This window comes from Hibiscus syriacus, unplaced genomic scaffold (genome assembly GCF_006381635.1).
Source record: "Hibiscus syriacus cultivar Baekdansim isolate YM2019G1 unplaced genomic scaffold, ASM638163v2 tig00110384_pilon, whole genome shotgun sequence".
NCBI lineage: Eukaryota > Viridiplantae > Streptophyta > Magnoliopsida > Malvales > Malvaceae > Hibiscus > Hibiscus syriacus.
Genome location: NW_024062715.1, coordinates 4,200,497 through 4,272,585, shown reverse-complemented (window position 1 = coordinate 4,272,585; position 72,089 = coordinate 4,200,497). Strand labels below are relative to the sequence as shown.

Genomic DNA, 72,089 nt, shown 5'->3' with positions numbered 1-72,089 from the left:
TCATGATGTGATTTTTTCCCATTTTTCTTTTTTCATTTGATTTTTTCTCTTCAGATTAGCACTGACATTTTTTATTGATCAATTAAAGGGAAACCGATGTTATCATCTTATCGAAGAATATTAAATTTTTAAAAAATAATACGTGATAATACTGTTGTAGAGAAAAAATGATAAAAAGTCTAAAATACATACACAACTCATTAAATTTTAATTAATGATGAACGAAATAAAAATACAACGTTAAATGATTATTTTATAAAAAAAAATTAATAATGAAAATTTTATATAATTGCTATTTTCTTGGCAATTTTTTAAAGGGGACAATGAAGAGTAAGTCCAACAATCAGTAATCTGTTAATAGTTTGGCTAAATATCTTTTTGTTTTTTTTTTTTTAATATCTTCTTGCTTGAAAACATTGTATGGGGATCGGGTTTTCAGTTTATTTGCCGGCCACCAACGGCCTCTATATTTAAATCTATTTAATTATCATTTACAAGAGAGAATAAAATCTTAGAACAGAATCCCGTATCTTATTCAAAAACTATTTTCAAATAAAAAAAAAACAAATTTGGGAATAATTGAGAGGGGATTCGAACATTTGGTACATATTCAATCATACACAACATACTTTTTTTTTTTGAATTAATGATATTCCATCTATTGACCGACTAATCAAGATCGAGTACTACAGAGGCAAGGGCGACCCTCCTAATCCAGTTTACTCCATTCGCAAACGTCAGGATTTAAACTTCTAACCTTACTTAAGGGACCTAGTGTCTCATCCAACTAAGTCAACTTATTGTTGGTATACATATTTTAAATCAATATAATATTAAGGACAAATTCAAATCAATATAATCTTTAAGGACATTTCATCACCATCTTCCACACATATTAACCTCTTTTGGTTGCAGTTATATAATTACAATCAATATACTAATATGATCTCATAATTAATTATTAAAGTACATACATAATTATAACTACAATAAATACGTTCTGATTAAGATTAATCATTATAATGTAGAAATGGATAAAACGATAAATATAAAATAAAAACTCGCTTGTAATATTTATACATAGTAAAATTTGATACGAACTTAATTGTAATATTAATATTACATATTTTATATAAATTTGATTTAATTTGAAATGTAAATTTTTAAGTTTGTTTAATTACATTTATATTTATAAACCAATGGGGTCTTTCAAAGAATAAATGGATGGTTTAAACTTATTTAAGCTTATCCATTTTATTTTTGAAGAATATATTTTTATTTTTATATTTAGTATTTAATAAACTTTTCTTATTAAGTTTCAAAATACAAAGGTGTATAGCTTATATTTAGTAGAAAAGTTTTAAAATACAGAACTTGAACTTAATTTCTTCTTTGATCATTCAAATTTGTATAATACACTTCAAAAATATAGAAGTGTCTTGGCACTAGCTGAGATATATTCGAATATTTTTAATCAAATAAGACGATCATCGTACGTACTAAAATAACTCGGGTGTCCTTTTTGTTTTCTGAACGTCACACAAGGGCATCAGTTTTATCGCATTTTACTTCTTAAGATTCTCAGATTTTTGTTTTATTCATTAGTTGTTCTCACTTGTAGGTTTATTAGAGTTGTTTTGGCGGTCATGAACCTCTTCTCAAACCCTTAAATCAAAATTGGATTTCTTACCCAATTCAATATGATTAAGGGTGTTCACTATTTGATTCAAACATAAATAAATGATCGAACCGAATTAGTTTGGTTAAATGGTCAGCCATCAAAATTAGTTTGTTAGGGGAACAATTATTTTATTTTCGAATTCCGTTAACGATTAATTAGGTTAAAATTGGTTAATTAATCGAATTGACTGAAATTAAATATTAAATATATTATATATTATATATAATAGGCTAAATACTAAAATAAGTGCCCAAATTATACCCTAAAACCTAAATAGGTGCCTAAACTAATTTTCGTCTCATCCAGGTGCCTAATGTTACAACTTTTAACCATTTAGTTGTCTGGGCTGGTAATTGTGTTATTTTTTCGTTAAATGACATGTGTCATAACCTGATAATTTTAAAAATTTATTTAAAATTATATATTTTTAAAAAAACACAAATTTTGAAATAAACCCAAAACTTTGAAAACCTTCAATTCAACCCATAAACCCATGCCGATCGCCGCCTTTTTCCGTTGACGAGCCTCCACCTGACCTCCCCTCGCCGACCAAAAGCCCCATGAAATCGTGACCGATCGACGGTCAATCGATGATGAATCAACATTTTAAACCGCTCTAACCCTAGGATTAAAATCGCGTCCCATGTGATTTTGAAGGCCAATCGAAGGAAAACACAACGACATATGAGTAGGAGGATGGTAGGGATTGTGTATGTGGCGGTGGTCGTGGCCAAAAAGGCGGTGACGACGGATTAAGGTTTGGGTTTGAGATTTTGGAGCTATTTTATAATATAAGGAAAGTTAGTGTTTTTTTATAAATATCATAATAATTTTAATATTTTTTAAAAAAAAATTTCAAAATCACCAGATTGTGACGCTTGTCACTTAACGGTAGAAATTAATGTCGTTGATGGCCCAAACACCTAAATGTGTAACGGTTGTAACATTAGGCACCTAGATGAGACGAAAATTAGCTTAGGCATCTATTTAGGTTTTAGGGTATAGTTTGGGAACTTATTTTGGTATTAAGCCTATATAATACAGAGGTTTGGATCAAACCATTTAAAACCCAACTAATATTTTAAGATCCAATAACTTTTGAACCCAAATCAATATTAGTCAATTAAAGAAACTAAACGGTTGAACCTATACCCTAAATTTGTTTGAAGAAGAATACTTAAATATCTTTCTCTAACTCTCAATCTCACACTTTTGCCTATCCTTATCCACCGTCTGTGCAGTGTTCTTCGTTGATTCACACGTCGTAGGATAAGTTTCTTCAAAGCTTCTAAATCTTCTTAGCAGTTAGTGTCTTCAGTTCTTCATTGATTTTGCAAAGTTACAACTTTTTTATACGAACAATATATTCATCTATTCTCTCACGTCATTTTTCATTTGTGTCTTTGTCAATTATTTGTGTAGTGTTCTTCCTCGATTCACACGGAATCGCAAGATAAACTTTCTTCAAGGCTTCTGAATCTTCTTAGCGGTTAATATTTTTGGTCCTCACTGATTTTGTATAGGTTAAAATTTTCTATTTGTTGTAAATAATATACCCTATTTCACATGAGTTTCTCTTTAAAAAAATGCATGTAAGGTAACTATTGGGTTTCAAAGTTCTGTCTAATCGATGACATACTTTTAATTAACTAATTTCAAAGTTAAGGTTTCAATATTAGAGTTAATTTATATTTATGTTAAATATTTTTTATCAATATTTATAGGATTAGATACTGTCATTACTTTTAACATTTAATCTCTATATTAACTTATGTGATAACTAATAATATAAGTTAACTTAATAAATTTATAATTAATTTCAATAAAATCTGTATAAATTATAGATATTCTATATCATGTTAAGTCGACAAACAAATTAATAATAATGTGTAGCAAAGAAGTAGAGTTCTTGACAGATTGTCTCATCTAACAATAGAATACTCTGCAATTGATATTGAAATCACTATCCAAATTGTTGACACCGTTTTTTTCCCGGACGGGGAAAGATCGATACCGACTTGGGAGTTTCTTTTGAAAAGAATTTTGAAATGTGAGGAATCAACATCAATCATTTTAGGTGCGATTGGGACACCATAGAAACTGGATGATTTTAATAAAACATTTTATTTTTATCAAAATACCAAGTTTTAAGGTCTGCGAAAATCCAGAAATCATGTTAGGAAGTCGGTTACGCGTGGGGAATGATTAGCACCCCCACAAGCGCCCAAATATTGGTACCTAGTTGATTACCCTATATTTAGAATCGAAAAATTTGAGTTCAAACTTTATTCAATTTAAAAATCATTAAGGATGCAAAGTTTAAAAGGGTATTCGTTTATTAAGACCGATAGCATTCGCCCCTAACATAAATGCGGGAGGTCAACTATTGTGCCTAATAATTGGACATTTCCTTAATTTCAGAAATCATGATGCGGTTTTAAAAAGGATGTTAACATATTTCGAAAATCACCAGTAGTCACCCCCTGAGCATACTTGCGAGAGATATATCATTAATTCCATAATAAGTGAACATTGTCTTAGGTTTAAAAATAAAATGTAATCAAACAAATTTTTATTTATCCTAATTAAACTAAGGGTAAATTAAGGCTATATCTATCCTGATGTGTCAAATTATGAAAATTAAAGAACCTAAAGACACAAACCTAGAAATGTAGGTTCTAATGTTAACCCTATTTGATTTTTTATCAATTATTGAATCGAAAAATCAAGATGGTCCCTTGAGCATTTAGGCGAGGGCCGACTCGAATTATTTCCTAAATTAAAAGAACTAGATTGAAATATAATCTAAAATGGAGTTTCTATGCTAATCCTAATTAATCATGTCAAAAGGATAAATCTAATTAAAAGCAAGGACTAGGAAAAGTCTAAAATTTAAGGACTAAATCTAAACTAATGCTCTGGTTATTAATCTAATTAATTATTTTAATCAGAAAATAAATTTGAATCCTTGAGCATGAAGGCAAGGATCGAACTAAAATTCCCTATTTAAAGTCTAAATGATTGAATTTGAAATCTAACTTGTTAATATGCTAAAATAAATTAAATTGAATTTAAAGAAATATACCTTAGTGACCGTACCTAAAAAAGAAATAAAAAGGAGAAATTGGAATGTTTATTAAAACAATTAAAATAAATAATTTAAAGGAAAAGAATAAATAAAATAAAAAAGACTCGAGAATTAAAAAGAAAATTAAAGGAAATAAATAAAGTCGGAAGTTTTGGCCTGAAAATAAAATAAAATTGAGATTCTAGTAAAATGATTTAAAGTAGAAACTAAATTTGAAATAAAATAAAAACATGAACTAAATTGCAATAAATTTAAAATTAAGAACTAAATCGAAATTTATAGAAATGTTTAGAGACTTAATATTAAATAACTATGTGAATTAAACAAATAACTAAATTGAAATAAATGTAAAATTAAACATGCAATCAAAAAATTAAAACAGGGACCAAAATGTAAAAACACGGCTAATGTTGAGGAACCTGAAAAGATATAAACCAAAAATTAGTATTAAAACATAAAAATGGAAAATAGCTAAATTAGGACGAAACTAAAAATATTCAAATGAAACATATTGGGATTAGTAACCAAAATAAACACGAGAATAAAATTAAGTGATTGCGTGCGTGATTATCTCCCCGGGTCCAAATTGAGCAGCATCAAGGTAAAACGACGTCGTTTTTATTTGGTTATAAATACCCCCTTATCACCCTTTTTTCATATTTCATTTTACTTTTTCTTTGTTTTGGGTAGAGAGAGAAGCTCTATCTTCTCTCTAAATACGATCGTCTGTTGGCCGTCTTTGCCATCGCTGATCGCCATCTCGGTCATCGTCTGTCACCGCCGCCGTATCTGGTGGCCACCAAATTTTTGGGTCTCGCTCATCTCGTCACGGTGGTCATAGATCTGGGTTCCATTTTGCACAAAATGGCCTCAAATGCCACGAAACTAAGCCGAGACATTTCGGCTTTTGGTGACCCGATCTACTCCGAAAGCCATTGAATCGTCTGTGTTTCAAGATATGTTGCTCACTGAAGGCTCTTCTCCCTCCTGGCCGTTCAGATCTGAGCACAGAGGTCCCTGCCGCCGACGAAGGCCCTGACTGAAGGTAACTACTATGTCTTATTCTCAATTTTTTTTGCCTTTTTTTTGCTCAACTTTCGAACCAAAAATAATAATAACAACAAAAAGGTTATGGTTTCATGTTAGTTGTCGACACCGTTTTTCGCCCGGGCGGGGAAAAGATCGATACCGACTTGGGGGGTTTCTCTTTGAAAAGTTTTTTTGAAATATGAGGAGTCGCCACCAATCATTTAAGGTGCGATTGGGACACCATAAAAACCGGGTGATTTTAATAAAACATTTTATTTTTATCAAAATATCGAGTTTTGGGGTATGTAAAAATCCATAAATCAGGTTCGGGAGTCGATTACGCGTGGGGAAGGATTAGCACCCCACAAGCTCCCAAAATTTGGTATCCAACTGATTACCCTATATTTAAAATCGGAAATTTTGAGTTCGATCTTTATTTAATTTAAAAATCATTAGGGTTGTAGAGTTTAAAAAGATATTCGTTTATCGAGACCGATAGCATTCGCCCCTGAGCGTAAATGTGGGAGATCATCTATTGTGTCTAATAACCGAACATTGCCACATTTTTAGAAAACATGATCGGTTTTGAAAAGGATGTCAACTTATTTAGGGAATTATCAGTAGTCACCCGTTGAGGATGATTGCGAGAGATATACTATCAATTCCTTAATAAGTGAACAGTGCCTTAGATTTATAAAAACAATGCGATCAAGCAAAATTTATTTATCCTAATTATACTAAAAAAATTAAGGCTTTTTCTAACTTACAGTGATAAATTATGAAAATTAAAGAACCTAAGGGTTTAAATCTAAAACGTAGGCTCTAATATTAATCCTATTTGATTTTAAATAATTATTGAGTCGAATAACCGAAATGGTCCCTCGAGCTTTTAAGCGAGAGCCACTTCGAATTATCCCCTAAATTAAGAGACTAATTTAAAATATAAGTTAAAATGGAGGCTCTATTTGACCTATTTAATTATGTCAATATTAAGATCTAATCTAATTTCATGGATTAAAAAGGTCAAGGTCAAGGTCTAAAGTATCGAATTCTAAAAGATTAAAAGTTTGGGACCTAAATTAATAAAATCTAATTATATGGATTAAAAATGCAAGAAAACAAAAGATAGTAACTAAATAAAAAATAAACATGGACCAAACTGTAAGAAATTAAAATTCAGTAGCTAAATCAAAACCTACCAAGGACTAAACTGAAATAAAACAAAACTGAGTAATAAAATTACAATAAATTAAAAACGAAAGGTCCAGTGACCAAGTGTAAAAACACGACTAAGTTTGAAGGACTAAAATAGTGAATTTACCAAATAATTAACATATGCATAACAAAAAGGTGTAATAGCAATTTTGGTCCCTACAGGAACCAAATGTAAAAACACGGATAAATGGAGGCATTTAAAATGCAATTATACCCTTAACTTTCCTTATATATATCAACATTTCCATTTTGTCTTCATTTGCAACCTCAAACAAAAAAACAAACACTACTAGAAAAAACCCCTTTAATGACGCGCATTGTGCGTCATCTATGGGTGCATATGACACATAAATGCGCGTCATTGAAGCCACTGACATAAATATCAGATGACGCGTAATTGTATGTCATAAATCTATGATGCGCATTTATGACACGCATTTATGACGCACATTGCTTGTCATTGAAGCCCCGCCATAAATGAAGATGACACACATTTGTGTTGAAAATATTTTGATGTTTCGATATAACAAACTAAGTATAAATGAATTTTAAGATTTTACAAAGATTTTTATAAGTATATTCGATTCAATTGATCGAATATCAAATTATTACTCCAAGTCTTTCAAAGATCAATTTCAAACTTACTAAATGTGTAAACTTGTGTTTTATACTTAATACATTTTTGAAACAATTTTCACAAAGTATTTTGAACCAAAATCAAGCCTAAAATCAATTTTTCAAAGGAATGAACCATGCACCAATCCATTCATCGATGCATCAATGAATAAATTGAACATCGAATGTAGTTTATGCATCGATGCACACACCATGCATCGATGCACTTAGGCTTATTAAAAACACCGAATGCATTTTATGCATCGATGCACACTTAGTGCACTGATGCACTAAGTGTTCCAACGGTTAAAATATTTGAATTTTACACTTGATGCACCGATGCACCTTGTGTATGCATCGATGCACTGACGTTCCCAACTGATTTTATTATTTTCACACTTAAACGGATCTATTGACTCCACTAATCATCCCCAACATTTAGAATCAATTGAAGGAGTATTTAAACAAGCTTAGAAGCCATTGATCAACAACAAGAAATAACAAGAATCAAGAATTAAGAGAGACTCAAAGAGAAAGCATCAAACCTCAAGTTTGAGCATTTCAAGCCTATTTTTCATTCAATATTCATTTTGCTTTCAAGAACACTACTTGTACTCAATTGTATTCACTTTTTAGTGTTCTTTTCTTTGTTCTAGAATTGTGCAAACAATCTACCTTGTGAGGATTTCGTTGTAAGTTTACAAATTTATAATATTCTCTTTGAGAAAGAGTGTTCTCAAGAATTGAGGTATATTCTTGAGGGAGTTGTAAGGTTATCTCTTTGGCCTCAAAAGAAAGAAAAAATTAGTGAATTTGTTGGAAAATCCTTAGTGTGGATAGCTAAGGTAGTGGATGTATACTTTGGTTGAGAAAGTCGAACTGCTCTAAATCGTTGTGCAATTACTTTCAATTTTCTGCAAAAGCTTCCACCAAAATTTTAATTGCCAATTCACCCCCCTCTTGGTCGATTCCATCAATCGATTAACTCAAATATTGGTATCACAACCTCACTCATTTGGAGGTTTAATCACCTCTTGAGTCGATTCGGGAAGAGTTACATCGATAATCAAGTCATCAATGGCCTCCACTTCAAACTTCGACTCTGGTCTCGATTCGATACCCGTCAACAAGCCTCTTTTCTTCAATGGAGCTAACTATGCCTATTGGAAGAATAGGATGATGTATTTCATTCAAGCAAGTGACATGGGAGCATAGAATGTTGTAGAATACAGATATATCAAGCCTCTCACTCATCCAATATTGTGGAGTAAAGGAGAGACAAAAATGTTATAGCTCAACTCCAAAGCCATTCATATCATATTTTGTGCTCTTGGACCAGATGAATACGGAAGAGTTTCATCCTGTACAACCGCCAAAGAAATATGGGATAAACTACAAGTCACTCATGAAGGCACAAAAGAGGTAAAAGAATCTAAAATTAGTCTTCTAACTCATAGCTATGAAAATTTCATGATGAAACCAAATGAAGATATCAAAGCTATGACGGATAGATTCTCAATGATTGTTAATGGTCTCAAATCATATGGAGAGATCATTCCAAACAAAAAGCTTGTGAGGAAGTTAGTTTACTCACTTCCAAAATCGTGGCAATCAAAGAAGACGACAATCATCGAGGCTAAGAACCTAAAGTCCTTGACTCTTGCAGAGCTAATCGGTTCTCTCCTCACTCATGAAATGATGCTTGAAGATGAGGTGGACCTCGATAAGATTGACGAGACACCAAAGGAGAAGAAGAAAAAGAAGAATGTGGGAGTTTCTCTCAAATCAACAAAAGATGAGAGTGATTTGGATGAAGATGACGATGACGATGACAAGGAGATGGCATTGTTTGCCAAACGGTTCAGAAAAATGATGAGGTCAAATCGAGGAAGAAATTTCAAACGAAATGAAGGCTTCAAGAATGAACCAAAAGAAAAAGACCCGATCATTTGCTATGAATGCAAAAAACTGGGGCATGTCAAATATGATTACCCACAATTGAAGAAAAATGGTCAATAAAAGAATAAGCACAAGTCTCACATGGCTACATGGAGCGATGAAGAAGGTTCCGATGAAGAGGAACAAGAAGTAGCAAACTTGTGCTTGATGGTATTGGGGGAAGATTCTAAGGTAACCTCTAACTCATTTGATTTAGATGATTTATCTTATGATGAGTTATTAGAGGAATATAATGGGTTGGCTTCGGATTATGAGAAATTGTTTTTAAAATACAAAAATGATATTTCAAAATTGAAAAATGAAAATAATCTCATATCCAAGACCAACAATGATCTTGAAAGTAAAATCAAAGATTTACAAATCAAACTAGAAGAGCTTTAAAAGAAAAATATTTATTTACAAAATTTACTTTCAAGAGTCAATGATGATCATCAAAAGGAAATTGATAATCTTAAAGCTTCTTTTGATAAAGTTGGATCAAAACGTTTTGAAAAAGGAGAAAATTCAAAAACCAACTTTGTTAGAAAAAGTTTTAGAAACTATAATCATAGAGGTCCCCGAAGAACCTCTAATGGAAAAATCGTTAGAAGTATATGGGTTCCTAAAGAACTCATTAATACTAAAGATAAGGATATCCTACACAAATGGATACCTAAGGGGACTAGGATTTTGGAAACTAATGAATATGGACCCAAAAAAATTTGGGTACCAAAAAATAAAAAATTAATCTATGTTTGTAGGAAAAGGAGCATTGCTACAAGGCACGGGAAACAAACTCAAACTCATGGTACCTTGATAGTGGATGCTCAAGACACATGACCGGAGACAAAAGCCAGTTCATAGAGCTCAACGCCAAAAATGAAGGAGATGTGACTTTTGGTGATAACTCAAAAGGTCTCATTGAAGGTATAGACACTATAGATAATACCTCTTCCATACAAATTAAGAATGTTTTATATGTGAATGGATTAAAGCATAATCTTTTGAGTATTAGTCAATTTTTTCATAAGGGATTCAATTTCATGTTTGAAACTAATGGTAGTAAAGTTATTGACATTGCATATAATCCGATTATGATTGTTGGTCATAGAATAGGAAACATTTACATGGTGCATTTAGATTCTATAGATATGCCTAATTTATGTCTAGTTTCTAAGGATGAGCATGATAGTTGGTTATGGCATAGGAGACTAGGACATGCTAGTATGAGTGTTTTGCAACGACTAATTCAAGGAGACATAGTAAGAGGGTTGCCTAAACTAAAATTCGATAATGATAAAATCTGTGATGCTTGTGCTAAAGGAAAAAAAAGCGAGTTTCTTTTAAATCCATTAATGAAGTATCAACTAGTAGAGTATTACAATTGATCCATATAGATCTTTTTGGGCCAACTAGGACTACTAGCTTGGGTGGAAAACAATATGCGTTTGTGTTGGTAGATAACTATTCTAGATGTACTTGGGTTCTATTTTTAAGTACTAAAGATGAAGAATTAGAACATTTTATCACATTTTCAAAAATAATCCAAAACGAAAAAGTTATTCTATCACTAGTGTTAGAAGTGATCATGGCACTGAATTTGAAAACCTTGGATTTACTGAGTTTTTCAATTCTAATGGTATTAGCCATAATTTTTCAGCACCTAGAACCCCTCAACAAAATGGAGTTGTTGAGAGGAAAAATCGAACTTTAGAAGAAATGGCTAGAACTATGCTTTGTGAAAATAATTTACCAAAATATTTTTGGGCGGAAGCCACAAATACCGCTTGTTATGTTGTAAATCGAGTAATGATTAAGCCAATTTTAAAGAAAACTCCATATGAAATTTTCAAAAATAAAAAGCCTAACATTAGCTATTTTCATCCTTTTGGATGTAAATGTTTTGTTTTAAACAACGGTAAGGACAATCTTGGCAAATTTGATGCTAAAAGTGATGAAGGAATTTTTTTGGGTTATTCCTTAAATTCTAAAGCTTATCGAGTATTTAATAAATAACTTTAGTTGTAGAAGAGTCTATACATTTTTTTTCGATGATAATCCCCTTCTGAGGAAGGATTCTTATGTGAATGATGATGTAGACATTATAAATATAAATGACGTTGGACATGACGTTAGAGAATAATTATCAAAGGAAGAAACGAAAGATGAGGAAACTCAAGATCCTCTCGAGAATCCAACCATTGAAGAAAGGGAAGTCTCTTACCCAAGTGAATACAACTATGTCAAGGATGGTGAAATAATAGGTGATCCATCCAATGGGGTAACAACTCGATCTTCTCTTAGAAATATCTGTAATTATGTTGCATTTATCTCATGCATATAGCCTAAAAATGTTAAAGAAGCATTAAATGATGAACATTGGATTATGGCTATGCAAGAAGAGTTAAATCAATATGAGAGAAGTAAAGTATGGACATTAGTTGAAAGGCCTAGTAATAAATCTACTGTAGGTACTAGATAGGTATTTAGGAATAAGCTTGATGAAAGTGGTAATATAGTGAGAAACAAGGCTAGACTTGTTGCTCAAGGGTATACTCAAGAAGAGGGCATAGACTATGATGAAACATACGCTCCCGTAGCTAGAATGGAAGCTATTAGAATGTTATTAGCATTTTCATGTTTCAATGAATTCAAATTATATCAAATGGATGTCAAAAGTGCATTTTTAAATGGTTTTATAAAAAAATAAGTGTAAGTGGAACAACCTCCTGGTTTTGAAGATTCAGAATTTTCAAATCATGTTCTTAAATTGAAAAAAGCTCTTTATGGTTTAAAACAAGCTCCTAGAGAGCTTGGTATGAAAGATTGTCAAATTTTTTAATCGTAAAAGGTTTTTCAAAAGGGAAGGTTGACACTACATTGTTTTTAAAGCATAAAGGTAAAGATTTATTAGTAGTTCAAATTTATGTTGATGATATAATATTTGGATCTACTAATGATGTTCTTTGCCAAGAATTTTCGAAGCTAATGCAAAGTGAATTCGAGATGAGCATGATGGGGGAGCTCTCATTTTTCTTGGGACTCCAAATCAAGCAAAGAAAAGATGGCATCTTCATCAATCAAGCTAAGTACGTCAAAGATATGCTCAAGAAGTTTGGACTGGAAAATGGGAAACCTCATGACACTCCAATGAGCTCATCAACAAAGCTTGACACAGATGAAGGAGGTAAATGTGTGGATGTTAAATTATATAGGTCAATGATTGGCTCTTTGCTTTATTTAACCGTAAGTAGACCGGACATTATGTTTAGTGTTTGCTTATGTGCCAGATTTCAATCATGTCCTAAGGAATCACATTTACTAGCTGTTAAGAGAATCTTTAGATACCTTAAGGACACTCCTAGTTTAGGACTTTGGTATCCTAGACTCTAGCTTTAGCTTGCACGCCTTCTCTGATGCGGATTATGGAGGATGCAAATTAGATAGGAAAAGCACCTCCGGTACTTGCCAATTCCTTGGAAATATGTTGATTTCTTGGTTTTCAAAGAAACAAAATTGTGTGGCATTATCTACCACTGAAGCGGAATACATTTCAGCCGGTAGTTGTTGTGCACAAGTTTTATGGATGAAACAACAACTTTTTGATTATGGAATTGAAGTAGGTACCATTCCTATCAAGTGTGAATATACTAGTGCTATTTGTCTCACTAAAAATCTCATCCAACACTCTAGAACTAAGCATATTGAAATTAGACATCACTTCATTAGAGACCATGTCGCTAAGGAAGATGTAGTTCTAGATTTTGTTGATACTTTGCACCAATTAGCAGACATTTTTACAAAACCTTTAGACAAAGAAAGATTTTGGACACATAGAAGAGAATTAGGTTTAACTGACCTATCTTCACTTAGTGTTTAAATTAATTTTAGCACTTTTAAGAATAAATGAAAAATGCTTATATTAATAATAATTTTTTATTGCATTCTTTGCTTTTAGTTAGGGGGAGTTTATGATTTTTAGTGAAAATTGATTATATGTTCAAATGAAGTTCAAGGATAAAATTAATTGATTGGACATGATTAATTTTCGTTATATGAGTTGCCAATACCACTAGAGTAGTTTATTTTAGCATTTTCAGTATTTAAATACATATTTTTGTCATTAGTGTGCTTAATGCATCGATACACTGAATAGTGCATCGATGCATCCCTTTGTCTGTGCATCGATATATCATGAAGATGCACCGATGCACTCCTTGAATGTGCATCGATGCACAAAGCCATGCATCGATGCATCCGTCGGGTTTTGGGTTTAAAAGGCTTATTTTCTTATTTGTTTCAAACCCTAAAACTAAACCATCTCCAGCCATTCATCTCTCTCCCTCTCTAAATTCTCCTTCTGCTCAAAATCACTGAAAAATAGTCAGAATCTTAGAGCTTTTCATCTCTATATCCTGCTAACTTCATTAAATCATGCAAAACAACTTCTCGTTATCATCAATCCGAAATTTTCAAGGTATTTTTCAAAAACCTCTATTTTATCATATTTCGATTGTATAACTAGTTTAGATTAGTTCTAGGATGAACATTATATCGGGCATTGATTGTTTGGTAATTAGAAACTAGATTTTACAACAAATTTCATCAAAAACACACAATATTTCAAAATATTATTTGAAATTCAAAAAAAAAATTCAAAAATCTTTTGATTTATTTAGATGTTTTTGACTCAATTATGTTGTTTTTCATGAAAACTATACATATTATGATTTTTCAAAAATTATTTTCAAATAGTTTTCAAAACCTTGCCCATTAGGATTTAGTTTAGAGAACCTTGAATTATTGCGGACTCAATTGAGTTTTGGGATTGATTAAATTGCATACATGTGTTTTTCAAATTGCAGGTTACTTTCTTTATTCTGATTCCTTAAACCATGTCAAATCCTAAACGCCCTAGGACCTCTTCTAGTCGTTCTACCCGACCTTCTAATCATATTCCTCCTCAACCCTCAAATCTTATAGGATCCTATTTTAATATGCCTGAACGTCGTAGAGAATAATTGTACCATAAGTACATGAATTCTTTCCAATCTTATAGAATCCGGGAAGAGCGTATTCATTCTATTCAAGCCATGATTGATATTGACTTCGAATACCGTCCGATTCTGAAAACATGCAAGTTTGATAAATTGTTTTCCCTAAAACCTATCGTCTATCATCAATTAGTCTGCATTTTCTACTCTAATATTGTATGTATTCAAAACCAGACTCAATGTAGAACTATAGCAATCAGATCCTACCTTTTAGGACAATATGTTAATATTGACTCCGAGACTGTAACTTCATATTTTGGGCTAGATGACAATGGTTTATATAATGAGAAAGAAACTATGGAATATCCCTATGTTCCAAGAGCTAGTGTTAGTACCCTACGATCTCATCATGATCGTTTTCTTCATTTGATGATTTCTTGGTGGTTTAGACCATCCGGAGGTAGGTACTCCACTCTTCGTATTAGATATTTATGGTGGATGCACTGTATCAAGAATAAGAACAAAATAAATTTGCCACGCATTATATTTAGTGAGCTAGTGGATACCATAAACATTATTCCTTCAAAACATGTCGAAACATTAGTTTATGGATGTCTTCTTAGTAACCTTTTTATTAAACTCGGTCTTAACGTCTCTCTAGACAATTCCATTCCTCTTCAAAACCAAATCAATCTCACCTCGTTGAAGAAAACTGATTGGAAACAGGACGAGGAAACTGGTCAATGGGTCTTTCGACCCTCTAAGCAAACTCAGGGAGCAAGTTCCGCACGAGCTCCTCCTACTCCTAGCTCCTCTCGTACTCCTCCTCCACTGACACCGGCTACAGATGATGATCCTGAGCTTCAAGGATTATTTCAAGACATTGATGATCCCAACAATGCGTCGGCACCACAAGAGGATCAAGTGCCTCCATATTTTTGTTCGTTTTTCGAGACAATCGATCTACGGTTTGCTTTCATCTAATCCCATTTGACTACTAACAACGAAGCCATGAATCATCGCTTAGACACCTTGGAAGCTCAACAAATAGAGTTTTAATGGCAGATGCTTGCACGTATGGATACTCTCTCTCTTGAGATGCAAGCACGATATCCTCCTCCTCCCGATCCTCCGATGGAGTAGTTTTTTCCCCCTTGATTTGCTTTCTTGGATTTAAAACTTGGATTGATTTTGATGTTTCTTGATTGTTTATTTTGGATGATTGAATGTTTGGATTAATGTTTTGATTGTTTTGGCTATAAGAACTGAATACATATATGTCAGTTTGGTTAGAATTTTCTTATTTTTGCATCTTTAGATGTATATGACCAATTTACCATTTCACATTCGATATGAATATTTATTATGAGACTAATGGCTAATCTCTCTCTTGATTGTGATCTTAGCAGCTATATCATATTATTAAATAAATTGGCTAAATTTTTTAGAGTCATTTTGATTTAACAAAAAAGGGGAGAAGATGTATCATAGTAAGGGGGAGTAAGTAATTTTCAACTTTGCAAATTGATTTCAAAAATAAATTTTTAAAACAAATCTTAAAATTACTCAAGTGTTTTGTTATATCAAAAAGGGGGAGATTATTGAAAATATTTTGATGTTTCGATATAACAAACTAAGTATAAATGATTTTAAGATTTTCCAAAGATTTTTATAAGTATATTCGATTTAATTGATCGAATATCAAATTATTACTCCAAGTCTTTCAAAGATCAATTTCAAACCTTACTAAATGTGTAAACTTGTGTTTTATACTTAATACATTTTTTAAACAATTTTCACAAAGTATTTTAAACCAAAATCAAGCCTAAAATCATTTTTTCAAAGGAATGCACCTATGCACCAATCCATGCATCGATGCACCAATGAATAAATTGAACATCGAATGCAGTTTATGAATCGATGCACACACCATGCATTGATGCACTTAGGCTTATTAAAAACATCAAATGCATTTTATGCATCGATGCACACTTAGTGCACCGATTGACTAAGTGTTCCAACGGTCAAAATATTTGAATTTTACACTTGATGCACCTTGTGTATGCATCGATGCACTAACGCTCCCAACTGATTTTATTAATTGTTTTCACACTTAAATGGCTCCATTGACTCCACTAATCATCCCCAACGTTCAGAATCAATTGAAGGAGTATTTAAACAAGCTTAGAAGCCATTGATCAACAACAAGAAACAACAAGAATCAAGAATTAAGAGAGAATCAAAGAGAAAGCATTAAACCTAAAGTTTGAGCATTTCAAGCCTATTTTTCATTCAATATTCATTTTGCATTCAAGAAAAATACTTGTACTCAATTGTATTCATTTTTTAGTGTTCTTTTCTTTGTTATAGAATTGTGCAAACAATACCTTGTGAGGATTTTCTTGTAAGTTTGCAAATTTGTAATCTTCTCTTTGAGAAAGAGTGTTCTCAAGAATTGGGGTATATTCTTGAGGGAGTTGTAAGGTTATCTCTTTGGCCTCAAAAGAAAGAACAAATTAGTGAATTTGTTGGAAAATCCTTAGTGTGGATAGCTAAGGTAGTGGATGTAGACTTTGGTTGAGAAAGTCGAACCACTCTAAATCGCTTTGCAATTACTTTCAATTTTTTTGCAAAAGCTTCCACCAAAATTTTAATTGCCAATTCACCACCCTCTTGGCCGATTACATCAATCGATTAACTCCACAATTTGTGTGTCATAAATGTATGACACGCATTTATGACTTACATTGTGTGTCATTAACGTACACGTCATTAAAAAAGATGACACACATTTGTGTGTCGTAAATTATATATATATATATATTGTAGATTGACAAATAATCAAACTAAATCACATTTAATGCCTCATAATACTAAATATATATATCATATTATATATAAGCAATCCATTTGTATACAATATATTAATATTAAGTTATCAAAAATATTGTAATCATATGTTGATTCAAAATATCATGGCATAATAAAGTTTGCCACATAAGATACCCATTCTTTGCGAATATCATCAATGTCATCATCTATGTATTCTTCCTTCCCATCGCCAACCTAAGTAAAAAATATGAAATAAGTATATAATTTATACTTATTTAAAGTGAAGTATATAACTATCAAAGAGTACTAACATGACCAATTTTACATATGCATTCTTTGAAGCATATGTAAAAATAAATTTTACACATTTAATTACTAAAACTTCCCATATAAATTATATACATTATCACGACACGAATTCACAGGTTTCAGTCTTGCTAACAAGTACTTGCATTAATTTGTTTAGAACAGCATCCTACTTCAAGTCCATATGATAGTTGTATGACTAATGTGTATGTATGATATGACATATGTGTATCAGAAACGTATGCTTACATTCTTATTGACCAGCACTTCAAGTCCATTCTCGATTATCTCTTTCATGAACTTACAAACATAATATCCACTCTCGGTACCTCCCGACTGACGGGGACACTAGAAACAATTTACAATAAATGATTAGTCAAAATGAAAGCTATAATTTAAACAAGGAATGATCGATCGAAGTACTCACCAAAACATTGATCCAATTAAGGCTAACCCTTTTTTAGATCCACTTTGAGCAATGTACAATATTATTACCCTATAACAATTGATGAAATATATCAAAGAATGTACTATAATGTCTCGATAATTTATGTTACTTACGCATCAATAATCTGCTTCAACTGCTAATGGACATTGGTGGGTCCCAAGGAATCAAGATAATAACAACTTGTTGTTTTCATATCTATCACCGCCAACACCCAATGTCTTCTATAAAAAACCAAAAACCAAATTAAGTTACTAAAATATATTGATAATCAAATGAAAAAACAAACCCGGGATTATATGGCACTAGGACGATGTCATTATTTTTTTTAGAGACAATCGATCTGCAACGCTTCGAATATTTGAATAATAACATATTTAAAATCATATTTGAATAACCCTTTGTTTTTTGTGCTAAAATCATATTTAAATAACAACAACCCAATATTTGAATAATAACATGAAGATATGCACACACGATTCTCTCTGTTTTCTTTCCAGGAAAGACATGCTTCCAATATCAGACTCGGTTTTCTACATGTAGAATGAAAAGAAAATTTAAGTATGAAAAACTCTTTTTACTCACATTTGTCAATTCAAAGTAGGGCCTCAATGCCTTTCCCATGCCTTTCTGCATAAAAACAATCCTTTCGGGGATCTCCTAGTAGTAATCGGACAATAATGGCCCATTTGTTGCATTGAACCCAAAAACCAAGTGTTGTGATAGGGGCTTTCATAGCAACTTGGAGGAGACACTCTTTGGCATCTGTTTACTCCAATTGGATTGTCCTAATCTTTCCCAAGTAAAAGAGGTATTAGCAAAACTGCAGAGGATAACCTTTCTCATATAAGCAAAAGATAAATGTAAGTTTCTAAAGCTACAACCATAAAGGTAACCATGCCAAACCTCTAGAAAACCATTTAATAACCATAAAAATGCAGCTCAATTGGATGAAATGAAGTGAGCATTATTCTCAGCCCATGGGTTACTTTATTATTTACTGTTCAAAGACAAAAAGTTAACTAAGATTATGACTTGCCTGTTTGTTTGAATGAGCTTCAAATATGGGTGCCTTTGATCTCAGTTTCTCAACTTGGTCATATAAATTGCAATGAAGGAAATTATGAAGTAACAGGTTAAGAAGTGTTTCCTACATGATAAAACAGTTATATATAACACCCTAACACATCAGAGATATAATTGCTCAAATATTTGAAAATTTACCTGACTCTGCTCGTCATGGCGCAATGTTGTAATCCAGTGCAGGGCTAGAAGATTACTGTCAATTAAAGATATGCTAATTAGACCTAGAATATCACACAATACTTTTGATCATGTATTATAGAAACATACATACTGAGATTTCCATAAAAGAAAACACGCATCAGAATATATACTAAAGACAACATACGATATAAGTCAAATTTGATTAAGGTATAGATTACCTCCTAATTTTAGCAAGGGTACCCGTCAGTTCATAGCAAAGAGAATAATAAAAGTAAAACCTCGTAGCTAGGACATCGAGGGTTCTCCTCTTCAGATTTTTCATCCAAGCAATGCTTGCAGAGGAGCATGCCTTTGCCTAAAACGAGATAACATTATGTACAAAGAAACATGAAACATCCTGATGAAGTCTTTTGCTAATGTACCTTATCATATTTTTGTTGATCAATCAGAAATATCAGGACAAGCAAGTAGCAGTAGATTTCTAGCTCTGGCAAGGAATGCTTAGCAAGAGGCTGAGTAGCTAAGGCTGCAGTATCAACTTCCATCTCATGCTCATCTTCCTGAAATAAATTCAACAATTGGATTATTAAAAGAAAAAGCAACGCAAGACTAAATACGTTAAGATCATTTTACTGTCTTTGTACACAAAAATATTTCTAAGGTGAACATGTAGGTAGACGGGAGGAACTTGACTAGCAACCATTTCCTACTAAACTGGTGAAGGTGACAAGCTAGTCAAGTCTGATTTTCAATTCTTCTAATTAACCAATACATATAGTATATCATAAGAGGAAACTAAAAACAGAAAGAAGTTATTCCACATGATATCTGAATATTGCAATGCCCCATCAAAAGTCTACCTTAAGAAGGTATTAAGAAAGCTGAGTAAGGGCCTCGGATCCAGGGCTAAGGATAAAAGTGAGGAATGAGGACAGCACATACGACTTCAACTTCCTTCTTAAAGCCATAGTAAGTCTTATAGCTCGCAAAATATAGTGAGCTTCACGGTCATATGCTTCGTCTCTATCAGAGATGCAATTTCCTTCAAATCTAACATAAACCCAAAAGAATTTATTCAAATCCGAGAAATCCCACAAGTTCCCAGTTCAGAAACATTAGAAAATAACAAATCAAATTCTACCACCATGCATAAAAAATATGTGTACGAGAGGGGGAATGGGTGTTATATATGCATAGATGGAGTGAGCTTACGATGCAAAGTGGATGGAGAAGAGGAAATAACAGAAATGGAAGGAGCTGGTTGTTCTTTCATCTCCACATCTTGAGTCATTTTTGAGAACCTGAAACAATTTCAAGAAATGAAACGTAAAAAATAAGGGGAAAAAGGTGAAATTTCGATTATGGAGATGCTTCCAAGTCCAAGGCAAAAGGGAAAAAAATAAGCGGGAAACGATGAAAATAATGAGGGAAATTAAAAGACGACTTTTAGAGATGACACACAATGAAAAGTGTACTCCGTGTGTTTACTAAATTTTTTGGATTATGACTATTAAATATGACACACATTATTGTAAGTCATAAATCGTTCAGATTTTAAGAAACATGATATTTTTTATGACACATTTTTTGCAAGTCATAAATTAGCGTGTGTCATCGTTCGTGTGTCATTAATGGTATATTTTCTTGTAGTGAAAAAAATTGAGAGAACTCTCTCAACCCCTCCTCTTTCGGCCCACTACCGACTGCTCTACTTGTCTCCTACGCCGACCGGCCGTGCCGCACACGGTGGTCAGAATCCCCAAAACACCCCTAATCTCTCCAAAATACTCCTATAGCCTAGATATAACCCTTAGGATCTTATTTTAGACTAAAAACTCCAACAATCACTTGAAAACTACCCCAAAAATAACTCGACGCTTTGACTTCTCCTCGCTCCGGCCACCGTGGAGATGAACCGACACCCTTCAGGTAAAAACCGTCCCTCTTCTTTCTTTCTTTTTTCTTCTTTTTCTCCTCGTAAAACCACTATTTGTGCATATTATTCGTTTGTATTTCGAATAGAAAAGAAAAAAGCTTGCTTGTTTATACTTTGAACATAAAAAAATAATCACAAAAATAATACCTTTGATTATGCTTTTTATTTCTCTAGAAAAAATCAATAGCAAAAAGATCCTCGTTCTTATATTCATTAGGGTTTTATACCCGAATTTTTACATAGATTTACATATATAAAAAATCCACTTATTGTGTGCTTGATGATTTCCTGACATTCATCTTATCTTGTGGTTATGGCAGTAGCAGGGACTGGTGCTCTGCTGGTAGCGGTGACATCAACAAGTGGCCTAGGGTTATGATGAAACCCAACGCAAAAAATGGGTCAGGTCGGATCCAGGTCGCTGGGTTGGTTCGGGTCAGGGCCTTGGGTTTCAAATCGGATCAGCAGTTGGTTGCTAGATTGGGCTTTAGCTGGGCCTCGGGTTGGGTAGGTTAGCTGATGTGGGCCATTTGTGATTCAGGCCTGCTGAGTGTTGTAAATCTGGGCATCGTTTGGGCCTACACCATGATGTAAACTAAATTAAAAATAATAATAATAATAATAATTTTTTCTAAGACCTGGACAAAAAATGGGTGTTTACATTAGTTTAGAAACTTAAAGAATATGGCTATTGGAAAATTTTTCTTTTATTGCTTTCAAATTTTGGGAGAGAATCTGATTACATTGCTCTAAAAAAATGAAATAAAAAAAACCCATGTTATCGTATTTCGTTATGGCTTTAATACCCATTTTACTGGAAAAAAATAGATGATTACAATTTTTGTTTGTTTGTTTGTTACTTTGTTGTATTGCGAGGAGTGTTGATCTTGGTGGTTGCAAGATATGACGGTGGCGTAGAGCAGTAGTTCTCCTTGCATTGGGCCAAAAAATGGCAGCAGCTAGGTGGAAGTTGTTGGGGTGTCTACACTAGAGCTAGGTCAGGTTTGAGTTGGGTTTGGTCTGGTTTGTGTCTATTTTGGGGATGGTTTAGGGTTTGGTTTAGGCTTAATTTAGGGATGGTTTGATGTTTGGGTTAGGGTAGAAAATAGTGATTACAGCTACCCCTCTTTGCTCGTTATTGTGAAACAGGAATGAAGTAAAGATAATAAAGCACTATTTTCTAGCTAAATCTCTGATCTTCAAGCTACGGGTTCTTCTCATCATGATCTTTCTATTGGAAATGTTGATCCCTCGAGTTAGGCATTGCTGATTCAAAATATTGTGAATCGAGCAAAGGTTGAACAAGTTCTTCATTATGAATTATCTACTGGAAATATTGGTCCCTCGAGTAAGGCATCACTGATTCGAAATGTCGTGAATCGAGCAAAGAAAATGTGAAAACATCCAGCCTGAAGGTCTGATGGATGCCTGAATGACTTATCATCTTGCTCAAAATACTTATTGATGGCCCAAAGGATTTAAGCATCATGCTGAAAAGACTTATTGATGGCCCGAAGGACTTTTTCTTAATCGAAATGCCTTGAATTGAGCAATAGTAAATGTTAATCCCTCAAGTGGGGTGTTACTGATTCGAAATGTTGTGAATCGAGCAAAGAAAATATGAAAACATCCTGCCTGAAGGTCTTATGGATGGCTCGAAGGACTTACCATCTTGTTCGAAAGACTTATAGATGACTCGAAGGATTTAAGCATCATGCTCGAAAGACTGACTGATGGCCCAAAGGACTTACTCAGTAAGAAACTTTCAAAATCATTTTCTTACTTTTCAATCAACTTTCAGAAAATATTTAAACGAGAAACTTTTGAAATAGCTTTCTTATTTTCTAAAATCATGTGAAAACATCTTGCCAAAAGGTCTTACGGATGACCCGAAAGACTTATCATCTTGCTCGAAAGACTTATAGATGACCCTAAGGATTTAAGCATCATGCTCGAAAAACTTACTGATTGCCCGAAGGACTTAATAATCAAGAAACCCTTGAAAATCAAGCTTAGTTTTCTTAAAACTTTCGTTTACAATTATCATCAAGAAACCCATAAAAATTAGGCTTAGCTTCTTTAAAAATTCTTTGGAAATAATCATCAAGAAACCCCTGAAAGTCAAACTTAGCTTCTTTCAAAATTTATTTGAAAACATCAAGAAACCCTTGAAAATTAGGCTTAGTTTCTTTCATATTCATTTGAAAACATCATATCACAATCTGAAAATCAAACATAGCTTCTTTAAAATTCATATTGATTGTGTAAAATGCCCCAACTCAAAACAATGATTGTTTCGTGGATTGGGTTCCTCAATTCTTGAGGTTCTGCCACTCAGAATATAATTCCCTCATTTCAAGGCTTGAATTCTGCCTTTTCCTTCTCTTCTTTTCTTAAAAAAATCTATAAAAATTATGTATATATGTATGAAAATATGAATGCACTTAAATGTATGTAAATGTAATGCATGACTTTCTTATATGCAAAAATGTTAATCAGTAATCCTCTTTTGACTTCAAAATGGAGATCGCGACCCTCCTTCATTTGATCACTCTTGTAAGAAACTTTCGAAACTTTCGAAATCGTTTTCTTACTCTTCAATCAACTTTTAGAAAAGATTTAAACGATAAACTTTTGAAATAACTTTCTTATTTTCGAAAATCCTATGAAAACATCTTGCCCGAAGGTCTTATGGATGGCCCAAAATACTTATCATCTTGTTCTAAAGACTTATATATGACCCGAAGGATTTAAGTATCATGCTCGAAAGACTTACTGATCGCCCGAAGGACTTACTAATCAAGAAACCCTTGAAAATCAAACTTAGTTTCTTAAAACTTTCGTTTACAGTTATCATCAAGAAACCCCTAAAAATTAAGCTTATATTCTTTAAAAATTCTTTGGAAATAATCATCAAGAAACCCCTAAAAGTCAGGCTTAGCTTCTTTTAAAATTCATTTGAAAACATCAAGAAACCCCTGAAAATCAAGCTTAGCTTCTTTCAAATTTGTTTGAAACATCATATCACAAAACCTCTGAAAATCAAACATAGCTTCTTTAAAATTCATATAGATTGTGTAAAATGCCCCGATTCAAAACAATGAACATTCCGTGGATTAAGTTCCTCAATTTTTGAGGTTCTGTCACTCGGAATATAATTTCCTCCATTTAAGGCTTGAATTCTGTCTTTTCCTTCTCTTCTTTTCTTGAAAAAATCTGTAAAAATTATGTATATATGTATGATAATATGAATGCACTTAAATGTATGTAAATGTAATGCATGACTTTCTTATATGTAAAAATGTTAATCAATAATCCTCTTTTAACTTTAAAATGGAGATCGTAGTCCTCCTTCATTTGATCACTCTTGTATGGAGTCTGCCGTAATATCCACATGGTCAAACTAATCATCTTGTATAATCATTCCCTCACATCTTCTATCTTTTGTCTTGATTTTTCAACATAATTATGGAAGAAGCGTTTCCTCTCTTGAATTCTTGTTGCGATCAGGTAGACGACTGGCACCTTACATATCTCTTACTCAACTTTTCAATCAAAATTATTTCTCAAGAGTCCTTTGCCAACTGAAGCATGAATGGTTTGTTTCTGTAGGTAAGCTCTATCTGTTTTCATTATGCCCTTGTCACTCTAAACATCCAGGCTAATTCACCATGTCTGCTTGATTTAAATCTTGTGATCTTAATGGCATCTGGTTTTGGTAATGCCCCAATGTGGGTACTCATGGCTTTCTTCATTCCAAAACCTTATTCTTGAATGGCCTCACTCTTATGTCGCTATTCAGCAATGTTATCGAATAACTTGAGGGCTTCTCTTCATGATGCCACAATCAAATGGACACTTAATAAGTGATCAACTCTTCTAACATAATTGTCTTTCATTTTTGCTATGAGCTGGGGTATGTGTCACCTTCAACTAAGGCGATCATCTGCTTCTTGATGGGTTACCAAAAATGTCACAAAGAAGTGTTAGAAGTTCTATCCTCCAGTCCTTCTGACCTCTTGGACTATTTCATTCAAGAAATGCTTCGTTATTCTGGCATCGTTTGTTCTTTTCTTTGATAGAGGCATAATAAGCCTCACCAGCCTCAATGACCTTTTTCACTTGAGATTATCCTGTTTGAAAATGTTTTTTTTCTTTTATTTTATTTTAGAAATGTAAAGAACATTATTGAATAAATTTCAAAAGTGATGTCATTTTCTTCTGACTTACAATCAAAACAAGTTATAAAACAAGAGTTCATTAAATATCAAATAAGTCAAATTTTATTTTAATCCTTCAAAAATTATATACATTTGAAAAGTGTAAAGATTAATGATGATATAAGGCTTAGGCTGACTTGGGAAGATAATGTGTTTCAGGTTAATTTGGGGAGGTAATGTGTTCTGGGTTGGCTTTTTTGGCTGAAATCTTGTATCCTTGATTCTGGTGTTAATTGATTTGATGAAGTAGTCGATATGCTTATCTTCTGGAAATATTCACCGGTTCCTAGCCCTCGTGTTTGCCTTTGGGTTGTGTAGTGTTTTATCCAGATGTATAAGACCGTCTTCTGTGAAGTGGTTTACAATCTTTGTGTTCGAGCTGCCTTTTCAAGTTTTCAACTCAAATTCTCCTTTGGTTTCAAGATTTCATCAAAACATTTAAGTCTTGAACCCTCATTTTATTATTTTTCCCTATCATGCATTAAAAATTTTAGAAACTATTTTTTGCAAATAAAATTAACCTTGAGGGGCGGAATGAAATCTAAAGATAGTCTCTCCACTTAGAAATCCATGTATGATTAATATAGGTCAGGGCTCATGGTTATGAAAGAAGGGGATAAATAGGCCTAAACAAGTGTTTAAGGGTTATCGAACCAAGGATCGATTCGTTCTATTGTCTTCAATCTTGTTTTGCTCGATTTGTATCTGTCTGTGCATCTTTTATTTTCTTTTAATTTCCTTTGGTGTTCCATGATTTTCTGGCGAATTGATCTGAGTCACTCGTCTTGAAGTGTTGGATATGTTTTCTTTCTTTTCTCTTTTTCTGTTTTCTTCTTTCTCTTCTTTCTTTTTTTGTGTTTTTTTTGCTATATCTTTTCTTCTTTTTTCCTCTCCGTGTTGTTAACTCGATTTAATCTTTGAGCACTTCATATTCGGTTTGCTTTGCAGTATCTTGTTATTTCTCACTTTATTTCATCATGACTTGCTTCTGTAATGAAATCTAGATTGATGATCTTAACTCATACGAGCAAATGCCCTTCACATTTCCCCCCATTGTTGAGGGTGACCCTTGGTTAGGGTTGAATCAGAAGAAAAAATAATATATGCTCAAAAAGGGACAACAAGATATATATATATATATATTTGAAAGAATAAATGAAACAAAGTCGTTCATCATCTCATACACGGAAGTCCTTGTAAAAGAAGTATTCTCAGGGGACGAGTATTCAAGATTAACCTTATTTACAATGAAAACAATGTAATTAATGCATGATGGAATTAATTAAATGATTCCCTTTATTTCTACTTCACTTTGCTCCTAGTATGCCCCAAGTATTTGAATTCTCTTGTAAAAACATGATCTGTAACACTCCATCTTGTCTTTATTGTAGGAATGGTTCTCGTACACATGACCCTCTTATACTTTATGCCTCTGGATTTTATTGAGGTTGGGAAATGAATAAGTGAATCTGAAGCCACCTATCTTGGAAAATGAAGTGTTAAGGAAGGATCAACTCTGTTTATGAAGGTAAAAGTATGGATTTTGGTGCCTCGGGAAGGATAAGAGCATGGCTTTATTGTTTCAGAGGGAAGTGATGTCAAGGTTAGGTCTTTGGGTAGTAAACATGTGTTATTTCGGGTAAGGAACCAACCAATGGTTCTTTCAGATTTGGATGGGGTATGGAAGATCTAATCTTGTTATTTGTCAAAGGTCTATAATTAGTGAAGTAGTAAAAGAACTTTTAATTCATTCAATATTCAAAGAATTACAAGATTAAAACTTGGTTTATTGTTCATAACCTTGGAAAATGACATAAGTTCAATCAAAAAAATATTTATTGAGAAAATAAAGAAAGAACAAAAATACGTTCAAACAGGAAAAAGCCAATGCCATAAGGTTTCACAGTGGATGAAAGAATTTTTCCTGATTCGTACCAGGATGTCTCATTATAAAAGGTTTATACTCCTGGGTTAATCAAATTTTGGACCTTGCTCTTTGGTACCCCACATATCTCAATGATGTGCCTTGAACTTTAGATGGTGCTAACATTACGTCATAGCCCACAATCCTTTTTGGGTACGAATGGGGTGACTTTATCTTACCTTAAGACTTTTTATCACAAGATTCTCCGCAAGTTACTCTCAGGATCCGTGATTAATGCATGTTGAAATGCAATGTATACCATGTAATGTACAATGTATATATGTTAATGCAAAGATGCAAAGATGCACATGCAAATGTAAAATGGGTGCTCAAAATGCGAGATGCAAATACATCAAGGAATTGATCCCAAAAAATAATTGTTTCTTGAACAATTCTTGAGAAACCGACAATGCATCTGTACACTGGGGAAATGTAAGTCTGGTCCATCTTCAAGTTGTCCAGCTCCTGCGAGTATTTGAGTATTACATCGTCTTCAAAACTTCTACTTCATCTTTTACTTTCAAAAATTTTTCGAGATGGTTCGTGATCTTCAATTGTTGGATTCAACATCGAATTTTCTTGAGTCCAACTTATTACCTCAGTAAGCAGACGCTACTCGATCTACGTAGAGCATCTTCAAAATTCTATCTAACCCAACGAAAGGCATTGTTGTGCCATTGTTTTACAAGAACCTTCTAAAAGATCAGTTATTTAAGGGATCAATACCTTTGAAGGACATGTTATGTTCATGCAACAAAGCACAAGACCAAACAAAAGGAAATCAATGTTAGGAGAAACAAGACAAAAAGAGTCAAGTTAGTTTAAATGATCAGTCAAAGAAATGTAATTTTAGCAAAACTAATTAAATACGTCTCAAAGTTGAGACTGAAAAATAAGCATACAAAGGCAATTAAGAGCCCTACACGCATGCGTTCTAGTTCTCCTATGCTATCCTCATGGCTCTAACGGGGTAGGTTTACTAAATTCTCTATATGAGGTTGGGTTCTAGTAAAGGGTTCTCAAGCCATCTTTATAACCTGCTAAGTTGACTCTGATTCTGGCCCATTACAGACTTGCGAATTGGATTCTTCTTAGGGGATCACACCGCTAAAAGTATGCCTCGAAACTAATATACGGACATGCAACTTAGGATGCTTTCCAGAGGTACTTTTTCAGACCCACACAAGGAAGCCCAATGCTCCTTATGAGGAGTAACATTTCTCCCTACTTTGATAAACCAGGATTGAGCTCGGGTTTAAAGCTATGGTATGCAACAGTCCTAAGTAATTTCATAGAAGTGTAAGCACTAACCAGAGAGAAAATCTTTTTTTTATTTGAAATAACATAACGAACTGTAAATTAAATAATATCGAACTCATAATTTCCAAAATCCTAAATATAGGGTAACCAACTCGTGGCTCGACTCTCAAGTTGTTTTAAAAGTCCCCAGTAGAGTTGCCAAGCTATCGACACCGTTTTCTGCTCGGGCGGGGAAAGACCAATACAGACTTGGGGGTTTTCTTTTGAAAATAATTTTCAAAAGTGAGGAGTCACCACCAATCATTTAAGGTGCGGTTGGGACACCATAGAAACCGGGTGATTTCAATAAAACATTTTATTTTTATCAAAATACCAAGTTTTAAGGTCTGCGAAAATCCAGAAATCAGGTTCGGGAGTCGGTTACGCGTAATAATCGGACATTGCCTTAATTTCAGAAATCATGATGCGGTTTAAAAAAGGATGTTAACCTATTTAGGGAATTACCAGTAGTCACCCCCTAAGCATACTTGCAGGAGATATACCATTAATTCCCTAATAAGTGAACATTGCCTTAGGTTTATAAATAAAATGTAACCAAACAAAGTTTTATTTATCCTAATTAAACTAAGGGTAAATTAAGGCTCTCTCTGTCCTAACGTGTCAAATTGTGAAAATTAAAGAACCTAAAGGCACAAACCTAGAAATATAGGTTCTAATATGCCCCTATTTAATTTTTTATCAATTATTGAATCGAATAATCGATATGGTCTATTGAGCATTTAGGCGAGGGCTGACTCGAATTATTCCCTAAATTAAAAGAGAAAGATTGAAATCTAATCTGAAATGGAGACTCTATGCTAATCCTAATTAATCATGTCAAAAGGATAAATCTAATTAAAAGCAAGGACTATGAAAAGTCTAAAATTTAAGGACTAAATCTAAACTAATGCTCTGGTTATTAATCTAATTAATTTTTTAAATCGGAAAATCAACTTGAATCCTTGAGCGTGAAGGCAAGGACCGAACTAAAAATTCCCCTATTTAAAGTCTAAATGATTGAATTTGAAATCTAATTTGTTAATATGCTAAAATAAATTAAATTGAATTTAAAGAAATATACCTTAGTGACCTTACCTATAAAAGAAATAAAAAGGAGAAATTGGAATGTTTATTAAAACAATTAAAATAAATAATTTAAAGGAAAATAATAAATAAAATAAACAAGACTCGAGAATTAAAAAGTAAATTAAAGTAAATAAATAACGTCAGAAGTTCTGGCCTGAAAAGAAAATAAAATTGAGAAGTTAGTAAAATGATTTAAAGTAGAAACTAAATTGAAATAAAATAAAAACGTGAACTAAATTAAAATAAATTTAAAATTAAGAACTAAATCGAAATTTATAGAAATGTTTAGAGACTTGATGTTAAATAACTATGTGAATTAAACAAATGACTAAATTGAAATAAATACAAAATTAAACATGCAATCGAAAAATTAAAACATGGACCAAAATGTAAAAACACGGCTAATGTTGAGGGACCTGAAAAGAGATAAACTAAACATTAGTATTAAAACTTAAAATTGGAAAATAGCCAAATTAGGACGAAAATAAAAATATTCAAATGAAACATATTTGGTTTAGTGACCAAAATAAACACGGAAGTAAAATTAAAGGACTGCTAACGTGATTATCCCCCCGGGTCCAAAACGCGTAGCATCAAGGTAAAACGGCCTCGTTTTTATTTGGTTATAAATACCCCTTATCACCCTTTCCTCAGATTTCATTTTATTTTTTGTCTTTGTTTTGGGTAGAGAGAAACTCTCTCTTCTCTCTAAACACGGTCGTCTGTCGACCGTCTTCGCCATCGTTGGCCGCCGCAGTCTTCGGTGGTCGTTGGCCACCAAATTTTTGAGTCTCGCTCGTCTCGTCATAGTGGTCACAGATTTGGGCTCTGTTTTGCACAAAACAACCTCTAACACCACGAAACTAAGTAAAGACCATTAAGCATTTGGTGCCCTGATCTACTCCAGCAGCCATTGGATCGTCTCTGTTTCGAGATATGTTGCTCAACAAAGGCTCTTCTGCCTCCTGACCGTTCGGATCTGCGAATAGAGATCCCTACCACTGACGAAGGCCCCGGGCGAAGGTAACTCCTCTACCTTCTTCTCGATTTCTTTTTTTACCTCTGTTTTGCTCAACTGTCAAACCAAAATAATAATAACAAAAAGGTTATGGTTTCATGTTAGTTTAGAAACTTCAAAAATATGGCTGGTGGAAAATTTTTCTTTTATTGCTTTCAAATTTTGGGAGAGAATTTGATTACATTGCTCTTAAAAAATAAAATAAAAAAACCTCTTACCATATTTCATTCTGGGTTTTATACCCATTTTACTGGAAAAAAAATAGATGATTACAATTTTTGTTTGTTTGTTTGTTGTTTTGTTGTGTTGCGTGGAGTGTTGATCTTGGTGGTGGCAGGATATGACGGTGGCGTGGAGCAGCAGTTCTTCTTGTATTGGGGCAGAAAATGACAACAACTGGGTGGAAGTGGTTGGGGCGGCTACACTAGAGCTAGGTCAAGTTCGGGTCAGGTCTGTTTCGGGATTGGTTTGGGGTTTGATTTGATTTGGCCTTGATTTAGGGTTTGATGTTTGGGTTTGAGTAGAAAATGGTGATTACACAAACTGAACCTGTTTGTTTTGAAAGCAAATTAATCATGGATTGACATTGATTTAAATAGAGATTTGTAATGAATAATCATTCAACTTTTGTAAAAGAATTTGATGAATGGACCAACGGATTGTAATAATTCATGCAAGTCATTTTGGCAATACTTGTGTTTGGATTGTTGGTCTTGTGGTTGTTTTTTCTAGACAACATTTTTAACTTATTGCATCCTGATAAAGATTAATTTATTGTTTTGATGAGTACATTTTGATCTATAAAAACTTGTGTCATTTAATTAATGTGTTTCTTTTAATAATTTTTATCAAATTTATTTTGGTGTAGATGTCCAATACAACAGCATCTGTTGAGGGCAGTGTTTCACCCCCTTTAACAAATTCAACGACTGAAGCTTCAAGTGAAATTAACCATACAAAAGGGACTAAAACTAAACAAAAGGCCATTCCTTTTAGGTAAGTGTGGTCTCATTTTATTAAGTTTGTTAATAGTAAGGGTGTGCTGGGACTTTCGTTGTTCTATGAGTCAACTGAAAATGTTTCAATAGGGAATGAATTGGCCAATTGAAAATTTTAGGGATTATGGATAGAAAGGATAGGAAATTTGCACAAGAATTTAGAGTTATTCGACTTCTCAACCAAGTCTAAATCCACTACCTTAGCTTCATACTAAGGATTTCTCACAAATTTACTAATTTGTTCTTTCTAGGCTCAAGAGTAACCTTTTACAAATCCCTAGTTTTGAATGGCTAAACTAGACTAAACCCCTTCTACAAAATAGATAAAAAGATGTAAACAAGAAAACATCTAAAAAGTAGAAATCAGTGTTAAAAACGGCGCAAGGCACACCAAGACGATAGGGGTATTACATTAGAGGCGCAAGGCGCGCGCCTTGTTGAAGTGAGGCACACTTTTTAAAAATAAAAGATATACATATTTTTTTCAGTTGTATAGACAAACAAAAAGAACAGATATTGCAATGTAAACACCAAATAATATTCATTATCAACATTTTATATATTAAGTGATACCAAAGAGTATTCATCATCAACATTTTATGTATTAAACATCACTTCAATGCAAACTATGACATAGCAAAACCTTTACAAAAATTATGACATGGCAAAACCTTATATCTCTTTCGTTAGATTTCTTATCCAGAGATACACAGCTGAAACTACAATGCAAACTAAAGCATAAATGCAATCATCAATAACAAAGTAAAAAATGCAAATATAATTGAGAGCAACATGGTAAGGTTCAACTACATAAGATGATAAGATGCAAGCTGCCCACTGTTTTTCTTGAAAGCATTCACAATATGCAAAACACGATTTTCTAACAAAATATGGCACAGGTGTAAGATCTATCAAACCAGCGGCAGAGGGTGCCACACACCTTTTCCCTAAACAAAATGAACATCACATCTCTCCATCATTAGAGAACTGTCTGACAATATCCAAGAACAAACATCGAAACTAGAGCAAACCACAACCTTCGTTAATAGTAACCCTAAAGTATAAGTCCATAATTACAAAGGTCAGAAGAGAATACAAAACCCAGTCCAAAGAACAAAGAAAATGGAAAGGCGGCTCCTTTTTGCGCCTCATCGATATCGCCTCGTCTAGCGCCAAATAGGCGATTCAACCTTGCCTCGCCTTGCGTCAGCGCCTAGGCGCACCTTACGTGCGTCTTTTTAAACACTGGTAGAAGTTTACAATTTAAGCTCACAAAAACATTATATACAAAAGAAAAGAAAGATAAAGAGTGAAAAGGTTTTTCTCTTGATGAACAATGCTTGGATAGGTGTTGTGTAATCTTCTTCAAGTGTCTTCAACTTTTTTTATATGTTGGAATGTGGTTGTGATCATTTCTAGTCGTTAGGATGTTTTGGAGCCATTAAGAATTAATTTTATGCAAAAATAAACCGCCTAGAACAGGAAATATCGATACTCGGGATAGGAGTATCGGTATTGTCCTAATAACATTTAAATAAAACTAACCGTTAAAGATCGTTGGACTGGGTGAGTATCCATACTAATATAAAGTAGCATCAATACTCCTTTGAGGATCGATACTATTTTTTCTTACTGGGAATCTGAACACATTTGAAACACAATGCAATATCGCAATATCGGTATTGCCATAAGAGTATCTATATCTCTATTACTTTTGGTATCGATACTGCAAGAATAGTATTGATATTTCATGCAATATCGATAATGTAAGAACAGTATTGGTATTACTTACCCAGAAAAATTGTTTTGTGTTAAAATTAAAGTTTTATGAACTTTGAATTATTTTTAAAAACTTTGAATAAATTCAATCAAGTCCAAAAACATTTTTCCCTTAAATTTGTTTTATCAAAATAGGTTCAACAATCTCTCCTTTTTGATATAACAAAACATTTAAAAAATGATTTTGGCAAAATTCACTCTTAATAAAACATTTAATGAAAAAGAAAATATTTTTAAAAATATTTAAGCTCCCCTTTTCATTCTTGAAATTGAATTTTTTTAAACTTATACTTCTTCCTATTTTTGTTACATCAAAAATAATTCAAACTCGGAAACTATTAATTCGGAATTCCACGCGTTACAGTTGTTACTTGTATTGCTAATGTTATTTTTTTTTCTCCATCCTCACGACCCTCACAATGTTCTCATGCATTTCTTCTTGACTAACCAACGAATAGATTTCATTAAGAGTGGAAATAGGATCCATATTCAATATTTCGGAGTGCAAACTACTAACATTAAAATTTGGCATGTCATTTTAATTCAACACGTTGAATAAGCTTAGGGACATCGACATATGTTAAAGAATTTGAAAGTGATATCAATAAGAAACTAGGCATACACAAGATGAGATTTATTGTGGTTCGATTTCATCTACTTCCATGGATGAGTAAAATAAAACATAGTACAGAGATTATAAAATATTATATTCAAAAATTATTTTCTATGTATCTAAAACTAATATTCCTGTATATAAAGAAAAATATTTGATCACTAAGAATATTTATTAAATGAAGACTCATATCTAAATAAACTTAATCACACAGTAGTTTTCAATCATTAAAATTATAATAAAATTTAATTTATTTAATAATTAGAATTTAAATAAATATGTAACTGCACACATACAACCATATAAGATGCACTATTTAATTTATCACGAAAGACTTCAATTAGAACAAGAAATAAAATCTACGAATGAACGAGGACAAAAAAAAGAGGTTTTCAAAGATCTCTCCACTCTGATCCTTTTGAACAAAAATAGACAAATTTTAAACCTTAATTTTCATCTTACAAATTGACTGAACACTTCGAGTTGGGATAAAAATTGAGATATCACATCTGCTAGGAACCGATGCACTAATCTTCAACAACTTAAACATCGTCACCTTCCCATGCATCGTTGCAACCGACGAGAAGTTGACCGAACCCGACAAAAAAATCCTCCCAAAACGTAGCGTTCATAATCAAGTGCTCCACCTTGAAATCGGCCACCGTGCTGATATTCAGCTTCCCGCGGCTAGGAACCGACGATTGTTCGATCGGAACAGTCACAACAGCATCCCCACGGTGTTCTTGAACTTGAAGCTCCCGTAGTTACGATTGTCGACGGTGACCAACATCGGTACGATAGAGTTCATCGTGCTCGCATTCAGAACCATTCCCAGACCAAAATTGATGTTATCGAAGCCTTGAGGGGTAAACTGTGATTTCAGGGTTTCTAGGCTTGAAAAGAGTGAGGGCCAAAGTAGTGAAAACGATAGCAACGGTGAGTATGAGAATTCCTATCACTCCACATCATATTTTGAGACCTCGAGAACCTTTGGCCTTGCCCATTTTTTTAGGGGAAAAATTGTGGTTTGAAGACTAAACTTTGATGAAATTATGATGATAATTACGATTCGATTGATGAAACGGAGAATTTAAAAGCAACAATTTAATAATAAAAAAAAGGATGTGCTTGATTTGTATCTTTTGACTTTGGGTAGAAATCTATTTTGAATGAACTTCTTTGCTATTTGATTTGTTTCCAATTATCATAGTAAACTTAATGGTATTTATAAATTGTTTTTATCTTTTAATTAATATTTAATAACTAGATTAGATAATCACAACATCACATCTATTAATGAGATAAACAAATATATATATATATATACAAATTTAATTTTCAATGCTAAATGAAATTATTAATATTTACTTTTGAGACTCCATAATTCCTATTTACCTTATTAAGTATTATATCCTAGTTAACAAATAATATATTAACTCTCATTAAATTTTGAGTATATATTAAATAATAATTTGTCAATTGAATAATAAATTAAGCGATAAAATATTTAATATTAAATGGATATATATTACAGATTTGATTCACTAACAATTCTATTTTTTTCCATATTACTGTTGTTGTTGCTAATAATAATAATAATAAGAGTAAACTACACCAATGGTCACTAATGTTTGAGTAAGTTTTCATTTTCCCGCTGAAGTTTCAAAAGAAACAAATTAGTCACTAATATTATCAATTTGTAACAAAATGATCACTAAAATTATAGATTTGTAACAAAATTGTCACTCCACCGTGATCTCTGTTAAATGTTTCACTACACCTTTCTTATAAAACGAAAACCACACTGCATAGATAAATGAATGTTTTTCCATTAGAAACAAATACATGAGTATGTAAAGCCATATATTTAATTAATGTTAATGTAAAAAAATAATGCTTTTGGGATGGTTTGTGTCTTGTAAGGAAAGTTAGTAGAATATTTAAAGACAAATGAGTGTTTGTTTAAGTGTGATTTTTGTTTTGTAAAGAGAGTGGTTAGAATATAATTGAGATGGTGGGGTGTTTAAAAAATGGAAATTAGAAAAATTTAGGGATAAATTAGATATAAAATCATTGTTTAAGGACCTATTGATGTTTTAGAAATAATCTAGAGGTAAAAAGAAATATTAACCTTTTTATTAATGGTGTCACATCATCAATTTAACAAATATAACGGTGGAATGACAAATTTGTTACAAATCAATAACGTTAGTGTTTAATTTGTTACTTTTGAAACCTCAGTGAGAAAACGAGAACTTACTCAAATATTAGTGACCATTTTTATAGTTTAACCTAATTAATAATTATAATAAATATTTTTTACTCAAGTTTATAGTCGTAGTAATTGTGCAAGGACCTATATATTTACATCAGTAGCGGTGGAGAGGTCCAAATTAACATAAAGTCTTGGAACATGGAAATATATAAAACTATAATAGCCTATTTTCAACTGGATTTTCATATCAAACTCAATATTTTAATTTTCAAATTAATTAAAAAAATAAAAATATTATCAATCCAATTGCAAACCTTAAAATCTAAAACCCATTATAACAAACTTTTTTTTAAAAAAAATGTAAAAGGATCCTTTCCTACCAAAATTGTCTCTGAATTGATTATTTTAGACTTCATAGTTGATTTAATTTACTTGCATACATTGAATATAGAGTTAATATACTAATATACCTAAAATAACAAAATTAAAAAACTTTTCAAAAACTATAAATTAGTCCTTAAACTTTTCAAAATTTACATTATGGTCCCTGAGTGACACATCTTATCTGTATTGATTATTAATGATAAGTTCCATTCCTCCATGTTGTTTGTATGTTTTTTCTATAATTGTGTAAAGTTCATAGGATAAATTAATTTTTTGAGTTGTAGTTTAATCTCTCACTTGTTATATATGAAACATTAAAGCATTAAGTAAGACAAGTTAACATGGAACAATAACTGAATGAGTGGTTAAAAACTAATTGAGATTTTATCTAACAATTTTATCAATAGAAGTAATAATAGAAACCAAAATAGAATCTGTTAAGAACGAAGTTAGTAATTAGATTGATTTGTCAATAAAGTTTGTTAAGCCAAATAGATGAATAGGTTAAGAATGAAGTTAGTAATTATGGTCCCTAATGTGGATTCGCCTTTGGAACTAGAATTTAGTCGATTGTAGGACTAAATCAATTTCTTTTTTGTGGTAGTCAACATCATTTTCATCCAAGATTCTCCTAATAATCTCACCACCACTCTTCACTGCTTTCCAGCTTCAAGGGGTCGACGCCCCATGGAAAGTTTGTCAACACTAGAAAAGCTGAAGACAGTCCGTGGTTAAGGCTCTTAAAGATACCGTCAAATCAGTATTTTATCCGAAGGGTCAAATTAAAAAGTAACATTTACTAACGTTTCGTATCATCAAAATAACGATATTTAACGTCTCAGTGACCAAAACATTATAAATCGATGATGTAAGTGACCAAAACGTTACAAATCAGTAACTTAAGCGACCAAAATGTTATTTTTTAAAATCGATAACCAAAAGTGAGCATTTATGAAACTAAAAGTGATTATTTTTTGTAGTTAAGAGGATAATGTATACTCAGGATGTGTTGTGCTTTTATTTGATGTCTTAATTGATATCCAATACGTCTAACAGTGCCTCTGAAGACATAGAGGACCATGCCACCTTAAGCTACAATTCTCACGCATGATCCTTTGCTTGTGTATGAACAAGTAATCGTCTCGGGGAAGAATTTTTCTCCTCAACAACAACTCTCTTAGTTCGTTAACGGTGTTGCAAGCCTTCATTTCCAAGGTAATCGCGGCGGCATTAAGCAGGCTCGAAGACATTTGCACCACTATGCACAGCTTCTTCGACGGAGGGTCTTCCCTCAAGCGATTCATGGTTTTCAAGAAAACGATGATCTCCGAGGATTCGGATACCCCGTATTCACTCAGGTTCCGGAAATCGTCTGTCATTTCTTTTCCAGAGAAAAAGAGTAGCATTCCTTTGATAGGTGTGCCATCGAGGATGTGGATTTTTTCTTTTAAGCCAAATCCGAAATAAAGAAGTGGAAGAAAACTTGTAGATTTCAGTACTAATCAATGCATGGAATATTTTTTTTATAGAGTTTTTAGTTTATTTTTGGTTGGTTTGTGATTGGAATTTGAAATGAAAAATCATGTAAATCGGATTCAAGAATACGAGTGATGGATCGCGTTTGTTGAATGAGAAATCATGCAAATTGGTAATTAACATCATCAAGCATAACTGATTTTGCAACTTCGACAGTTAAATATTTGTTCATTCCGATTACATTTTGCAACTGAGTCGAAGCATGAGTGAATAAAAAGAAATTTCGTCAAAATAAGACGAATTAAAACATAACTGTTGTTTATCGCATTTTGCAACCGTAGAAGAAATTTACTGCAAGTTATAATTAGTTTTATGTTGGTAATTTGTGAATGAACCGAGATTGAATGAATAAATTTATGTTCGTGTTATTTTAGTTTTTTTTAAAGTGTTCTTATTTGGTTCGTATTCGTTTAAATGTTTAATATCATGTTCGTGTTTGTTTATTTATTATTTGTGAACATATTCATTTAACGTTGTCGGAACCGTCTTTCGGTTGGGCCTGGAATCGGGCTTCGACTGGAATTGATTGGGTTAGAGTCGCCACCGACCACTTTAAAATGAATTTAGGTGGGTCGGATACCATCTTACCTGATCTGCGTTGTACCAGAAACATGTCGAGTTCGGGAGTCGGTTACGGTTAAGGAAGGATTAGCACCCTTGAACCGCCCTTTCGGTACCAATTAATTTGTTGGTTGCCTTTAATTGCGAATATTAAAAATTTAAATTAAAATTTATAAATCCGATTCGAATTACTTACCCTTTGATCAGTTGGAATTACGACTGAAAGAATATGTTAGATAAAAATGTTAGATGATAAATAAAAATATCGAGTAAAAATTAACTAAATAATAAGGGGAAAATAAAATAAATAAAATATAAAAGAAATGAAAAAAAAGGCTAAGGTTTGAAATTAAAAAATGTTAAGAAGATAAAATAAAAATTAAAAAAAGTAAATAAATAAATAAAAGGGCCAAAATGAATTAAATTGGACTTTGTGGACTGAAATTGATACTAAAAAATGAACTGCAAAAAAACAAGATTAGAGGGTTAATTCACAAAGTATAAACAGAGACCAAATTGAAAGAAATAAAAACATAACTCCAAAACTACAAATTAGGAACTCTTAAATGACTTGTGTTCTAATTAACCCAAAAATTATATTAAACTAAATAAAACCCTTGATTCTCACGTGAATTCATTGGCCTTTTGTTCTTTCTTTTCATTTTCAGACACCAATTCTTATCATGAACTTTTGATGGAAATGACGTAAAGCAAAGCAAAAAAAAAACTTAGATCACAGTCATACATTCTCACTAAAAAGCTGAAATATTTTATGAATTGAAACAACAGCATTGAAGCAGTAAATATAAAAGAACAATCCTCCTCAATTCAAGCACTCGGTATCAAAGGGCATCACAGGCATTTGTCTAGGGGAGATTAGAGAATTACCCAATTATGAAGCAAATAGACAAAGTAATCAATCATCTCCGCTGAGGACCCGAACTTTTTTCGACCAAGCCGTATAGGACCCGACTCGGGTAAGTCCGACTTGTTCTCAAGAATTTCGTCCTCTACGGACTTTTCCAGCTTCTATATTTTGGATGCATTGTCGGTTTCTTCGCCATCTTCTTCTCTCGCGCGCTTGAATTTGGAGTCCCCGTTGGCGTCGGCCTTGGCATTGGGGTTTTGGTCGGATGAATTGATGGTTTCAAGATCCATGTCTTCAATTGGTGGTGGGCTCCGACGATGGCTCTTTCTCTGCCATTGAAGAATGCTAAAATCTTCAACCCTAAAAGGTTTAGAGACAGTGAAGCATTTTTCTGGTTTTCCATGGGATTTTGAAGCACTTTTCTTCCGCCAGCCCCCCCAAGAGAGTTGAGCCCACCCTCCCCTTTTATAATGTGTGCAAGGACTATAAATGGAGAAGAATTGATGGAATCCAGAGTGAAGCGGGAAAATGGCAGCAATTTTAGTTAGTGGGGTAGTGGTATAGTTGTGATACGTGGGGTTAAACATGGTTGTTGGGTATTGATTGAGTGAGTGAGGTAACAGTGGGTAGTATATGGGACCTATAAAAGAAATAATAATAATAATAAAATAAATAATACAATAAAATATTTTAATAGACCCGGACAAAAATGGGTGTCTACAGCTGCCCCTCTTTGCACATTTTTATGTTAACAAGAATAGGGCAAAGAAAAAAAACAATCAGTTTTTGTCCGGTTCTCTCAAATGTGATTGGGCTTCCTGGAATTGGGCCTTTGTCTTCTTCTCGGTTTAAAGATTTCGGCTTGAAATTCTTCCAGAAAGTAGTTCCTCTCTGTCATCGAGCTTAATGAAATCAAACTCGTCAGTTAACATATAGCCCTTATCGCCTTGAGCTATGTTGTATGTTTGATTTGCCTCTGAGTTGAATATAATCGAACTCGAAGGTCTTTGGTTGGCAGATAGCCTTTTTTGCCTTGAGCTATGTTGCAAATGATGTGCCTTGGAGCTAAGCGTAGTCAAACTTGAAGGTCTTTGTTGACAGATAATCCTTCTCTGAGTTGGATATCCTTCGTCGTGAAGTTGAAATCCAATCTAAAGATAGATGATGCTTGTGTGCACGATTCCCTTCATCGTGAAGTTGAAACCGCGGGTGGCCCCTTCGTCCTGAAGTTGAGCCTGAAATTGGATATCCTTCGTCGTGAAGTTGAAATCCAAGTAAGTAGCATTGTTCCGAGTCCAATATCCTCCGTCGTGAAGTTGAAATTGGCTCTGGAATCGGGAATCATTTGTTGACAACCAGCGGTCCCTTCGTCGTGAAGTTGAACTTGCGTTGTCTGGAGTCCAATATCCTTCGTTGTGAAGTTGAAATTGGCTCTGAAATTGAGAAATGTTTGTTGACAACCAGCGGTCCCTTCGTTGTGAAGTTGAACATACGTTGTCTGGAGTCCAATATCCTTCGTTGTGAAGTTGAAATTGGCTCTGATATTGGGAAATTGTTTGTTGACAACCAGCGGTCCCTTCATCGTGAAGTTGAACATACGTTGTCTGGAGTCCAATATCCTTCGCTGTGAAGTTGAAATTGGCTCTGAAATTGAGAAGTTGTTTGTTGACAACCAGCGGTCCCTTCGTCGTGAAGTTGAACATGCGTTGTCTGGAGTCCAATATCCTTCGTTGTGAAGTTGAAATTGGCTCTGATATTGAGAAGTTGTTCGTTGACAACCAACGGTCCCTTCGTCGTGAAGTTGAACATACGTTGTCTGGAGTCCAATATCCTTCGTTGTGAAGTTGAAATTGGCTCTGATATTGAGAAGTTGTTTGTTGACAACCAGCGGTCCCTTCGTCGTGAAGTTGAACATACGTTGTCTGGAGTCCAATATCCTTCGCTGTGAAGTTGAAATTGGCTCTGAAATTGAGAAGTTGTTTGTTGACAACCAGCGGTCCCTTCGTCGTGAAGTTGAACTTGCGTTGTCTTGAGTCCAATATCCTTCGCTGTGAAGTTGAAATTGGCTCTGAAATTGGAAAGTTGTTTATTGACAACCAGCGGTCCCTTCGTTGTGAAGTTGAACTTGTGTTGTCTGGAGTCCAATATCCTTCGCTGTGAAGTTGAAATTGGCTCTGAAATTGGGAAATTGTTTATTGACAACCAGCGGTCCCTTCGTCGTGAAGTTGAACTTGCGTTGTCTGGAGTCCAATATCCTTCGTTGTGAAGTTGAAATTGGCTCTGAAATTTGGAAGTTGTTTATTGACAACCAGCGGTCCCTTCGTTGTGAAGTTGAACTTGCGTTGTCTTGAGTCCAATATCATTCGCTGTGAAGTTGAAATTGGCTCTGAAATTGAAAAGTTGTTTGTTGACAACCAGCGGTCCCTTCGTCGTGAAGTTGAACTTGCGTTGTCTGGAGTCCAATATCCTTCGCTGTGAAGTTGAAATTGGCTCTGAAATTGGGAAGTTATTTGTTGACAACCAGCCGTCCCTTCGTTGTGAAGTTGAACTTGTGTTGTCTCGAGTGGCACGATACCCTCTGTCGTGGAGTTGAAATCGCGGATGGCCCTTTCGTTGTGAAGTTGAGCCTTGACTTGAATATCCTTCATCGTGAAGTTGAAATCCAAATATTGTATGTTGCGGGTGGACACAATTCCCCTCGCCGTGAAGTTGAAACCGTGGAGACCCCTTTATTGTGAAGTTTGGCTTCGAGCTAGATATCCTTCGTCGTGAAGTTGAAATCCACTCTCGAGCTGCAAAAACGTGTATGCTAAAATGATGAATGTGATGCACCTAAGTATGTTTAAGATTCATGCAATATGAATGAATTATGTGTTATCTTCTGGATGGAGTCTCGTGCTTTGTCTGTCAATCTGATACATGGAATCGATCGTGCCCCATTTTCTTTCCGAGCTTTGGCTTTACAGACCTTTCATATCTGAGACTGTTCTGCTTGAAAATGTTTTTCTCATTTTTCTTGTTTTAGGAGAGAGACATGATAAAAATGTTGTAAAATATTGTTCGCAATTGAAACAAATTGTAAATGTGAGTTCAAAAAATATCAAAGGAATCAAGAGCTCTTTTAATGCTTTCAGAGTTACAAATCTTTGACAAATGTTCAAATGGATGAGTTGGCTTTAGGTTAGCCTCTTTTCTAAGGTTTTGGTAACCCAAAATGTCATTTTTTTAAATATCGAAATATGCTTTGGCATTTCATTTGGGTGCGGACATAATGACGCAACTATAATGACCAATTACTAGACATTTTATTTCGGTCCTCTGAAATCTTTCATTTGTTCAAGCTTTGTAGGCTCCTCCAACAAAGGCAGTGCGAAAAATATCGGTCTAAAAATGAAATTCTTGAGTGCTCGTGTGTAGTCGACTATAACAGGTGTTCTTTAACTCCCTTAGTCCAACATTACCGAAAATTTCTTGCTCAGATAAATTTGATTTAATTTTCCATTGTCTGGCTAGCTGAATCCATAAAGTCGAGGCGTTTAACCAATTACTTTAGAGGGACAGCTTAACATTATAATCACTTTTATCAGGTTTAACTGAAGGGTTCATCTCATCACAAAGTCTTCGGCCTGACAAAAGCAGTGGAGCAAACACCGAATTGCCAAGTGTCCGAGCAATATCATGGTTTGAATACAATCTATTCATAAAGCCAGGGCTTTCGAGTTTCCTCTGTAACCAATTGCCTTAGTGGAATAGCTCAGTTTTACGGATTTAATTTCTTAAGATTGTCAAGAAGAACCTGTTATAGTCTAGGTGTTTGTTGAAAGTAAAAAATTTCATCTTTAGAGTTCAATTTTCAAGCAACTGACCTAAACTAGATTCACTTACTCGACTATTCCATCTGTGAAGATCATTATCATCACTGAACGTCTTAAATAAAAAGTATAATAATGTCATATACAAAAGGATGCCCCATGTTGTCCGCACCTTATGAAAGGAAAATGTTATATTGGTTAATTACAAGAGCAGGGTACGGTGTTTGAGTGTATATTCTGGGTAAAGTCAAATTCCTTGTTTTAAATCATGTTACTTCGTCAAAGATATGTAACTTTGAACCATTTCAGAGTTTTTTAATTCAGATGATATTCAAAGAATTGCAAGTTTGCAAATGTGATTCATTGTTTAACATCTTTAAAGTAACATAAATTTATTTAAAAGTCCTTACAAAAACTTGAGAAAAAAATGAAAAAATAAATTCAAACAAAATGTCTCAAATGATGAAATGGTCTTCCTCACTTGGATGCCCCCAAGTTGTTGAAGTCGATCCGATTCTTGTTACGTATTTTATGTATGATTCTCTTGATTGTGGAGTAATTCTCGATAGTGCGCCCTGAGACTCCGCTATGATTTTTGCAATGAGCGTTCTCATCATACTACCCGAGGTACGGGGCTTCATGGATTTCTCTGGATATGGTGACACCACGTGTGCGTCAAACAACTGTTGGTAAAGCTCCTTATATGTCATAGGATCAAAATGTTCTCATTTTTGATGAGACATGTGAATGTAAAAAAAAAGGAAAAATAATGCGAATGTAAACAAAATGCACAATATGTCTGAATGCATGATGCATTAAATGTTCGAGGCATTGATCCAAAAAATGTACCTGTTATATTAAATAATCCTTATTGGGGCAAAAGTGTTACGTCTTAAGAGACAAAAATATTTTGAAGGCATAGACCCCGAACAGCTTCTGATAGGTTGACTAGTCTTCTACCTTCGTCTGTCACCGGTTGAATACCCTGTCAAACCGTTCCGGCTCCTTTGGCTAAAATGTGCAAATAACGAGCTGCTTGCCCCCAAAAGGTCTCGAAGGACTGCATCGCCGGCTTGTTCCAAACGAAAGTGCCATCGGAGCCCTCCACCCAAAGTTTATCGGCTTGTTTCTAGAATTTATCAATAATGATCTCCAGCTTAGCTAGGGTTTCACCATCTTGATCTCGCAGTTTTCGAAAGGACTCTCCGGGTCAGTAACATTTTCCTCGTCTTGCCCCTGCATCCTTTGCCTCCAAGTATTCTTTGACCACGGCTGGGCTTCTGAGCTTTTTATCTCTTTGTATTATAATCCCTTTGTCCATTAATACAGATTATTCATGTTTAACAAACACATTTTTGGTGGATCAACACCTCGTTTTAAATGATGCAAAAAAATAGAATAAAAAATAAAAGGGGTTAGTGAGGTAAATCAAAATAAAAAATAAAAAATCCTACCCCACATGATAATCTACCCGAACATGCTTAATATTCCTACACAGACATGATTTCTATCCCGCATGCTAATTTCAAACAAATCCTAGCCGCATATTTGTCTAGTTTGCATGCTTTGAACAGAAAATAAAGCAGGAAACAAAGCATCCTAGGGTTTGGAATGAGGTCTTGGGGTGAGCTCTAATTCCCTGCACTCTCCCGGTTTAGGTTCTAAAAAGGTACTCGAGTTCTCCTTGCCGGTGTCCCATTGGGGCTTGCCAGACCCTTAGTCATAAGCCTATTACAAGCTTGTGTGGACTAAGTTAAACTCGAGAGGACACATTCCCTTATGGCCGCACGGTGAATAAATTCACACGAAGACATAAGGTATATGAATCCAGAAGGCTACTTGCTAGGCATATGCGGTGAATAAATTCACACGAATGCGTCGCTTTCACCCCCACTTAAAACGGGTTCGGAGCTCGGGTTTAGAGCTTAGAGATGACAATTTTGAAAAAAATCTGAAATCATTAAAAAACATCAGTACAACTATTTATTTGAAAAATAATCAAAGATAAATAATTGGAATCGAATAAATAAATTAAAATTAAAATTTAACATTTTCGCATAAAAAGACAACCAAAAATTAATTTCGGCCTGACTCACTTACCTGTCCCCAGCAGAGTCGCCAAGCTGTCGGAACCGTCTTTCGGTTGGGCCTGGAATCGGGCTTCGACTGGAATTGATTGGGTTAGAGTCGCCACCGACCACTTTAAAATGAATTTAGGTGGGTCGGATACCATCTTACCTGATCTGCGTTGTACCAGAAACATGTCGAGTTCGGGAGTCGGTTACGGTTAAGGAAGGATTAGCACCCTTGAACCGCCCTTTCGGTACCAATTAATTTGTTGGTTGCCTTTAATTGCGAATATTAAAAATTTAAATTAAAATTTATAAATCCGATTCGAATTACTTACCCTTTGATCAGTTGGAATTACGACTGAAAGAATATGTTAGATAAAAATGTTAGATGATAAATAAAAATATCGAGTAAAAATTAACTAAATAATAAGGGGAAAATAAAATAAATAAAATATAAAAGAAATGAAAAAAAAGGCTAAGGTTTGAAATTAAAAAATGTTAAGAAGATAAAATAAAAATTAAAAAAAGTAAATAAATAAATAAAAGGGCCAAAATGAATTAAATTGGACTTTGTGGACTGAAATTGATACTAAAAAATGAACTGCAAAAAAACAAGATTAGAGGGTTAATTCACAAAGTATAAACAGAGACCAAATTGAAAGAAATAAAAACATAACTCCAAAACTACAAATTAGGAACTCTTAAATGACTTGTGTTCTAATTAACCCAAAAATTATATTAAACTAAATAAAACCCTTGATTCTCACGTGAATTCATTTGGCCTTTTGTTCTTTCTTTTCATTTTCAGACACCAAATTCTTATCATGAACTTTTGATGGAAATGACGTAAAGCAAAGCAAAAAAAAAACTTAGATCACAGTCATACATTCTCACTAAAAAGCTGAAATATTTTATGAATTGAAACAACAGCATTGAAGCAGTAAATATAAAAGAACAATCCTCCTCAATTCAAGCACTCGGTATCAAAGGGCATCACAGGCATTTGTCTATGAGGGGAGATTAGAGAATTACCCAATTATGAAGCAAATAGACAAAGTAATCAATCATCTCCGCTGAGGACCCGAACTTTTTTCGACCAAGCCGTATAGGACCCGACTCGGGTAAGTCCGACTTGTTCTCAAGAATTTCGTCCTCTACGGACTTTTCCAGCTTCTATATTTTGGATGCATTGTCGGTTTCTTCGCCATCTTCTTCTCTCGCGCGCTTGAATTTGGAGTCCCCGTTGGCGTCGGCCTTGGCATTGGGGTTTTGGTCGGATGAATTGATGGTTTCAAGATCCATGTCTTCAATTGGTGGGTGGGCTCCGACGATGGCTCTTTCTCTGCCATTGAAGAATGCTAAAATCTTCAACCCTAAAAGGTTTAGAGACAGTGAAGCATTTTTCTGGTTTTCCATGGGATTTTGAAGCACTTTTCTTCCGCCAGCCCCCCCAAGAGAGTTGAGCCCACCCTCCCCTTTTATAATGTGTGCAAGGACTATAAATGGAGAAGAATTGATGGAATCCAGAGTGAAGCGGGAAAAATGACAGCAATTTTAGTTAGTGGGGTAGTGGTATAGTTGTGATACGTGGGGTTAAACATGGTTGTTGGGTATTGATTGAGTGAGTGAGGTAACAGTGGGGTAGTATATGGGACCTATAAAAGAAATAATAATAATAATAAAATAAATAATACAATAAAATATTTTAATAGACCCGGACAAAAATGGGTGTCTACAAACGTTCGTGAACATATTCATTTAACGTTCATGAACATATTCATTTATACGTACAAGTTCGTAAAAAATTTCTCTCCCGATGAACCACTAAGAAGCCTTTAACATTGCACTGTTTGAGGACACCAACTAAAATAATGAATCTTTTATGTGTGAGTGTACTAATTAAGCAGAAGAAAATGGGGTTTCAAATCAAAATAAGCCCACTTGAAGCCTCGTCAAAAAGGGAAAAAATTTTAAATAAAATTTAAGTTATAAAATAAGACACGTCAATTTAATTTAGTTTTTTTAACTCGACTCGATTAAATACACACTCCTGCTTAGCTCATTCATAAACATCGTCACTGAATTTAGTGTTAACTACATAATTGATCATTTATGTTTATGTTTTGTTTTTCCTCGTTGATTTTAAAAAACATAGTATATGGTCACTTTTGTTTTTATTTAATTAATATACAGTCATCACGGGTTAACTTCCATTAACAGTTAACAGATAAGGTGATGTGGTATTTTTTGTGTAATTACACATTTATTCTCTATTATTTACATATTCTCTCTCATTCAATCGAATAGTGGTATGTTTCATGTCATATGTCACTATAAGCAAAGCAAACTAATGCTAATGCTAATGCAATTCAAACTTGGTATCTTGAGAAACCAAACATGTACCTAACAATTGAGCCAAGACCAATGTTTGGTTTAAAAGAGACAACATGATGTATATATTTTGTATCTTAGCATATAAATAATTAACTTAAATTCATAATATTTTATACATATTAACTTTAAGAAATATTTTTTCATATTAACTTATTAAATATATTTTATTATTAATTTTTGAATTTTTTTTTATTTTATTTTAAAAATATATTATATTAGTAAAATACTTTGACACATGACATCATTCGGTTAGAGGGTTAAATTTATTTTAATTTATTAAAAGTATAACTAAATTGAGATAATATGTAAATAACATAGACTAAATGTGTAATTATACCAGAATATTTAACGATAGTTAACTCATAAAAATCACATCTTAATTAAATAAAAATGTAAGTGATTATATATTATGTTTTTCAAAATCAATAAGAAAAAAAAACACAAACATAAATGATCAATCATGTAGTTAACTCTTGAATTTATTATCTTAAAGGATCATCGACGAGGATAAAAAAAAATTTTAAACACTTAAAATAAATATGCAATATAGTTTGATTAATTTTTTTAATATTTTTAAGATAAATTGCATGTTTAGTAATAAACTATCAGTTTTGATTCATTTTAGTGCCTAAATTTTTTTAAAAAAATTATACCTAAAATTTAGTTTTTATTTTATTTTAGCATTTCTGTTAAAACTCAACGTCAAGTTTAAAAAAATTGAAAGTTTAATTATTAAAACGGATTAAAACTGATAGTTTATGAACTAAATGTGTGAAAATTTTAATGATAAGATAATAAACAAAAATTAAACATTAAATATAATGTTAAAAAATAAAAAAAAAATTGAGTACTAAAACTAATAATACTAAACGTATAGTTTTCCTTACTTTTTTTAAGAATAAAAAAAGCCATAAAAGAATCTAAAACCAACCTTTCAAGTATATTTGGAAAGGGCAAAACCCACACTAGGTTTCGTATTTGGCATTCTCCAATCCCCATCCCTGGCCCTGCCTCTCTTGTCTTTGGATCACTGCTAATTTCAAGCTCATCCCTTTTTCCTTCGATCCCGCAAAGTTTCAACATATGGGTAAGCGTAATTCTCCATCAACTGTTCGTTCTATTATTAATGCTTGATGGAATCTCTCTATTTTCCGCTTTCCTTTTTCTTCTTTTAACACCACCGGTACTCACTTTAAAGCTTTAAGCAAGAATTCAATGCCTGTGAAGGGAAACCCACAAAAGCATGATCGTTTTGATAATGTTAATGATGCTTTGGTTTTCTTTAGTAAGATGATTGTGAAGTACCCAAAGCCTTCAATTGTGGAATTCAATAAACTGTTAGCACCCATTGTTAGATTGAAACACTATGCCGTTGTTATTTCTATGTATAGCTTACTGGAATTGGTTGGAGTTCCTTTTTGATGTTTATTCTTTCAACATCCTGGTTAATTGCTTTTGTCAGTTAGGGATCTCTTCTCTGAATTGAAGGCTAAGGGAAATCGACCAACTAACATTACTTACAATTGCTTAATTCATGCTATGTGTAATTTGGGCTGGCAAAAGGAGGTAACCAGGCTTTTTAATGAAAAGAGGGAGAACAATATATCACTCGGTATTATTACATATAATACCTTAATCGACGCATATTGCAAGGATGGTAGGATTTCTGAACCTATAGATACCATTGACGCAATGAGGAAGCAAGGCATTGAGTTTGATAATGTCATAATAGTATATTGGTTGATACCTATTGCAAGGAGGGAATGGTTTCTAAAGCTGAAGGTATTGTCAACGCAATGAAAAACCGAGGCATTGAGCCTATTGTTGTTACCTATAGTGCATTGATAGTCGGCCATTGCTTGCGAAACGAAATGGATAAAGCTAGTAGAGTATTTCAGTTGATGATTCAGAGAGGTTGTGCACCTAATAAACGGAGTTACAACATCATGATCAATGGATATTGCAAAGCTAAAAGGTTTGGCGAAGCAAAAACTCTTTCATGAAATATCTGGAACAGGTCCTACCTCGATATTGTCACATACAACACTCTAATGCAAGGCATTTGTCATTTAAGGAGAGTTTCTGCTGCATTGGAATTTTTAAGGGAGATGCTTGGTTCTGGAGTAGTTCCAGATCTATTGACCTACTCGATTTTGGTGGATGGTTTATTCAAAAGTGGTAAACTCAAAGTGGCCTTGAAAGTTTTTCAGGCAAAGCGGAATAGTTGGTTGGAACTCGATATTATCTCTTATAAAATCTTAATGGATGGCGTGTGCAAAGCTGGGCATATTAAATTTGCAAAGAGAATATTCAACGAACTGTCCGTCAATAGTTTAAAACCCAACGTGTACACGTATGATATACTGATTAATGGATTATGTAAAGAGGGGTTACCAGATGAGGCATACCAGTTGCTTAGGAGCATGGGAGATAATGATTGCTTGCCTAATAGCATCTCTTATAATGTAATGATCCAGGGGATTTTCCGAAACAACTCTACCTCGAAAGCAACCCAACTTCTTGTGGAAATGGTCGGCAAGGGCTTTTCTGCAAATTTATGGACTGCCATCGTATATGTTGATCTACTCTTACGACCTGATAAATCAATCTTGGTTTAAAAGGTTGGATTGTTAATGTCACAATCATTAGTAGTGAATGATTAGTGATATCTATTTTCAGTTTTAGTTGGCGGGTACCTTAACATCAAGGTTTATTTTGATGTTATATTAAACTTGTACATTCTCTGTCATAATTTTTTTATCAAGGTTTATATTCCCTTTTGCGATTGTTATCCATACACTTTTGGCATCTTTAAATTTGACAAAAGCAAAGTTAAATTTATCCTGTTTCTTTTCTACATTCAAATAAGCAATGTGAACATTTAACACAATACCATCAGCTACAAACCTGAGACTCCCCATCTTCCCTCCTTTAACATAACATAACATTACCTTCAACATTTAATATTTTATATCATTTTGATTCATATGATAATGAATTTACCTTTCAACATTTATAAATTATGTCGATTTGGTCTCGATTCTAAAAGATTCAATATATTCATTTCTTAACATTTGTATAATGCGCAAACTATGTATACTTCTTTCAGAATTATTGTCAAATTGACAAAATGTACACATTAAAATTTAAATTTGTTATTACATCAATCAAAATTAGTAGGTACTAAAGTACTTCTCTCTTTTTTTGGTGGACCAATTTGCTCCCTTTCAAATTAATAGGGATCAAAGTCCTACTCTTGGCTGAGTGGACTAAAGCGTCGGATTGCTAATCCGTTGTGCGAGTTATTCGTACCGAGGGTTCGAATCCCTCTCTTTCCGTTTTGGTTTTTGGCAGTGGAATAGATCAAATCATAATACCATTTCTAAAAATGAAGCAAGGAACTCTCCCTTTTTTTTTTATTCTTCACGCTCAGGATTACGTCCCGGATCATTAGATAGAAATCCGAAGATGAAGAGAGAAACAAAAAATATCACTACGGTGTAAACAAAGAGTTTAAGAGTAAGCATTACACAATCTCCAAGATCATTTTTTTTTTGGAAAAGAAGAGAATAGATTACCCGTTTTTATACCACATATCCTATTTTGTTTTGGTTTTGACACCAAGAAATAAAGTGATTTCTAGAAATCGAAAAGAATTTTCAGAAATTCACTTGCAATGTAATAAGAGTTGAGTTTTTCATTACAAAAAAAATTCTTTCATACCAACAATTATATATTGTGGAGAACTCTAATCTAAATAGGGTTCTTCGGCAGAAAAGGGTCAGAATGAGGAAATGGGATGATCCAGATTTATCATGGCTATCCAAGAATTTCCATCATTTTCCTAAATTAACGGGGACTAACTTTTTTTTAGGATCAAGTTATCAAAATTTGAAACTGAGAGAAACTAAAGAGAGATTTTTACCTATTTCTCTTTTCCTAAGATAGCAAATCATGAATAAGCAAATTCAATCTAATTTTGTATTTAAATATAGATATAAAAATACTTTTACAATAATTATATAAATTCAACCCATGGCCTTGCCTTGTTTATTTTCCCTCAAAAGATTCAATCACAAAATAGGGTTTTATTATGCTCTCTTTTTTTTTGGTAACAAAGGTAAGTTCCATCAAAGAGATTGGAAGAGAGTAGGAATAATAGGATACAAGGCATGTCCAGCAGCATTCACCAAACAAGAGGTTGAATAAAAACATGAGTAAAATCCAAGTAAACACCATTACACAACTAAAATCAAAATTCCTATACATGTTAAAATCGTCCCCTCTTCTACCCCAGGCACACCGAGAGTATCGATAATCCGAGACATCTCGAAGAGGTTCAACATGGCCCTGCAATCGAAAATAGGGAATTCCATAACGTCTTCTTTGAATAAGAACTCTTCATAAAACTCGTAACAGAGGCAGCATCAAGTTCAATAACCATATGATTCAAATTCAGCTGTTTTGCAAGGAGCAGGACACTGATAAATCTATGCGAACCAGCCACCCGTCGCTTTCACTCAGAGTACTGCTCACACATTTGACTTTAAATACCCCAACTTTTAATCTAAGGAATTGAGTCCCTCTACTATTTTGATTTAATAATTGAAATCCAATTGATAACACCCGTCAAAGGACTTCCATTAAATTTGATTGTGACACTAAAAAAAATAGTTTAACTCGTGCGGCCTCTGTGACATGCATTGGAGGTCAAATAAGCAAATAAAAATGTTGAATGTGGGATTTAAGTTTTCCTTTTCTTAATATGGGATTTGCTTTAAATTGCCCAAATGGACAAATATTTTATTTTAAAATGTCACGGAATCCAATGTAATGGAAGTCCTTTAATGGGGTTATTGATTGAACTTCAATTATTAAAAAAAATAAGTGTAGAGGGACTTAATTCTCAAAATAACAAGTAGAGGAACTAAATCTTAAATGTATAGAGAGTACAGGTACCATGAGCATAATTACACCTTAAACATATCATCAAAATTACTGACTTGTATCTCCAAAATATATAACTGAACAAATTTTTTAACTAGCAGCATAACCAATGGGAGCTTAAGTTTAGCTTTAAGGAGAGAGAATCTATTGCAAAATCCTTCAAAACAAAAATAACAGATAACATCACCTGATCTTTAGCAAAATCCTATACTAATCATAAATTCGTAATAATGCATGACCCAACCAATGCAAATATAATCACCAAAAGATTCCCACGATAGTTTTCAAGTTCAAACACAAACCTTAAAATAGCCTGGTTCGAAACCTCTTATCTCTTCCTCCCACCACGCTCCCTTAATGAAAGAGCCAGTGTTTCTCCTGCTGCAACGTTGTAATATGCAAGGGTCATATTGTCCTTCAGGAACCCAGCTTTTCCACTAAGTTTCTGTTTGTTCGAAGGAAGCTGGATCTCCCCTGAAATTTTCTCCTTCAAACTGCCAACCGTTTCGGATAAAGCCTGCACAGTGATCTCGAGAAGTTGTCCTTTCAGATTTCCTTCATCGAGGTTTGGAACCGATACAGTAATACGAGCAGGTCCCTACAAGAGATCCCCATCAACAGTTGTTAGAGGTACAATGAAAAAAGTAAATAAAAAGTACTTGGGAATAAGGGCAAGGGATCCTCGTACCGGATGTTGAGCAAGGAACTGATCTTCGGGAACAAGCATCGAATCATCAAGCTTTTGTTTCTTTGGCTCGGGTTCATCAGGAAGTGGTGGAGGAGCTTCTGTGGGTGGGGGTGGTGGAGGCATTCCTTGGGGCAATGGTGGTGGTGGCTGCATCATAGGCATAGCAGGTGGTGGGACGGTAAGAGGGGCAAAGGGTCTAGGAACTGACACAGGGGTAAACTGAGAACCCGGAGGAGGGGGCACAGGAGCATTCATGGACATTGATGGAGGCATTTGGGGTGGTCGATTCATCATCATGTGTGGTTGGCCAGGTGCCATTTGCATTGGAGGTGGTGGCAGACAAATAGATTGCATCATTTGAACACCCATGGGTCGAGGTTGAGGTAATGACATAGGAAGCCCGCCACTCGAAGCTGCAGAATATTGGGGAGCATTTGAAGGAACACGAGGGAGATTTAAAGCTAGCCCAGGTGGTGGGGGGAGGGGTCGAACTGATGGAACACCAGGTCGAGGAGGAGCAGCAGCAGGACCAGGAAGGTTCTGAGCATTGTTGATAGTTGCATCATTTTGATCCTCTCCCATCATATTTTGAGACATAGCTTGATTTGCAGTTCGTCCAATGCTTCCAGTATGACCGTCCCACATGACCTGTTTTGGTTGCTCATCTTTCATTTTCTCAATCTCTGCCTTGACAGCATTAGATACTTCTTCCTCAGTGGTACCAAAGATATCGGGACGTGTGCGCGCAAGTCCAACAATGTTTCTTGATATCTCATCATCCTGAGCAAGGGTTGTCTCCCTAATCTTGGCAAACATCCTCTCTTTCTGCTCCTTGAACTTGGGATCAATTAAGGAAATTCTCATGTGTTCCGACATCTCATTAATGGGAAGCAGTTCACCAGTTATCGGTGAAACAACAAACTTGGTGGGATCCCTTTCAGCAGGGATTCTCTCCTCAGGCCTCTTCCAGTTCTTCACAATTCTCATTGGTGGTTCAGGTTCCTCATTTGCTCTTACATCTTTCTTTTCACTATCATTCTCTTCAATGCTAGCCACTCTCATGCCTTCCTCAACAAGCTGTACCTCTTCTTCGTCCATTTCCATTTCAACCTCCTTTCCAGGCTCGACGGTTTCATCTTCTTCCATAGTAGATACCTTGCTCCTCCTTATGACCTCCTCAATTGTCATTGGAGGAGGCAAGTCCTCATCCTCATCATCTGCAAAGTCTATAGTCTCAACCACAACAAAATCATGCCAATCAATCATTGCCATTTGCATTCTCTCCTGTTCAATCTCGTCCTCTGCTTTCTGTCTAGCTTTCTCCTGTGAGCGTTCCCATTCCAACCTATGCAAGCACCTCTCTAGCACAGTTGTCATATCGGCAACACTCTTACTCAACTTCTCTGTTAAACCCTTAGGTGGCATCAACACCTTGGAATATGCATCAGCAAGTTCAGTAAAAAAGGTAAACATACTATGAGTCGGCCTTAAAAAGTTGAATTGGGGATTATTAATCTCCCTACTAGTCAATCCAGTCAAGAACGATTTCCCATTTCGCGCAACAAACTGTGCCGTCAGCTTAATAATATCCAACTCTTCCCCTGTAATCCCTTCAGGGAGTCTAACAGTATATTGAGCAGATTCAGGTGGTTCAAGATTCTTCTTCACTGGCAGTCTAAACAGAGCAGCAGGATCAGGCTTAGCTACTGCCGCTGCTGAATCATTCCCATCAGCAGCAGCAGCTGTAGCAGGCTCGGTTGGAGCAGAATCAACAGGCTGTAAATCCGGTTGCAGCTGTTGGGAGTTGGATTGGTTCTGATTTTGAGCTCGAAATTCGGATAACCTATGTTGATAATAAGCATGGTAGGGATCTGAACTAGTCAAGAAATTGAACTTAACATTGTTAGCATTATTTGCTATGATTCGTTTCTCAAATTCCAGTCCATTCTTGGCGACAAACTGAGCAGTTTTATCAACAATATTCCTAATATCAGGAGGCGGATGAATAATTCCTATAGTTCTAGTGTGGGTTGCAATTGAGCTGGCTTTATTTTGTTCTTCAATCGATGGAGTCTCTTCATTTTGAGTTTCCGGCACCTGAGATGGTGGTAAGGGACCTAAATCTCCATCGGACGGTGGTGCCGGCAGGGGTAATATTGGTATTACCCCAGGCATTTCCAATCGATATTAAAATTAACCTATCAAGAATCAAAGCAAACAAAAATAAAACTGCAATGAAAAAGAATTGAAATCCGCAGTTGAACATGAACTGATATTGTGAGAGAGAAAATTAGGGAACAAAGCAAACAGTGCAGAAAATAAGATTTAGAGATACTTTGAACGAAACTTGCTAGCCATATCTTATGTTTTTCAAAAATTTTAAGATAGATTACATATTTGGAAGCGGGAATTCGAAGAAAGAAAAGACCACCAACAATTAAAAAACAAAAACAAAAGGATTAAATAGACAAAAACAAAAGGGTGAGGCGCGAAGCCATTACCTGGAAATCCCTTCGCAATAATAGAAAACAAAAAAAAGATATAATTACGGTGGATTTGAAAGAGAAATATTAGGGTTTTAGGACGAAGATGTTAGGAAAGACGTGTGAGAGGGAAACATATATTCTGTCGTTTGCGAAACAGGAAAGAGCAAGAGGAATCACTCGGGCCAATAAAGTAGGTTTGGGCCAATTATAAAAGGGTAAATTACCAAATTGATCACAAATTAAGGTTAAAGTTTTTTTTTCTTTTGTTACCCTAATAATAAAATTTCTCTTATTATCACATATAGTATCATGTTGTTACATTTTAGTCATATATCCCTTAACTATCTTGGTGAGGGTAATGCTAGTCGATTAAGCTTGTGTTGTATGAGTAAGGAACATCACTTTAATCTTGATTGACATTAAGGGTTTGTTTGTTTTCAGGAAAATCAATTACGGGAATTGGTTTTCCCTCAATTCCCGTGTTTGGTTCCCGTAAAAGCCTCTAGTTAATGTAAAATCAATTACATTCAACGTAAAATAAACTCTTTTTTGCCCATAAAACAACTTACCATGGAAAAATCGGGAACTCATTTTACGAACATGCCTCCCATTTTTCCTTGCCTTTGATTTCCTTCATTCTCCGATCAACTATCACCATCTTCTTCTCGCTAACAACAAAATCAGCAGATTTTTCCAGCAAAATCAATGGAGGAGCTCTAGGATTCCAAATTAATATTTCGAATCCCTAATGTTCTTCCTCCCCTTTTGTTTTTCTCTTTGATTTCCAAGGGTAAATCTCTTTAAAAGGTACCAATCGCACTGCCATTTTCCCTCTGTATGTGGTGATAGATTCGGTAACCACCGAGGTCGACATTTCATGTGGGATCTTTTTGGTTCTTAAAACCCATTTTTATTACCATTTATAGTTTCCTACTTATGAATTTTCTGTCCTTTTCATTTTTTACTGGTATCCATATGCTTTCTAGATTACTATTTAGGAGGTTGAACTCAGCTTTTCCAGATTACCATTCGCCGGATTTTTCTCGCTCACAAAGCAGAGTCCGATTGTTATCGTTGACTTGTAAGTTTTGTGTTTCTGTTAATTCTATTATGTTTATGTGTACGTTCAATTATGGTTGGGTCTTTTTTCCTATTCTTCAATGACGGATTGGAAATCTCTAGTCATTGTAGTTGTGGTTTTGCTTTTGGCAGTTCAAAGTAAGTTCGATGTCTAGGCTTCCTATGCTTAGGCCATGGCAGCCGGTTTATATAGTCTGTCATGAAAACTCTTGGAGTTGTTTTTTTTTCCTTTTTTACCAAGCCCTAGTTTTGTTGGTTTCATCTTATGCTCTGAACTGTAGTTTGTAACCTCTCTCAACAATGTAACGAGTATTAAATCCGCCATTGGAGGTCTTGTTTCTGTTGCCACTACAACAAATTTTCTTATTAGTGGCATCTAAGTTATTGTCACTAAAACTTCAATTTATGTCACTAGATGTATTTTGTGACGTAAAAGTCAATGTTACGACGATCGTCACCCTAGGTGTGTCACTAAATGTCAAAAGTTGTTGAAAACATTTTGATATTTCGATATAACAAATTAAGTTAAATGAATTTTAAGGTTTTCCAAATGATTTTCTAAGTATATTCGATATAATTATTCGAATATCAAAACATTACTCCAAATATTTCAAAAATCATTTTTAATCCTTACTTAAGTGTAAAATTAAGTTTTAATCTTAAAACAATTTCAAAATAATCTTTCAAAGTATTTCGAACCATTTCAAAGCCAAAAATTCCAGATTGCTCAGAGGGAACCGATTCCCCCCCAAGGGGATACCGATTCCCCCCTGAATGGTTTGGCTCCGAGATTTCCAGAATGCTCGGAGGGAACCGATTCCCCCATAGGGGGTACCGATTCCCCCCTGATCAACGGTCGAAATATTTTAATTTTACACTTAGGGAACCGATTCCCTATGAGGGGGAACTGATTCCCCCCACGCTCCAAGCTGTTTTATTAATTGTTTTCACACTAAAACGGCTATATGATCTTCACTAATCATCCCCAACGTTCATAAGTGATTCAAGGTGTATTTAAACAAGTTCTGAAGCCCTTGATCAATAAGAAATCATAGAGAAACAAGAGAGAAAGCATCAAACACCAAGTTTGTGCAAATCAAGCCAATTTTCATTTCAATATTCATTTTGCTTTCAAAGAACACCATTTGTGCTCATTTGTAATTATTTGTGAGTGTTCTTTTCTTGTTATAGAATTGTGCAAACATCTTACCTTGTGAGGTTTTCCTTGTAAGTTTGCAAATTTGTGTATTTCTCTTTGAAAAAGAGTGTGCTCAAGAATTTGGGGTATAATTCTTGAGGGTTTTTAAGGTTACTCTTTATCCTCAAAAGAAAGAACAAATTAGTGAATTTGTTGGAAAATCCTTAGTGTGGATAGCTAAGGTAGCGGATGTAGACTTTGGTTGATAAAGTCGAACCACTCTAAATCGCTGTGCAATTACTTTCAATTTTCTGCAAAAGCTTCCACCAAATTTTTAATTGCCAATTCACCCCCCTCTTGGCCATATTCGTCAATCGATTAACTCAACAATTGGCATCAGAGCCTAACTCATTTAAAGGTTTAATCGCCTCTTGAGTCGATCCGGGAAGAGTTAAATCGATAAAGATGGCGTCCACTTCCGGTTCATTCTCCTTGGAAGAATCCAGACCAATTGATGTGCCTCCATACTTCAATGGAACAAATTATCGTCATTGGAAGAGGTGTATGATGATATTCATCAAAGCATTCGATATGGAAGATGATAATCAAGAAAGGATATTCATCTCCTACTAAGAAGGTAAAGAAGTGGAGTACTCAAGAACGGAAGGAAGCTCAACAAAACTCAAAAGCTATGCACATGTTGTGTTGTGCAATTGATCCTAATGTATATAAAGGAGTTTCTTCTTGTTCAAGTGCCAAGGAAATGTGGGATAAGCTTGAGGAGATCTATAGAGACAAGGAAGAAGAAGAACCAATAAAAGTGATGTCTCTATTAGCTCTCACAGAGCCAAAGGTATCTTCTAACTCAAATATATCAAATTCAAAATCTTTTAATGAGTTACAAGATGCTTATGATAAATTATTTTCGGAGTTTGAGACCATGAACTCCAAATACAATAAATTGATTTCTAAATTTATTGCTAAAAATGATCTTCTTTTGAAAGCTAAAACAGACTTGGAAAATCAAAATGAAATGTTGAGAAATGAGTTAGAGCTTTCAAAAATAAAATCTGAAAACTTTGAAAAAGAAATTTTCAAATTAAACAAACTTCTTCTAGAAATGAAAATGGATTTTGAAAATCAAAATGAAATCTTGAAGAAGGATTTAGAACTCTCAAAAATGAAATTTGAAAGTATTGAAAAAGAAAATTTCAATTTAAATGATAAGCTTGAATGTTTAACAAAAGAAAAAGAGATCATTTTAAATAATTCATCTAGTTCAATAATGACAATATGTTCACATTGTCATTATCATGGTCATAAGGAACATACTTGTCCTTTAAAGAAAGGAAAACGATTTAAAATTAGACAAGTATGGGTTCCAAAAGGAACAAGATGCATTGAAACTAATGTTCAAGGATCCAAAGCAATTTGGATACCAAAATCTACTTAAATGTCTCTTGTAGGTGTGTGGGAGCAATGGTGATAAAGTTGATGATATTCAAGATGCTCTAGCCACACATGAAAAAGGAATGGGTAACCTCTAAACTTAATTTTTTTATTTTATTTGGTTGCTCATTTATTCTATGCATGCATGAGGTTTTAAATGTTAAATAATTCTAAATGATTATGTTTTGTCTCATGTATGTTGAAAAATATTGTATGATGAACATAATAATTTTTGGTAATGTTTTATAAACTCTAGTTCATCATATTAATTTTTGGTCAAAATTGTTTTTAAAATGTAATTGATATCTCTTTAACAATTGATATCGATTTTTCAAGAACTTTGGTTTTGCAAAATTTTGACCTTAAATTTTTCTTAATGATTATGCATATTTTTAAATATTATAAAGTTTTAATGCATAACTTTTTCAAAAACTTTATGCATGTGCTCTTAATCTCGATTATCAATATTGCATAATGTTTTGTATGTGAATGGATTAAAGCATAATCTGATTAGATGAATTTGACAAAAGATACAATGTCTTATTTTTAAATTAAGTGCTTGCAAAATTGATTGACATTGCATCTACTTTGATTATGCTTGTTGGTCATAGAATAGGAAACATATACATGGTGCATTTAGATTCTATTGATATGACTAATTTGTGCCTAGTTGCTAAGGATGAACATGATAGTTGGTTATGGCATAGGAGACTAGGACATGCTAGTATGAGTGTTTTGCAACGGCTAATTAAAGGTGATTTAGTTCGAGGGTTGCCTAAGCTTAAATTTGATAATGATAAAATCTGTGATGCTTGTGCTAAAGGAAAACAAAAGCGAGTTTCTTTTAAATCCATTAATGACGTATCAACTAGTAGAGTATTACAATTGATCCACATAGATCTTTTTGGGCCAACTAGGACTACTAGCTTGGGTGGAAAACAATATGCTTTTGTCTTGGTAGATGACTGTTCTAGATATACTTGGGTTCTATTTTTAAGTACTAAAGATGAAGCATTAGAACAATTCATCACATTTTCAAAAGTAATCCAAAACGATAAAGGTTACTCTATAACTAGTGTTAGAAGTGATTATGGCACTGAATTTGAAAATCTTGGATTTACTGAGTTTTGTAATTCTAATGGTATTAGCCATAATTTTTCAGCACCTAGAACTCCTCAACAAAATGGAGTTGTTGAGAGGAAAAATCGAACTTTAGAAGAAATGGCTAGAACCATGCTTTGTGAAAATAATTTGCCAAAATATTTTTGGGCGGAAGCCACAAATACCGCTTGTTATGTTATAAATCGAGTAATGATTAGGCCAATTTTAAAGAAAACTCCATATGAAATTTTCAAAAATAAAAAGCCTAACATTAGCTATTTTCATCCTTTTGGATGTAAATGTTTTGTTTTAAACAACGGTAAAGAAAACCTTGGCAAATTTGATGCTAAAAGTGATGAAGGAATTTTTCTGGGTTACTCCTTAAATTCTAAAGCTTATCGAGTATTTAATAAAAGAACTTTAGTTGTAGAAGAGTCTATACATGTTGTTTTCGATGATAATCTCCTTCCAAGAAACGAAAAATGAGGAAACTCATGATCCTCTTGAGAATCCAACCATTGAAGAAAGGGAAGTATCTTATCCAAGAGAGTACAACTATGTCAAGGATGGTGAAATTATAGGTGATCCATCAAAAGGGGTAACAACTCGATCTTCTCTTAGAAATATTTGTAATTATGTTGCATTTATCTCATGCATAGAGCCTAAGAATATTAAAGAAGCATTAAAAGATGAACATTGGATTATGGCTATGCAAGAAGAGTTAAATCAATTTGAGAGAAGTAAAGTATGTACATTAGTTGAAAGGCCTAGTAATAAATCTACTGTAGGTACTAGATGGGTATTTAGGAATAAGCTTGATAAGAGTGGTAATATAGTGAGAAACAAGGCTAGACTTGTTGCTCAAGGGTATACTCAAGAAGAGGGCATAGACTATGATGAAACATACGCTCCCGTAGCTAGTATGAAAGCAATTAGAATGTTATTAGCATTTGCATGTTTTCATGAATTTAAATTATATCAAATGAATGTTAAAAGTGCATTTTTAAATGGTTTTATAAAAGAAGAAGTGTATGTGGAACAACCTCCAGGTTTTGAAGATTCAAAATTTTTAGATCATGTTCTTAAATTGACAAAAGCTCTTTATGGTTTAAAACAAGCTCCTAGAGCTTGGTATGAAAGATTGTCAAATTTTTTTAATTGAAAAAGGTTTTTCAAAAGGAAAGGTTGACACTACATTGTTTTTAAAGCATAAAGGTAAAGATTTATTAGTAGTTCAAATTTATGTTGATGATATAATATTTGGTTCTACTAATGATGTTCTTTGCCAATAATTTTCTAAGCTAATGCAAAGTGAGTTTGAGATGAGCATGATGGGGGAGCTCTCATTTTTCTTGGGACTCCAAATCAAGCAAAGAAAAGATGGCATCTTCATTAATCAAGCTAAGTACGTCAAAGATATGCTCAAGAAGTTTGGACTGGAAAATGGGAAACCTCATGACACTCCAATGAGCTCTTCAACAAAGCTTGACTTAGATGAAGGAGGTAAATGTGTAGATGTTAAATTATATAGGTCAATGATTGGCTCTTTGCTTTATCTAACTGCAAGTAGACCGGACATCATGTTTAGTGTTTGCTTATGTGCTAGATTTCAATCATGTCCTAAGAAATCACATTTACTAGCTGTTAAGAGAATCTTTAGATACCTTAAGGACACTCCTAGTTTAGGACTTTGGTATCCTAGAGACTCTAGTTTTAGCTTGCATGCCTTCTCTGATGCGGATTATGGAGGATGTAAATTAGATAGGAAAAGAACCTCCGGTACTTGCCAATTCCTTGGAAATATGCTGATTTCTTGGTTTTCAAAGAAACAAAATTGTGTTGCATTATCTACCACTGAAGCGGAATATATTTCAGCCGGTAGTTGTTGTGCACAAGTTTTATAGATGAAACAACAACTTTTTGATTATGGAATTGAAGTAGGTATTATTCCTATCAAGTGTGACAATACTAGTGCTATTTGTCTCACTAAAAATCACATCCAACACTCTAGAACTAAACACATTGAAATTAGACATCACTTCATTAAAGACCATGTCACTAAGGAAGATGTAGTTCTAGAATTTGTTGATACTTTGCATCAATTAGCGGATATTTTTACAAAAACCTTAGATAAGGAAAGGTTTTGGACACTTAGGAGAGAATTAGGTTTAACTGACCTATCTTCACTTAGTGTTTAAAACAATTCAACACTTTTAATAAATACTGAAAAATGCTCATAATAGTAATTTTTGATTGCATTCATTGCTATTAGTTAGGGGGAGTTTATGATTCTTGATGAAAAATTAATTTTATGTTCAAATATTGATTAAAGATTAATTTAATTGTTTGAACATAATTATTTTTCAATATATGAGTTGCCTATACCACTAGAGAAGATTAATTTAGCATTTTGTGTGCTTAAAAATCGGATTTTAGCATTTTGGTGGAGAGGGAATCGATCCCCCCTCATGAGGGAACCGATTCCCCCTTTGAAGGGGAACCGATTCCCCCCACAGGGGAATCGATACCCCCCTGGGGTTCTGTTAAATTGAGCAGAACACCCAAAATCCCAAAATACTTTAACCCTCTTCCGCCGTTCTCTCTCAACTTTTCTCAAATCTCCATTTTTGCCTCAAATCAACGATATTAATCGAAATTCGAATCAAATATCATCTTCTAAACCTGTTGGAATCATTAAAATCGTGCAAACAACATCTAAATCCCCTCAATCTTCATCTTTCAAGGTAAATTTTTCTAAACTCTCTATTTCATTGATTTTGAACATAGGATTAGTTTTAATTAGTTCTAGGTTGAAATAGTGACCGGGCATTGATTGTTTAGTGATTAGAAACTAGATGTTACAACTAATTTCATCAAAAACACAAGAATTTTCCAAAAATTTTTAAATTTTCGAAATTAAAAAAAAAATGTTAATTTTCAAATTATTGTGTTTTGATTAAATTATGTTGTTGTTATGAAAACTATACATATATTGTTTCTCAAAACCATATTTTTCAAAAGTTTTTCAAAAACTTTGCCCATTAGAATTGATTTAGAAAACCTTGAAATATTGAGGACTCAATTGAGTTTTGGGATTAATTGAATTGCATACATTTGTTTTTAAAATTGCAGGTTATCCAATCTATTTCGATTTCCTTTACCATGTCCAATCCTAAACGTGCTAGGTCTTCATCTAGTCATTCTAGTCGTCAACCAAATCCACCTCCAAATCCTCCTCCTATTCCTCAAAATCCTATTCCAAATCTTGATCCTAACTTGACTATCCAAAATTCTTGTTTCAATCAACCGGGTCCTAAAGATTATCGTTATTGGTTTTACCAATATTTTGACTCGTATAAGATTAGGGAAGAATGTATCCCATCTCTTCAAGCTATGGTTGCTATTAACTTTAAATATCTCCCTATCTTGCACGAATGGAAATTTGATAAACTTTTCGAACTTGAACCCGTTGTCTATCATCAACTTGTTCGTATCTTCTATTGTAATGCCGTTTGTATCAAAAATCGTGACAAAACCAAAACCATAGGAGTACGTTCCTACCTCCTAGGTCAATATTTCCATCTTGATCCGGCTTACATAGCCAATGCCTTAGGCTTGGATAATGAAGGTTTATCAAATGAAAAACAAGTTTTAGGCTCACGATATAAACGAAATGATAGTGCAAGTGTTCTAGATCTTCATGAGCGTTTTCTTCATCTCATGATCACTTGGTGGTTTCGACCATTCGGGGGTCGTTATTCTACTCTCAGAGCTTTAGATCTTTGGTGGTTGCATTGTTTTGAACACAATATAAAAATAAACCTTTCCGAGATTATCTTTGTTGAGATTGTTGAAACCGTTAACCTAGTGCCAAATAAGAAACTCTGTTCTTCACTAGTTTACGGTTGTATCCTTAGTAATCTCTTTTCTAAAGCCGAGCTTCGAGTTGGTCTAGATGCCTCCTTTCCTCTTAAGAAACAAATCAATCTTCTTTCTTTAACAAGAGCGGGATGGGTTAAAAATAAAGAAACCGGTGAATGGGTTCGATCTTCTGCAACTACTCCGGGAGCTAGTTCTTCACAAGCTCCACTCGAAGCTAACGAAGATCTAGAGTTTGAACAATTAATGAGGGATATCGATGAAGCTGAAGATGAGCCTGAGCAACCCGAGGAGCACGGACAACAATCGACTCAAATGCCTCCATATTTTCAATCCTTTATGGAGACATTTGATTTTCGATATGCGACCATGGATTCGCGCTTTACTTCTATAGAGTCTCATTTATCCACAATGGGAGCTCAACAATTAGAGATTCTCCGAGAGATGCGAACAAACAATGCTTCAATAAATGAACGTATTGATGCACTCTCACACGAGATGGCCGTTATGTGAGCTCGTTTTCCTCCTCCCGATCCTCCTACGGATGTTTGATTCTATATTTTGCTTTGAACTCCAAACTTATTGTTTTTAACATTTTGAATATTTTGGAATGTTTGAATTTGTGGATTGTGAATTTGTTTGGATTTATGGATGGTGTGAACTTATATGTTTGGTGTGATTTATTCATTATTGCATCATTTACATCATTATTAGCAATATGACCAATTTTGCCATATCACATTGTTTATGAATATTGATTATGGAACTAATGGCTAACGTTTCTCTTGATTGTGATCTTAGCAGCTTATGCATACATATACCTAATCAATTGGCTAAATGATTTTCACGTTTCTTTGAATCTTTTTGATTTAACAAAAAGGGGGAGAAGTGTGTGTTTTTAAAAATGATAAATGGGAGAAGTGTTAAAGTAAGGGGGAGTAATTTCAAAACTTGATTTCAAAATCTTAAAATTACTAAAATGTGTTGTTATATCAAAAGGGGGGAGATTGTTGAAAACATTTTGATATTTCGATATAACAAATTAAGTTAAATGAATTTTAAGATTTTCCAAATGATTTTCTAAGTATATTCGATATAATTATTCGAATATCAAAACATTACTCCAAATATTTCAAAAATCATTTTTAATCCTTACTTAAGTGTAAAATTAAGTTTTAATCTTAAAACAATTTCAAAATAATCTTTCAAAGTATTTCGAACCATTTCAAAGCCAAATATTCCAGATTGCTCAGAGGGAACCGATTCCCCCCCAAGGGGATACCGATTCCCCCTGAATGGTTTGGCTCCGAGATTTCCAGAATGCTCAGAGGGAACCGATTCCTCCATAGGGGGTACGATTCCCCCCTTATCAACGGTCGAAATATTTGAATTTTACACTTAGGGAACCGATTCCCTATGAGGGGGAACCGATTCCCCCCCACGCTCCAAGCTGTTTTATTAATTGTTTTCACACTAAAACGACTATATGATCTTCACTAATCATCCCCAACGTTCATAAGTGATTCAAGGTGTATTTAAACAAGTTCTGAAGCCCTTGATCAATAAGAAATCATAGAGAAACAAGAGAGAAAGCATCAAACACCAAGTTTGTGCAAATCAAGCCAATTTTCATTTCAATATTCATTTTGCTTTCAAAGAATACCATTTGTGCTCATTTGTAATTATTTGTGAGTGTTCTTTTCTTGTTATAGAATTGTGCAAACATCTTACCTTGTGAGGTTTTTCTTGTAAGTTTGCAAATTTGTGTATTTCTCTTTGAAAAAGAGTGTGCTCAAGAATTTGGGGTATAATTCTTAAGGGTTTGTAAGGTTACTCTTTGTCCTCAAAAGAAAGAACAAATTAGTGAATTTGTTGGAAAATCCTTAGTGTGGATAGCTAAGGTAGTGGACGTAGACTTTGGTTGATAAAGTCTAACCACTCTAAATCGCTGTGCAATTACTTTCAATTTTCTGCAAAAGCTTCCACCAAATTTTTAATTGCCAATTCACCCCCCCCTCTTGGCCATATTCGTCAATCGATTAACTCAACAAAAGTGACGATTTATTTGTTATCGTCATATATTGTTAAATATATAGTGAAGCTAATGGATAACGTCACAGTTTAATTTGCATTCAGTGACAATTACTTTTGTCACCAAATGATGTACATTTCCGTCATTAATAAATCATATCGTCACCAATAACACAATAATCTCATTGTATATGTGACGAAAAGAAAATTGTCACATTGTTAGTAACGTAGTATATCGTCACCTAATAGTAGAATGGATGACATTTATATATAACGTTACTATATAATTAATATTCAATGACAACTAATTATGTCACCAAATTATGTAAAATTTTGTTATTGATGATTTATATCATCACGGATAATACATTAAAATAAACCCATATGTGACGAAAGATGTATTGTCACATTTTTAGTGACGAAAGAGATATTGTCACATTTTTAGTGACATAATATAAATATTACCTAATAATATTATGAATGACGTTATGCATAACATCAATTTATAATTTATATTCTATAAAGGTTGGTTACATCACTAATTTAAATAAGATTTTATTATTGATAATTTATATTGTCACAAATAATGCATGAAAATCAACTTATATGTGACGAAAGAGATATTGTAGCAAAACACAAATAATTTATATTCTATGACATTTTTAATGACGATATATATTAAAATAAAATTATTTATACAAACCTAAATAAAAAATAAAATAATTCACTTATTGCAAAATAATAAGATTTAAGCAAATATTTCACTAAATACATAATAATTTCATTTCTATAAATATAAAAATGTTTAAATGTTTACAGAAAATAAAAATAATATGATAATAATATGACTTGTGAAATATTTCGTTGTAGCAATCTCAATCCAAACCTTGAGTTGGTTGTGATTCTGTTGATGTTGAGTTCGTGGCATCAATAACTTGTTGAGGTTCAGATTCTTGGGTTTAATTTAGTTTACTAGAGACTTTTTGAATTTCATTTTCTCGTGTTCGAATCTTTTTACGAGATACTTTTCCTGGTGCCATCCTAAAACATATAAAAAACTATTATAAATACTTTCACTAGGTTTTGTAATCGATTGCTCTTAGACATTAGAGGGAACTGCAAAGGCGCATTAAACCACAACCAAAATCATCAATTATTATAGCACAGCTTCTCTCTACTAGCATAACATTCTATAACATAATTCATAAACACATCATTTCGGTTACACTGAGAGAATGATTCATTTGCATGGTTGTGAGACTCGCCTGATATCAATTTTCAATTGGTAAGTGCATGGTTGTGAGACTTGCATGATATCAATTGTAGTAACCTCTGGCTGAGGAGGAGGAGGAGGTGGCACAATATATCCCGGTTTGTAAGACTGCAAAATAAATGTTTTTTTCAGGAATAAGTAAAGCAGCCTAGTAATTCAACTCATACAAAACCATTTCAATGTATGAGATAACGATGATCATGTTTGTTGTCCTGAAGAAAATTTAACAATACAGAAATATTATATGAATCTTCCAACAAATACAGATAAGTCCAATACATTTTGATATACCATGTGATACACCACACAACAACAAAAGTCACCAAGTAATGGCTACTAAAAAAGCATTGTCAATTATCAAATGCATTTGATAACAAGCAGCAGAGTAGTGTGACTCAAAAGTTTGTAAATACAAATTTACACCCTTGTTAATTTACAAAACTAATACGAAATCCGATACTTGTTTATATTCATGAATTATGCAAATAGGTATGTGTAACATAAGATTATAGAAAAACAGCATATTTGATCATCCTATATGAAATGACGACGACAACAACATTTCTGGAGCAGGGGTGTACCTAATGGCATATCTAACAAATTATATATCCCTTTTCATTGCTCCAACACTGAATGCATTTCCTATGAATAAACTACACAATAAAAAATTGTCAAACAAAACAGTAAAACTATAAATATATAAGATTTCAACTGAAACCATCTAATGATCAAGTTGTTACACTATAAGTCACGAAATTCCCCAACATTAACAAATACCTTCAAACTGCCACTGCATGAACAAGGTGTCTCCAAAATTTCAATGTCATCCTCGTCCTGGCAGATTCGACATTCGACCGTCCGGATTAGCGTTCTTCTTTGTCACATGCACCATGTTCTTCCACATCCTCCACATTAATAGCACAAACATCTGGCTTAATAATTATAGAAGAATCTTCACCGGAAGATCCCACAACCTCGGCTTCATGCACCAGATGTGAAATTTCGGGTGTTGCGAGTCGGTCCATACATAAAACCAGATGATCACTCATTCTCTATTTGAAACGAGAGGTCCTTGATATACAATAATGCAGCAAAAAAATACCCACTAATGTCAAAATACAAATGAGGTTGAAATTGCAAAATATACTTCCAAAATTCAATTGTTCGCAAACATAATAAAATTTTAAATCAACCCAAACAATATTCCCAATCATAAAAGAGAACCGAAGAAACCCACTAATTTAAAAGAAAAAACACGATTTTCCACCATATAGAAATAATCAGTAAAAACATCATACTCTCTGTCGCCATCAACTTCTTCAACTGGCACACCATCACAGATTTCTTTCAAATCATCTTGTCTCAACTTCACAGCCAATGATCCAATGTTACTTTCAAGGTTTTTAATCTTATTTGTAGCTGTAAAAACACGATAATGAGGCTCATTTCCATGTGTGTTCATGAATGTAGATGAGCTTCGAAAAGAAACATTGACACACGAAAAGGATGAAATCAAAGCATAACGATCGTATCTAACAAATTTAGTGATTTAAATCGAATCCCAATATCTACATCACTTACTCTGGACAAAGCCTTCAAACTGTCAAATAATTGCAGGACTGGGAATTCAAAACAATCTGAGATAATAAACGACTATGGTGGATGAATTAGGGGTTTGATTCTTCAACAAAAAAATGTGATTTATTTCATATACTTTCTAATACAATAACTTAGCCACCGAAATTCAACCCCAAATAAAAAGGCCAAGGAAATTAAAAAAAATGACACTCCACTTCCAACCATACACAACTCAAATAAATAGAAAATATATTACAAAAATATAATCCATATAGATGTGAATGGAAAGTAGCTGCAGATCGTGAAAATGGAACTTTATTCTGTACCAAAGAAAATCCAACCAAACTTTGCATAATATTATGTTAAAAATTCAGCACATTGACACCCAAGTTTTTTTAGCATTGAAATGTAAATCAAGCCTCAAATTCTATTAACACGATTAAAAAAAGAGATATCATAGTAACACTTAACAACACAGCACAAGAAAGCTTGGCAAGAAAAAAACTTGCCTGGATCTCTCTAAGAACATCCACACGCTTCCTGACAACTGGTGACAAGCTCTCCATGATATCATCCCCAGCAAGATTTTGAAGCTTATTCTGCAAAGCCAAAACATCAATAACTAAAAAGGAAAAGAAAAACATCAAGATTGAATGAGCTTACGGTGAAAAGTGGATGGAGAAGAGGAAGTAACGGAATTGGAAGGAGCTGGTTGTTCTTTCATCTCCACGTCTTGAGTCATTGTTTGAGAATCTGAAACAATTGCAAATAGAAATAAAACGTAAAAAAAAGGGAAAATAGGTGAAATTTCGATTATGGAGATGCTTCCAAGTTAAAGGTAAAAGGGAGAAAATTTTGACTTTTTATTCACGAAAGCAAGTGTTGGATTTGGAGGAAACGAGAGCCGAGCCTATAGAGGACTAGGGTTTATTTTCACTGTTTAAATGATTCAGTAGTAGGTCTTGGGGGATAGGAGTCGAAGAAAGCGTAAATAATCAAACTTTGTATTAAACGATGACGAGGAAATCCATCGTCTTTCTCATAGAAAAGGTTAATTGGGCCCAATTAAATAATATTGGGTTAAGGCCCATCATTATGCTAACTCATGTTTTATGGCCCGTATGTACGTATATGTAGATGGTAGATATAATAATTTAATCCGAATTTGATAGATTTCTACTCAAATTATTTTGATAAGGTTAAATTTTATTAGAAAAAAATAAATTAGGTTGGGTTAGTCAGATAGATGGTGATGTTGAGTTTGAGTTTATTATGAAATATGTGCTATTCGATCTGATCAGGAGTAGTAGTAATTTTTTTTTTATAAATTTAGGGATAATTGTTATAATATTCACTCTTTATTTTTTTGTATAAATTTTGTCGTGCTAAAACTATTTTTGTGACAATAATAAAATGTCACTTTTAGTGTCTTATAAAATATGACAAATTAAATTGTCACGAATAAAACTTATTAGTGACTAATATGCAACGCCACTAGTTCAAATTGAATCGTCACTATAATAAATCGTCATTTATACTTGTTTTTTATTGGAGACGATTTTACAACGTCATTATTTTATCTAAATGCCATTAAAAGATTTCCCACAAAAAATTTTGGTGGGAAGATTTTTGCGCCAAACATATAATGACAAAAATCAATGACTATTTTTAAAATTGTCATAAAAGATATACCATTAATCAATAAATATGACTAAAATAAAAAAACGTCACATTATAGTATGTTTTGTGACGATATACGTAACGTCATATAGAAATTTTGTCATAAATTGACAAATTTGCTGTAGTGTGCCATAATCAATACGTAATCGAACTTCATGTATGTAAAAATTAATTATCACTTCTATGATCTCAACTTCCTGTGAATTCTGCTGATTGTGAAATGATCTAAACTTCATGCCCCAACCAAGCATGTTAAGGGAAAAATAAATCTATTTAGATGATTATCAGAAGGTAAAAAGAATATACAGAGCATCTAATGATGTGGAAACATAATCTTTTTTTGATCAACCATGTTTCAGCATCTCGTTACATAAAGCTAGACTTTGTGGATTTTTTTGTACTTATGCTCTATGTTGACTCTAACACTGATAGGATCCGTTGCTATCTGAATATTAAAGTACCAGTGTGGTTTGTATCTTACCTTGTATTCTATTTCACCAGTGTTTATAGTTAAAAATTCTGAATTATTGATCCTAACTTTACAATTTTACAATAAAAATTTACCGAAATATGTTAACTTCAATCATTATAATTCAATAAAGTAGAAGATGAAACCATAATTTCAAGATTTTGGCCGATATAGATTAGATTCATTATACAAGTTATCTGTGGGG

At 33.6% G+C, this 72,089-nt stretch overlaps 2 protein-coding genes, 1 long non-coding RNA gene and 1 pseudogene across 4 annotated transcripts; 2 read left to right on the top strand and 2 right to left on the bottom strand.

Annotated features, from left to right (window-relative positions):
- Positions 1-18,310: 18,310 nt before the first annotated feature.
- LOC120122217 lies at positions 18,311-70,679 on the bottom strand (annotated as a pseudogene).
- LOC120121971 lies at positions 47,250-69,571 on the top strand. Its single transcript, XR_005516030.1, has 4 exons — positions 47,250-47,260; positions 58,519-58,529; positions 68,424-68,427; positions 69,432-69,571. It is a non-coding gene; the product is annotated as an uncharacterized LOC120121971 (long non-coding RNA).
- LOC120121970 (putative pentatricopeptide repeat-containing protein At1g12700, mitochondrial) lies at positions 49,052-50,772 on the top strand. The gene is made up of 2 exons (XM_039141231.1): positions 49,052-49,172; positions 49,548-50,772. The coding sequence occupies exon 2, from the start codon at positions 50,137-50,139 to the stop codon at positions 50,701-50,703; it is 567 nt and encodes a 188-aa protein (XP_038997162.1). The 5' UTR covers positions 49,052-49,172; positions 49,548-50,136; the 3' UTR covers positions 50,704-50,772.
- Positions 52,047-56,335, bottom strand: LOC120121968 (probable splicing factor 3A subunit 1). 2 transcript variants are annotated; one of them, XM_039141229.1, is made up of 4 exons: positions 56,222-56,335; positions 53,721-55,949; positions 53,335-53,630; positions 52,047-52,435 (listed from the first exon to the last, which is right to left on the bottom strand). In XM_039141229.1, the coding sequence occupies exons 2-3, from the start codon at positions 55,893-55,895 to the stop codon at positions 53,361-53,363; spliced, it is 2,445 nt and encodes an 814-aa protein (XP_038997160.1). In that variant the 5' UTR covers positions 55,896-55,949; positions 56,222-56,335; the 3' UTR covers positions 52,047-52,435; positions 53,335-53,360. The 2 variants fall into 2 exon arrangements, with proteins under 2 accessions (XP_038997160.1, XP_038997161.1); XM_039141230.1 differs by having other exon boundaries at positions 53,721-55,918; positions 56,222-56,324.
- Positions 70,680-72,089: the final 1,410 nt, after the last annotated feature.

What these genes read in the sequence shown, in the direction of transcription:
- LOC120121970 (XM_039141231.1), top strand. Translation starts at nt 50,137, where the DNA reads ATGCAAGGCATTTGTCATTTAAGGAGAGTTTCTGCTGCATTGGAATTT.
- LOC120121968 (XM_039141229.1), bottom strand. Translation starts at nt 55,895, where the DNA reads ATGCCTGGGGTAATACCAATATTACCCCTGCCGGCACCACCGTCCGAT. An exon ending in AGTTCCTTGCTCAACATCCG is followed by an intron (nt 53,631 to 53,720) that starts GTACGAGGATCC and finishes GATCTCTTGTAG; the next exon opens with GGACCTGCTCGTATTACTGT.